Raw genomic sequence first — 69,466 nt, 5'->3', positions numbered from 1 at the left:
TGTGTGTGTGTGTGTGTGTGTGTGTGTGTTACTGGGGATGGAACCCAGGGGCATTCTACCTCCGAGCTACACCCCCAGTCCTATTTTTTATTCTTTATTTTGAAACAGTTACTCACTGAGATGCAAAGGGCCTCACTAAGTAGCTGAGGCTGTCCACGAACCACGATCCTCCTGTCTCAGCCTCCCAAATGCTGGGATTACAAGCGTGAGCCACCACGTCCGGCTTCAAGTTATCCTTTGAGATATGTGATTTTAAATATTTAAATGTTCAATATTTTAACGATATCATAAGTAGGGAGTCAATTATTCATCTCCACTTCTAAAAGTTTAAATTAAAATATTAGACCAAATTTCTTTTCATTTAATCTTATCTTTAGGAAAAGGAAGAAATAAATTCATATTCAGGCATATAGTGAATTTCATCCCCAAGTGCCATCTTAAATTTTATATACTGTTGCTGGGCATAGTGGTGTACACTCTTAATCCCAGCATCTGGGAGGCTGAGACAGCAGGATCTCAGGTTCACAGCCAGCCTCGGCACTTAGGCCCTCTGCAACTTAGTGAGACCCTGTTTCAAAATAAAGAATAAAAAATAGGCTTGGGGGTATAGCTTGGAGGTAGAATGATCCTTGGGTTCCATCCCTAGTACCGCAAAATTAAAAAAAAAAAAAAATAAGGCTGGGAAAGCTGGGCATGGTCACTCATGCTTGTAATCTCAGCATTTGGGAGGCTGAAACAGAAGGTTCTCGGTTTGTGGACAGCCTCAGCTACTTAGGCCCTCCGCAACTTTGTGAGACCCTGTTTCAAAATAAAAAAAAAAAAAATAGCCGGGCGTGGTGGCACACGCTTGTAAACCCCGCACTTGGGAGGCAGAGACAGGAGGATCGCGCAGGTTCGAAGCCAGCCGCGCGCGCTGGCTTAGGAGACCCTGTTTCCAAATATAAAATGTAAAAATAGGTCTGGGAGTGTAGCCCGGAGGTAGAAGGGCTTCCAGGAACCCCAGTACCACCAAAAAAATAAAAATAAATAAAATAAAGCCGGGCGTGGTGGCGTCCATGTGTAATCCCCGCGGTTGAGAGGCAGAGACAGAAGGATGGCGCAGGTTTGAAACCAGCCTTGCTGGCTTAAGAGACCCTGTTTCCAAATCATAAAATATAAACTAGGTCTGGGAGTTTAGCCCGGAGGTAGAAGGGTTCCATCTCCAGTACCACCAAATAAATAATAGGGCAGAGGGTGTAGCTCAAAGGTCAAATGCCACTGGGTTCCATCAAAAAAAAAAAAAAAAAAAAAAGATGGTGGTGCATGATTGTAATCCCAGCACTTGCACTTGGGAGGCTGAGACAGGAGGATCACACAGGTTCGAAGCCAGCCTCAGCTACTTAGTGAGGCTCCCAGCAACTTAGTGAGACCCTGTTTCCAAATAAATATAAAATAGGTCTGGGAGTGTAGCTCAGAGGTAGAAAGCCCCTGGGTTCCACCCCCAGTACCACAAAAAAAAAAAAAAAGAATAAAACATAGAGCTGGGGGCTGGGCATCATGGCACATGCTTGTAATCCCAGCATTTGGGAGGCAGAGACCGAAAGATCACAGATACCCTCAGCTACTTAGGCCCTCCGCAACTTAGTGAGACCCTGTTTAAAAATAAAGAATAAAGCTGGTGTTGGTGGTGTAAGACCCCCGCCGAGGGGAGACCCTCAATCAGCCTCGGGATAAGCGACGACAGCAAGAACACATGAGAAACTTTATTCTCCTTGATGCAAAAGCAAAAGGTAAAAGGTTATTAAGGAGCCAGTGCACTGGGGCCGACTCGTATAGGAGTTCGGCCCCAAGCCACTGAAACTGAGGGTATTTATAGGGAAAAGACCATTAGTTAGGGGGTTTGGGGCTAAATTGCATGCGTTTACAGAAAATTACAGAATCATTTGAAAAGTACATTCTGTAGTCAAGTATTAGATAAAATACCAGGTGCAGTCAGTAAGCTCCCGGGTCAAGGCGCTCTGGCCCAGACAGTATAGATAAGATGGGGTGGGCTTATCGCATATCTTACATTCCTAAGCTGTAAGCTGCAGTAAAATATATATATATATATATATATATATATATATATATATATATATATATATATATTTTTTTTTTTTTTTTAACTATTAGCTGGCTGTTTTAACTATTAGCTAGCTGCTAGGGGCTTATGATTTTTCTTCTAAATGGAGCCTTTCAGTGGCCCATGCTTGTAGCATTTGGGAGGCTGAGATCAGAGGATCAAGGTTCGCGGACAGCTTCAGCTACTTAGGCCCTCCGCAACTTAGTGAAACCCTGTTTCAAAATAAAGAATAAGCCAGGCATGGTGGCACACCCTTGTAATCCCCGCGCTTGGGAGGCGGAGACAGGAGGATCGTGCAGGTTCGAAGCCAGCCACGCTGGCTTAAGAGACCCTGTTTCAAAAATATAAAATAGGTCTGGAAGTGTAGCCCGGAGGTAGTAGGGCTTCCAGGAACCCCAGTACCACCAAAAAAAAAAAAAAAAAAAAAAAAAAAACAGAGCAGGGGGTGTAGCTCGGAGGTCAAATGCCCTTGGGTTCCATCCCCAGACCCCCCCCAAAAAAGGAGGAAAAAATAGGGCAGGGGGTGTAGCTCAAAGGTCAAATGCCCCCGGGTTCCATCTGCAGACTGGCAATAAATAAATAAATAAATAAATAAATAAAGCTGGTGGTGTAGCTCAGAGGTAGAAGGACCCTGGGTTCCATCCCCAGTACTGGAAAACAAAATATAGGGCTGGGAGTATATCTCAGAGGTACACTATCCCTGTGTCCAATCCCCAGTTACACACACACACACACGCACGCACACACACACACACACACACACACACACACTTTATACACTAAGTAGCAGAATTCATTCTCCACTGCCCACATTTCCCCAACCCCCCAGGCCTCAGGGTTGAGATGGAAGATGGTTCTAGACTAATGGCGATCTGAAGTTGGGGGGAAGAACAAAAATGGGGGGGAGAGCTGCCCCTTTAACAGGGGACTGGGCTTTGTGGTCAAAAGAGCTGGGATTATGCAGGGCTGGATGGCTTGCAAATGGTCACTCAGCGCTTACAGCCTTGTCTGGGGTGCTCCCCTGAACCTCGTGTGCTCATCTGTAAAGTGGAGCTAATGGAGGCCTTGACTGGGTCATGATGAGGGTTAAACACGGCACCTCACACCATGTCCGGCGCTTTGTAATATAAGTGGGTCAAGACTGTATTCTCAGGCGAGGAGAGGAAGGGACTAAGCCTGCCAGACCCAAGAAAGCAACAATGGGGAACACACACACACACACACACACACACACACACACACACACACACACAGTCCATGGGTCAGCTGCCCTTCCCCCCCCCACAACTTTGCCCCCAGGAATAATTCTGCTCCTGAATCTTACAAAAGCGTCCTCCTCTTTATCCTCCAGAGGCCTGCAGGCCCTGTGCCTTCCATCACTACCTTGGCATTGTCACAGTTTCTCCCACCAGCTGAAGAGGCAGCTGGAGGACAGACAGGTGGTGACTTCATCCCAGCCCCAGCTCACAGGTGCAAAGGAGCAGCCGCAGAGGCGCGGCAACACCGGCCTTGCCCAGCAGGTGGCAGCAGTGCCCAACATCAGGGATCCAATGGACCCTCGGCTCGCCCCCACCCTGCCAGCCTGTGGGATGGACCCCTCCCAGGTGTCCAGTGCCCTTGGGAGCTTCCAGATTCCCAGCTTTCCTCCTGGGGTTCCTTTATAGAAACACGGGTTATTCAGCAGTGCAAATGTTTATCATTCCTTCAGCAAACATGCTGAGAATCATTGAGATGTGACCCGCTTCCTCCCTCCAGGTGTCCCTCACGAGTCCAGTATGGGGACAGATACTAGGTTGATATATAGCAATAAGTGCTTTTGTCAGGATAAAAGTGGGCCTTCGAGGGAGATAGGGAAGAAGCCCAAAACTCATTCTTGGGTGTTCACAGATGAATTCTTGGTAGAGGTGACCTCTGGGTGAAGGAGAGCCAGGCATGAGGGCGTACGCCTGTAATACCAGTACTTGGGAGGTCAAGACAGAAGGATCACAAGTTTGAGGACAGCTACGGCAATTAGTGAGACTCTCATCAACCTAGTGAGACCTTGTTTCACAAATAAAAATAAAATAGGGCTGGGGCCGTAGACTGGAGGTAGAACGCCCTTGCGTTCATTCCCCAGCATCAGCATCAGTCAGCATCATCAGGGGAAGGAGCTACAGCTGTGTGCAGGTGCATGGATGGAGGACGGAGGACACAGGGAAGACATTGGTCCAGGCCTGGGGTACCAATGCTGTGCAGAACCTGAGAGGAGGAGGCCAGGACCCCACACTGCCCAGAGTAATAAGGAAACCTCCCTGAACAGTAGGGAAACAGGTACCAGTGTTAAGGCTTAGAGTTGCCCTGTTGACTGAAGAGAGAACAGAACTTTTTTTTTTTTTTTTTTTTGGTGGTACTGGGGGTGGAACCCAGAGGCTTTCTACTTCCGGGCTATACTCCTAGACCTATTTTATATTTTATTTAGAAACAGGGTCTCACTAAGTTGCTGAGAGCCTCACTAAGTAGCTGAGGCTGGCTTTGAACCTGCACGATCCTCCTGTCTCAGCCTCCCAAGCGCGGGGATTACAAGCGTGCGCCACCACAACCAGCTTTTTTTTTTTTTTTTTTTTTTTTTTTTTTGCAGGTTTGGGGATGGAACCATGGAACATTCGACCACACCCCCTGCCCTATTTTTTTTTTTTATTCTTTTTTTTTTTTTTCGGTACTGGGGGTGGAACCCAGAGGCTTTCTACCTCCGGGCTATACTCCCAGACCTATTTTCTATTTTATTTGGAAACAGGGTCTCACTAAGTTGCTGAGAGCCTCACTAAGTAGCTGAGGCTGACTTACCTGTGTGATCCTCCTGTCTCAGCCTCCCAAGCGCAAGGATTACAAGTGTGTGCCACCACGCCCAACCTTATTCTTTTATTTTGAAACCAGGTCTCACTGAGTTGCAGAGGGCCTCACTAAGTAGCTGAGGCTGTCCGCGAACCGTGATCCTCCTGTCTCAGCCTCCCGAATGCTGGGATTACAAGCGTGTGCCACCATGCCCAGCTAGGACAGAATTTTTTAGAGCATTTACCTACCAAATGTATACACCAAAGAATGGAGAAACCGAGCGTAGTGGTGCCCACCTGTAATTCCAGCACTTGGCAGGCTTAGAAGTGTCACAGGTTCAAGGTCAGCTTCAGCAACCTAGTAAGACTTTTGTGTGTGTGTGGTCCTGGGAATAGGGCTACACCCCTGACCTATTTTATATTTTATTTGAAAACAGGGTCTCACTAAGTTGCTGAGAACCTCACTAAGTAGCTGAGGCTGGCTTCGAACCTGCATCATCCTCCTGTCTCAGCCTCCCAAGTGTGGGGATTACAAACGTGTGCCACCATGCCCAGCATAGTAAGACTTTTGAAAATAAAAAATAAAAAGGGCTGGGGTGTGGCTCAGAGGTAGAATACCCCTGAGTTCTATCCCCAGGACCAAAAGTTAAAAAAAAAGGACCTTGTTTCAAAATTTAAAAAAATAGAATAATAGAATAGAATTAGGGGTGTGTGGTCTAGAGGTAGAATGCCCCTTGTTTCAATCTCCTCAAAAAAGGAACCTTGTTTCAAAATTAAAAATAGAATAGGGCTGTGGGTGTAGCTCTGAGGTAGAATGCCCCTGAGTTCCATCTCCAGTAACAGAAACACACACCCTGGACCGTGGCCCACAACTTCCACCTCCACCCCCAGCCAGACTCCTGACTCCCGAGTCTCCAACCCTGCTTCCCAGGAACACTGCACCAGACCATCTGGGAACTCCCAGGGCATGTAGGGACAGAGCTACAGGCCTCCAATCTAGCTCCTAATACCTGCCAGTTATTACAATGTTGTTGTAGTTGTTTCGCAGTACTGGGGATGGAACCCAAGACTGGGGATGGAACCCAAGGCACATTCTACCTCCAAGCTACACCCCCAGCCCTATTTTTTTATTCTTTATTTTGAAACAAGGTCTGTTTTACACCAATGTTTTGTCAAACGGAGACAGGCTGGTACCTCAACTCAGGATCTGGCTTATGTGATGGAAAATCCCAATACGTACCAGTCAGAGACATAGAGAATTACTTAGGAAAGTAAGAAATACACACTTAAGGGGGAATATGGGCCACCCCAAAAGTGACAGAGGGTTAGGGTTAGGGAGTTCAGGGCTCTTTTTTTTTTTTTTTTGCGGGTCTGGGGATGGAACCCAGGGGCATCCGACCTCCAAGCCATACCCCCTACTCTATTTTTTATTCTTTATTTTAAAACAGGGTCTCACTAAGTTGCAGAGAGCCTCACTAAGTAGCCGAGGCTGTCTGCGAACCGCGAGCCTTCAGTTTCAGCCTCCCGAATGCTGGGATTACAAGTGTGCGCCACCACGCCCCGCTTAAATCAATTTTGTGAATGCAATGATCCAGCCCATCTGAACCTGCCTCTGTTCAGATGGTCACAGTATGTCTCCTGGCCACCAGAGCTGTTGTTCCAAAGGGACCTCTTTTGTGTGTGTGTGTGTGTGTGTGTGTGTGTGTGTGTGTGTGGTACTGGGGATTGAACTCGGGGGGCATTCTGCCTCCAAGCTGCACCCTAGTCCTATTTTTTATTTTTGTTTTGAAACAGGGTCTCACTAGGTTGATGAGAGTCTCAGTACTTGCTGAGGCTGTCCTCAAACCTGCGATCCTCCTATCTCAGCCTCCTAAGTGCTGGGATTATAAGCGTGCACCTACAGCCTGGCTCTTCCATGTTTATGAAAGCATCTATCTTGATGCTTTCATAAACAGGCTGGAGGAGGGCCCTGAATCCCAGACTTACATGAGCCATACCTGCTTACCCTCCCACGGGCCTGTCTGATCAACAACTCAGATTTAACAGATCCAAACGCTCAGTCCTTGTCTACACCCCCCACTTACACTTGCTCTGTGGCCAGGCTCTTCCATCTTTGCAAACGCAGCGCCAGGTGGGCCTGGAGGCACCTTCCTGTAATCCAGCACTTCTGGGAGACTGAGATAGGAGAATCACAGGTTCAAGGACAGCCTCAGCAAGTAGTGGGACCCTTATCAACCTAATGAGACTCTGTTTCCAAATAAAAATAAAATAGGATTGGGGGTTGGGGGGGATGTAGGTCGGAGGTAGAATGCTCCTGGATTCAACCCCAGGTAATGAACACACACACACACACACACACACACACACACACACAGAGCGCCATCTTACCACTTGTTCAGGTCAAAGCCTGGACTCAGCCAGGCGTGGTGGTGCACGCTTGTAATCCCAGCATTCGGGAGGCTGAGACCGGAGGATCGCGGTTCATGGACAGCCTCAGCTACTTAGTGAGGCCCTCTGCAACTCAGTGAGACCCGGTTTCAAAATAAAGAATAAAAAATTGGGCAGTGGGTGTAGTTTGGAGGTTGAATGCCCCTGGGTTCCATCCCCAAACCCTAAAAAAAAAAAAAAAAAAAAAAAAAAAAAAGCCTGTACTCATCTTCCTGAATTCTTCTCCGGTTCTCAGTCCTTCTGCCTCCCTCCCATTCATTCCATTAGCTAATCCAGCCACCTCCGGCTTTAACATGTATCCACAGTAGAACCATTTCTCACCACCACTGCCACTGGCACCCTTGTCTGGCCACCTCCATCATTCTCCTCAGTGACGTCGATATCCCTGTTCCTGTCCTCAGCCCCCGTCTATTTTCAACCCTGAGCATCCTAGCAAACCAGACAGATCATGTTCCTGCTCCGCTCGAAAACCTCCTGAGGCCCCATCCCCCCTCAAAGTGAAAACCTGAGGGCCAGGATCACTTGGTGCCCCCAGGGCCTGCCCCGCCCAGCCCTCTGCTCCTTTGGCCTCATCTGCCCTGGCTCTTCCCCGCCCGCGGTGGTCCAGCGGGGTCTGCCTCCCCCACCTCCTGGAGGGTTCTGGCTCTTCCCCACCCGCAGTGGTCCAGCGGGTCTGCCTCCCCCACCTCCTGGAGGGTTCTCAGACACGCCGAGCGCGCAGCCTATTCACAACTGATGCCCACGCTGTCCCCCTGCCCCAAATGATCTCCCACATTCCCATCAGGTACAGCTTCACTTCCTTCTGATATTTGCTCAGATGCCACCTTCTAGCTGGGCGTGGTGGTGCACACCTATGATCCCAGTCCTTGGGAGGCTGAGATGGGAGGATCGCAGGTTTGAAGCCAGCCTTAGCAATTTAGCAAGGCTCTCAGCAGTTTAATGAGATCCTGTTTCCGGATGAAAAATAAAATATGGCTGGGGCTGGGGAAGTATCCAAGGCCTGCTCTGTGGGCCTCAAGATTAAAGTCTAGACAACTGGAAGGAGCGTGGCTGTCTCCCATGCCAGGTCGCATCCCTGGGCCAGATTTTCCTGGGAAGAAGGGAAGGATGGAGAACTGTCTCCAGCCTGCCTGCCAGCCAGCTAACCTGTGCCAGAAGTCTGGGAGAAGTGCCAGGCCCAGACATGCTGCATAGCAGGGGCTGGATTGGCTCCAGGGCCATGCCTTGGCAGCCCTGGAGAAGGGGAGGAGGAGTGCTTGGCTTAGGGTCAAGAGGGTCTGAGCCACTACTCAGAAGAGACAGCTGGAGAGGAGGGGGCGTGGGGGTGTTACTACTCTTGCAGCAAGATGCTAGGGGGAACTTAAAAGGTACATCTGTTACCGACTAGCCCCCTACTCCCAGCCCTCCACAGGTACTGCTAACATCTTCCCACTGGTCCCAGAGAAACCAGGGCCCCCAGGCTGAACTAGCTTTCAGATAGGAAATAGGACCTTGGGCCTGTGGCTGGAGCTCAGGGCTGGGGTTGTGGGGAGAGGGGAAGGAGAGGAAGCTGAAACTTAAATCTCCCTTGCCTAAAGATGAAGGAGTCTCTGCAACCTGGTGGTTGCAAAAACGAAAGAAAAACGGTGGTTACTCAGCATCAGGCAGGTGAACTGAGAAGGCCCCGGGGAAAGAGGGGTCCAGAACCTGCGCCTGGATACGATGATGGAAAAGTGTAAGGGGCAGGGAGGGGTTCAGAGGCTGCAACTCTCTGGAAGGGGATCTTGACTAGGGGAAGGGAGAGAGAAGAGGTGGAGGTCCCTAGGCAATAAAGCCAACCGCCAACAAATGTGTGTGTGTGTGTGTGTGTGTGTGTGTGTGCGCGCGCGCGCGCGCGCGCGTGTGTGTGTGTGTGTGTGTGTGTGTGTGTGTGTGTGAAGAGCTCTGGGGGTGAGGATCCAGGGTCCGGACTGAGGATGCTGAACGGCTGAATCGAGTGGGCTGGGGGCAGGGGAAGAACGGGGGCATCACACAAGGAGGAGATCGGGTCCCAGGGCCGCCAACCTACCCGGCTCCAGCGGGCGGGGGCGGGGCGGGGCGCGCTGGGCCGGGGTCCCGGGGGCCGGGGCGGGGCCGGGCTGGCGCTGCGCAGCCGCGGGGCGGCCGCCGCGCATGCGGGGCTCACTCGGCTGCAGCCGGCGCCGCTGCCACTCCCGGGAGCATGAAGGACCGAACCCAGGAGCTCCGCACGGTGAGTCCGGCCCGCGCGCCCGCCGCCCCGCACCGCGCGCCGCGCACTCGGGGTCCGCTCCGCGGCCCGGGGCGATGCCGGGCGCCCGCGGCCGGGGGCCGGGGCGTGCGAGCCGGGGACCCTGGCCCCCCGGTCCCGCCCCTCGGACCCTCTGGGGTCTCGGGCTCGCGCGAGCTCGGCCGCATCGGCCTGTGGACTGGTGGGGCTGGAGCGCGGGGTCCTGGATAAACTTTTCGGCGCCCCCTCTTTTTTTTTGGGGGGGGGTGTGGAGAGCAGAGGGTTATTATGGGGTTTTGATGGCGGGACGGAAACCTGGCCTCTCCCCGCCCGCGGAACAGGTCTTGCCTCTGCCCTTCCAATGCCCCTCGTGGTGGAGCCTCCCTGTGGTGTAGACGGACGGCGGGACCGCGGTGGGAGCGGGCTGGGGGGCGGCCCCCTGCCCGGAGACCCGCCGCGGGGCGCTCTGCGGAAACCCGGCCCCGGTGGGGGTGGCCGCCTCGCGCGAGCTGTCTCTCGGGGCCGCCCCGTCACCTGTGGCTCCCGTCACCTGTGGCTCCCCGTCCGCCTGGTCGCGGTCCTCTGCCCGCCCTGGGCTTAGAGGGTGGATGTCACACCTGCCCCCGGCCCACCTTGTGGCTTCCGAGCAGCCCAGGCTGGTGTTTCCAGACCCTTCCCGGGCTCCCCGGTCCATAACTACGACCTGGATATGGGCTATGTTTTTCCACCTGTGTCAGAGGCCCCTGGGGTGTGGCTTCTGGGGCGGGGTTGGGGGGTTGGAAGATGCACAAGGATTATGAATCAGAGCGCACAGTCTCCCAGTCCAGACAGAGACCCCTGCGCCTGCTGCTCATCAACAGAGCTCCCCTTCCTTTGGCCTCTGCCCCCCCCCCCCCGGGACAGCAAGGAGGAGGGCTGCGGCGGGGGTGTCAGGGAGCTGAGGGAGTGAAATCTGCTGTGGGGAGGGGGACCAGGACTCAGTACCTGGGTGGATCTCCCCTGGTCCCTGACTGACCACCCTGCTGTCAGGCCCTGCCCACTGATCTCTGGGAGCCCTTCCTAACCGTGGCTCCCCAGAGCCCTCCCCCTGTGCCCCACTTCCAGCCAGAGCCCCAGGTCCCACACACAGAGTGTTCCCAGTGTCCTTGAGCTCTGCTGACCCCGGGGCTCCTGCTCTCTGCTGAGAGGCTCCCCACATTTGTGCCCGTCTCTTCTCATTACACGGTCACGTCCCCTGGGCACTCAGGCCCTGTGCCCTCCTGCCTCCATCTCCCCCTGGCCTCACCTGCCTGATTTCAGAACTGTGTTATTCCTGGCTGAGCGCCCAGCTCTTGGGGGTAAACCCCAGGAGGTTGCAAAGGAAGAAGATGGTCCCTTATGACAGATATGATCTCAAAACGCTTCCCCCACCAGCCCTTGTGGTTGCCCTCGAGTTTCCTGGGCAGTGCTGAGCCAGAAAGCCTTCCTTCCCCTGTGCTGAGCTGAATGGCCGTGTGCTGTACCTGTCTCGATCGCGATGCCTGGTGGGTCAGAGGAGGGTCTGTGTGGGAACTGAGCAGTCAAGGGGAACACAGTCCCTTGCATCTGATGGCAGCCTCTGGCTTATCAGCGTTGTGTCCCTCTGCTGAAGGGGAAACTGAGGCACAAAGGAAAAGTGGCTTGCTTGGTAGGTAGAGGGGTGGTAGCAAGGGGCCTCGCCTGGTCCCTGAAGGTGGCCAGACTCAGGCCTGGCTGGGACTGGGGGACCCCTGCCCCAGGAGGGCTGGGGATGTGAAGAGCTTGAACCCAGAACACTGCCCCCGCCCCACAATAGCCTGGGTGGTCCCCTAGACGGTGAGGCTGGGCTTTGCTTTGAATCATCCAGGCACCTTCTGCAAGCACAGCAGCCCAACCCCAGGCATTCAGAGCCCAGGAAGGCTGACCTCATTGTCAGAAGGCCCTGCCCATGGAGGGTTTTGAGTAGCCTGGAGGGGCAGCTGGCAGGCTCCCTCTCTAGCTGGGGCACTACTATACCCCAAAGTACCTTTCCTTTTAGGCCTGAGGCTCCTGTCCTTGAAGTGGAATAGGAAAACCTAGAACCCAGCTCCTCTAGGCAAGAGGCATGGTCCCAGGTCCCCTGACCCTGACTTCACATTTGGGGAGATTTTGAACCCCAAGAGTCAGAATTTTCAGCCTAGAATCCCCAGGAATGAAGAGGCTGGTGCCGTGCTGGACAGAGATAGTGCCCTGCTTAGGACAGCAGCTGTGCTCCACTCCCCTCAACCCTCCCTCCTCTCCTCCTCCCCTCCTCCTCCTCCTCCTCCTCTTTTCTCCTTCTCCCCCACCCAACGCCACCACATTTGGAAGGAAGGCGAGGGGAGCTTATTTATAAAAGTCACACTTGGAGAAGGAGCTGGCTTGCTTCCTCAGCGCTCTGCAGGCCAGGCCCAGCCCTCCAGCCGTCTCCAGCCCCACCTCTCACGGGGCTGCTCCTCTGGTCTTGAAAGAGACAGTGAAGGGGATCCACGGGGGTGCCTCAGCTCTGCAGACTGGCCCTCGGAGATCAGCAGGTTCACCCTCAGAGTGCAGAGGGGCCAAGACTGGTCCAAGGTGACACAGCTGGTGAGACTTTGGGGGTCACATGTCCCCAGGCAGCCATACTCTGGCATGTATCTGCCTCCCCACAACTCTGAGGCCTCCCTGATTTTCTTTCTGGGACTTCCTGGAGCTCACCCACCCACCCAGGGGCCCAGCTCAGTAGAGCAGCCAGAGCAGGCCTGGGAGGGGAAGCCCAGGTCTCGCCCTGGCCCATTAGTTCTCCAGTCCCCCAACTAGTCCCGTTGCGTTGCACCCTCATTCTGCTCATTTTTGGAGCCAGTATTATACGCCTCACGGTGGAGGTAAGAATACGCACAGGGAGCCGGGTGTGGTAGTGAACCCTTGTAATGCCAGCATTTGGGAGGCTGAGACAGGAAGATCCTGTTTCGAGGACAGCCTCAGTTACTCAGTGACACCCTGCTTCAAAATAAAGAATAAAAAAGAGGGCTGGGGGTGTAGCTTAGAGGTAGAATGCCCCTGGGTTCCATCCCTGGTACTGGAAAAAAAAAAAAAACGAATAGGCACAGGGTCAGGTCTTCCTCCTCCCCTCCCATCAGCTCCCTGGGGGTTCTCAGAATAAATAATGAGTTCAGGCACCTTTTCTTGGGGGCTCCAGATGGAATGGCCTCAAAAGACTACCCAGGCTCACCTCCTGTCTTACATATCACAGAACGAGGTTCAGAGAGGACCAGGGGTAGCCAGGTGCCTATAATCCCAGTACTTGGGAGGCTGAGACAGGAGGATTGCAGGGTCAAGGCCAACCTTAGCAATTTAGACCCTCAGCAATTTAGTGAGACCTCTCTCAAATTAAAAAGGGCTGGGGGTGTAGTCTGGAGGTGCAATGCCCTGGGTTTGATACCCAGTACCAAAAAATGAGAAAAGAAAAAAAAAATGAAAGGAATAGGGTTTTCTCCAAGCTCCCACAGCAGAGCCCAGCCCCTTTCCAGGACCCAGAGCCGCCCCTCTGAGCTAAGGCGACTGTGCAGGGACCTGGTGTGGGAGGCTGGGCCCAGGATCACTATGACCTAGAGGCTGGAAGGGGCCTGGTGTGGAGCCCACTTTCCTGGAGACCCAGCTTGGCCTCACACACTCCTGACTTAACTGGGGCCTCTCTGCTCTAGAGATATTGACTTTGATTAGTCATTAAAAAGAGGAAGGGAAAAAAAAAATAGCCCTTGAGGCAGACAACAGCCTCAGCTCAGTGCTGATGAATCAACCCTGCCAGGCTGGCTGGCCGCCACCACCATCGCCTGGGACAGGCCTGGAGGCCTGCTCTCTGTGCCTCCTGGAGGAATCAGATTCTTGAGCCCAGGAAGGTACCCTTGGATCCTGGTGCTTCTGCCAGGAAGACCACCAGGGCTGCCCTGCAGCTGCCAAGGGGAGTTCAGGCTTTCTGTTCACAGTGGCTCTGGCGGCGATCTTCTTCCTGAAGGTGTCTTTGGTGGGGGCACCCAGCCAGATAGCGAGAGCGGAGCAGCCCTTCTCTGGGGATTGAGGGCTTTTTATTTTATTCTATTTTTCTTATTTATTAATTTATTTATTTTGGTACTAGAGATTGAAACCAGGGGTATTCTATCTCTGAGCTACACCGCCAGGTTTATTTTATTTTGAAACAGGGTCTCTCTAGGTTAATGAGAATCTCACTATTTTCTGAGGCTATCCTCCAACCTGCAATCCTCCTGTATCAGTCTCCCAAGTACTGGGATTACAAGCATGCACCACCACGCCTGGCCTATTTTTATTTTAAACAGGGTCTCACTCTGTTGATGAAAGTCTCACTAAATTGCTGAGGGTGACCTTTACAGGTTTGAGCCACCATGTCAAGCTGCTGGAGAGTTTTTAAAAACTGGACCTTGGCTGGGCATGGTGGCACACACTTGTAATCCCAGTACTTGGGAGGCTGAGACAGGAGGACCAGGTTCGTGGCCAGCTAGTGAGGCCCTCCGCAACTTCGTGAGATCTTATTTCAAAATAAAGGATAAAAAATAGGGCTGGGGGTGTAGCTCGGAGGTAGAATGTCCCTGAGTTCAATCCCTAGCACCACAAAAAAAAAAAAAAAAAAAGAAGAAAGAAAAAGAAAAAAAAAAAAAGCAACCTGGGTCTCAGCTGGATGTGATGGCACAGGCCTGTAATCCCAGTACTTGGGAGGCTGAGACTGGAGGATCTCAGGTTCATGGCCAGCTTCAGGTACTTAGCGAGGCCCTTCACAACTTGGTATGATCCTTTTTCAAAAATAAATAACAAATAGAGCTGGGGTGTAGCTTAGAGGTAAAATGCCCCTGGGTTCAATGCCCCAGTACTGCAAAAATAAATAAATAAATAAACCCAAGGCCTGGTTTTATAGGTGTACTCTTGTAATACCAATACTTGGATTGCTAAAACAGGGCAGTCACAGGTTCTCAGCCAGCTTAAGCAGCTTCATAGGCCCTCTAACTTAGTGAGACCGTTTCCATATAAAAAATAAAATAGGGGGCGTGGTGGCGCACGCTTGTAATCCCAGCATTCGGGAGGCTGAAACTGGAGGATCGCGGTTCGCGGACAGCCTCAGCTACTTAGTGAGGCTCTCCACAACTTAGTGAGACTCTGTTTCAAAATAAAAAATAAAAATAGGGGAGGGGGTGTGGCTCGGAAGTCAAATGCCCCTGGGTTCCATTCCCAGACCCGCAAAAAAATAAATAAATAAAATAGGGCTGGGGTGTAGCTGAGAGATAGAACATCCCTAGGTTCAACCTTCAGTAACACACACGCGCACACACACACACACACACACACACCCCTCCAAGGAGTGAGGTATGGAGGCACATGCCTGTAATCCTAGCACTTGGGAAGTTGAGACAGGAGGATAGCAGGTTTGAGGCCAGCCTTAGCAACTTAATGAGACCCTATTTCAAAATAAAGATAAAAAGGGCTGAAGGTGTAGCTCGAAGGTAGAATGCCTCCAACTTGAATTCCCAGCACCGAAACGAAATAAAAAAATCTTCCCATAGACCGGGACTGAGAGCCATAGAATAAGGAACACAAACCCGGGACAAATTGGACATTGGTGAGTGAGAGTTCCCAGGTTTTTGACTTTGAAGTGCCCTGTGGCACCAGGAGTTTTGAGATGGGGAGTGTTAGGATGGGCTCTGGAAAAAGATGGATCCTGCTTATCTGCTAGCAAGGTGCCTGTATGACACTGGGCACGTGTGTCCAGCTCATTCGCCCCTTTGAGCTGCAACTGCCCCGTGGCTCCAGTTGCCACCTCCACACCAGAGTTCCCAAGTCCTTGACTCCAGTCCAGCCCCCTTTCTGGAACTCTGACCACCACTCAGAGGGCTGCTAGATCCCCAAGGGAGCTAGGGCCCTAGTCACTGAAAAGAAGGCTTGGTGCACGTTTTTTTTTTTTTTTTTCCTTCAGTATTGGGGATGGAACCTAGTGTACTTCTGAGCTACACCCCCAGCCCCGTTTTTTATTTTGAAGTAAGATCTCACCTAGTTTCAGAGGGCCTCGCTAAGTAAGCTGAGGCTATCCGGGAACCCACCATCTTCCTGTCTCAGCCTCCTAGACTCCCAAGTGTGCGCACCCGGCTCAGTGACTGCTTTGTAAACAAGTGCAATGGCCACCCTGGCCAGGCTAGCCACCTTACCTACCTATCTAGTTTCTTTGGGCCCAGAATGTCTCCGTTGGAAGCCAGGGGAGACAGCTTCCAACAGCATCCTACATCCCGTATCCTTGTCATTTGATTCGGTGTCCAGTGAAAGCTGATTAAAGGTGTGAGTTAATCTGGAGGGTGTCTCTAGAAAGTGCCACAGGGCTCTGGCCTGGATGTGGCTGTGGTTGCAGGGAGCAGCAGAGTCAAGAGCCATCGGAGCCTCACAAACTGAAACAAAGTTCAGAACAGACGAAGGGACATCCAGCTGCACAGACTGGCGGGGAAAGCGCTTCACGATCACCTGCGTGATCTCTGGCCATGTCAGATGAAGTAGTGTGTCTAACCAGGGCTGCTGGTGCACGCCTGTAATCCCAGTACGTGGGAGGCTGAGACAGGAGGATCATAGTTTGAGGACAGCCTTAGCAAGTAGTGGGATCCTCGTTTAAAGTAAAAATCAGCCTGCTGAGCGAGCATGGTGACACACACTTGTAATCCCAGGACTTGGGAGGTTTGCAGCCAACCTCAGCTACTTAGTGAGACCCTGTTTCAAAATAAAGGATAAAAAAAAATAGGGCTGGGGGTGTAGCTCTGAGGTAGAAATCACCTGGGTTCAATCCCCAGTACTACAAAAAAAAAATTAAATTAAAATAGGGCCGGGCATGGTGGGGGCATTGGAGCACACGCTTGTAATCCCCGCGCTTGGGAGGCGGAGACAGGAGGATTGCGCAGGTTCGAAGCCAGCCGTGCTGGCTTAAGAGACCTGTTTCCAAATGAAATATAAAATAGGTTTGGGAGTGTAGCCTGGAGGCAGAAGGGTTCCATCCCCAGTTGTAAATAAATAAATAAATAAGGCTGGGAGTGTAGCTCATCAGAGGTAGAATGCCCCTGGGTTCAATCCCCAGAAACACACACACACACACACACACACACACACACACACACACACACATGCACACGTATCTAGAAGGAAGGAGGAAATGGGTCAGGCATGTGGTACTGCTCAGACCACTGTTAGCAGCCGATTTGGTTTGTGTCCTGTATTACCAGGGAAGATAGAGGCAGAATAGAACCAGTTGGCACTTCTGGGAGGGAGATAGAGGGGCAGGAATGCCTAGGTTGAGAAGAGGAACCCAGTGAGGGTGGGGATGCTGCCTTCAGATCTCTGGCAGGGCCACCCAAAGAGAGGATACCAAAAGAGGTTCTGAGGTCAAACCACAGGGAAGGAGAGGGAGGAGTTTATCCTTTTCTTCTTTCTTTCTGTACTAGTGAATGAGCCCAGGGGTGCTCTAGCACTAAGCCATTCCCCCTAGCCCTTTCTTACTTTTTTTTTTTTTTTTTTTTTTTTTTTTTTTTTTTTTAGGCACTGGGGATGGAACCCAGGGGCATTCTACCTCCAAGTTACACCCCCAGCTCTATTTTTTATTCTTTATTCTGAAACAGGGTCTCACTGAGTTGCAAAGGACCTCACTAAGTAGCTGAGGCTGTCCGTGAACTGTGATTCTCCTGTCTCAGCCTCCTGAAAGCTGAGATAATAAGCATGCGCCACTACTCCTGGCTCCTGTTTTACTTTATTCTTTATTCTTTTGTTTTATTTTCTTTTCTTTTTTGGTGGTGGTACTGGGGTTTCTGGAAACCCTTCTACCTCTGGGCTACACTCCCAGTCACCTATTTTTTTTTAAATATTTTTATTTGGAAACAGGGTCTCTCAAGCCAGAGAGGCTGGCTTCAAACCTGTGCAATCCTCTTGTCTCCACCTCCCAAGCGTGGGGATTACAAGCCTGGGCCACCATCCCCGGCTTACTTTTTTTTTTTAATTTTGAAACAGCGTATCACTAAGTTGCAGATGGCTTCACTAAGTTGCTGACGCTGCCTGCATACCTGAACCTGTGATTGTCCTGTTTCAGCCCCTGAAGTACTGGATTTATAAGCCTGTACCACCATGACCAACTTTATTTTTTTATTTTTTTATTTAAAACTTTTTTTGTGGTACTTGGTATTGAACCCAGAGGCATTCTACTTTCTAGCTATACCCCCAGGCCAATTTTATTTTTTTATTTGGAAACAGGGTCTCACTAGAAGTGAGTCTCACTTCTTGCTGAGGCTGTCCTAGAACCTGCAACTGGGATTATAGGCGTGTGCCACCATGCCAGCTATTTTTATTTTGAAAGAGGCTTTGGCTAAGTTGTCAAGGAACTTACTAAGTTCCTGAAGCTGGTTGTGAATTTGCGATCCAGCTGTCTCAGCCTCCCAAGTACTGAGCTTATAAGCTTAAAAGAAGGGATTTCTTTTAAGGTAAGGGATTTCACCTTATCTGGCTTAAAAGAAGGGATTTCTAACAATTGGGACTTCCCAGGATAGACAGGGCTGCTAGGAAAACTAGTGAGCCTTCCATCACAGGGGGCATGCAAGCTGAGGCCAAGGGGACTCCTCAGGTTCCTTAGGGCCTGAGAGTAGGCGGCTGTGGCTGCGGTCGGGATGTGGGCAGTGTGTGGGGAATCAGAGGAGTGAGACGGTGGGAGGGAGGCTTCCCATTTCAGGCGTTGGGAAGTCCAGGAGGAGGCAGGGAGGAAGACAGGGCCTGGGTCATAGGGATAGAGAGATGGTATAGGACCAGGTGGTGGGCTCTGGCCTTAGGTTGGGGCAGTTGGGTGAAACAGAGGGTGGCAGTGAGGGAGAAGAGCAGGGGAACTTAGTGAGGACGGTTCCTGGAGTGCCCCCTCACGCTTTTGCTGGGCGCCACAGCAGGTTCAGCCACAGCTCTGAGGTCAGGTCCTGAACCCTTTTTTTTTTTTTTTTTTTGGTGGTGCTGGGGATTGAACCCAGGGCATTCTACTTCCAAGCTATACCCCCAGCCCAATCTTTTATTTATTTATTTATTTATTTATTTATTTATTTATTTATTTATTTTGCGGTACTGGGGATGGAACCCAGGGGCATTCTACCTGGTAGCTATACCCTCAGCCCTATTTTTTATTCTTTATTTTGAAACAGGGTCTCACTGAGTTGTAAAGGGCCTAAGTAGCTGAGGCTTTCCGTGAACCATGATCTTCCTGTCTCAGCCTCCCAAATGCTGGTATTACAAACCCAGTGTATTCTTTATTTTGAAACAGGGTATCACCAAATTGTGGAGGGCCTTGCTGAGTAGCTGAGGTTGGCCGCAAATCTGGATCTTCTTGTCTCAGCCTCCAAAGTACTAGGATTACAAGCATGAGCCACCACCACACCAGGATCCCTGAACCTTTTTTTTTTTTTTTCTTTTTTGCAGTACTGGGGATGCAACCCAGGGCATTCTACCTCTGACCTACACTCCCACACCCCCAGGCCTATTTCTTATTCTTTTTTTTTTTTTTTTTTTTGGTACTGGGGATGGAACCCTTCTACCTCTGGGCTACATTCCCAGACCTATTTTATATTTTTTATTTGGAAACAGGGTCTCTCTCTCTTTTTTTTTTTTTTTTTTTGGTGGTACTGGGGTTCCTGGAAGCCCTTCTACCTCCGGGCTATACTCCCAGACCTATTTTATACTTTTTATTTGGAAACAGGGTCTCTTAAGCCAGCAAGCTGGCTTCGAACCTGCGCGATCCTCCTGTCTCCCTCCCAAGCGCGGGGATTACAAGCACGCGCCACCACTCCCGGCCCTATTTTTTATTTTTGAAACAGGGTCTCACTGAGTTCCAAAGGGCCTCACCAAGTAGCTGAGGCTGTCCGTGAACCCAGATCCTCCTGTCTCAGCCTCCCGAATGCCGGATTACAGCATGTGCCACCATGCCTGGCTCCTGAACCTTTTTGATTAGTCTTGGGGCCCACTCTGAATGCCGCCTCTAGGGCAGGTTCCCTTTTCCCAGCTCTGCCTTCTTGGACAGGGGCTCGGGCATCTCCTCTGCCAGCCCTCTCTTGGAGAAACTTTCCGGTCCAGCCTTCAGCCCTCTGGGGAGGATGTGAAGCAGCAGGTTGGAGCTGGCCGGATGCCTGGAAAAGCTAAGTTCCTATTTCATAGATGGGCAGGCTGAGGTCCAGAGAGGCAGCAGCCCAGATCCTGGGGTCTCTGAGAGCAGGGCAGGGCTTGGCAGAGCTGGCACTGCCATCTCTAGTGGAGAGGAGCTGGGACATTCTCCCTCCACCCTTTCCTGTCCTCCCTATCCTTCTCTGAACATCAGAAGGATGATGGAGTGTTCAGGACGCCAAATGGCCAGAGCCCCTGGGCCACTTGCCCCCCGCTGGCTGCCCAGGATGGAGAGTAAGGCTCTTGCAGGCTGTACCATGCCTCAGTTTCCCTTGGGAGCCTGACTCAACTCCTGGGCCTGGCATGGTCCAAACATGTGCCAGGGGCGCCTGGATTCTGTGTCTATGGGTGAGGGAGGGGTGGCCACCTGGCAGCAGCCACAGACACTTGTGGGGAGCGGAGCGGGGGTTTATTTTAGCGGCCGGGGGAGGAGGTGTGATCTCTTGATGGGAGGAGGCCCCTCTGAGCCTCCAGAAAAGCTCCCAGCCACCCCCTCCTCCGGTGGGTCTGCTTTGCTTCAGCTGGGAGCTGGGGGCCCTAAACACTTCTGCTTTCCTGCTGTTCTCAGCCCCCACCCCCTGCAGCCAGGCCTCAGTGTCCCCATTTCACAGAAGAGCAGACACACAAAGGGATGTCCCTCTGCCGAGCAATGTCTGTGCTGGTCCAGCCCCTCAACCTCCATCTGCCTTGGTCCATACCAGGACCCAGGTGGTGCCCACTCCACCAGGCCCCTGAACCTGAGAAGTGCTGCCCCCTGCCCTGAGTGGCCACCTGGCTGTCCTCGCTGGACTGTGGAGAGGGACCTTGGCCAGCAGAGGGGCTGACCCAGGCTGCTGTATGGTGCAGAGTGGACAGTAATGACTAGGTCCAGCACACCGGGAAACCGGGTGTAATTACCCCTGGCCCCTGATGGGGTGGCTTTTCCCACTGCTCCCAGGGTTATGGGGTGGGGCCACATCTGTGGCTGAGGCCTAAGGCAGGTCCCAGCCAGGTGGCAGTCTGACCTGCGCCTCCTGCCTGCCAGCCCCAGCTGAAGGAGCATCAGGATCTAGTGTTGAGAAGACAGCAGAGAGAAACTCCCTAAGAAACCTGGAGGGCAGAGCCGATGCCCAGCACAGCTCCAACAGATGGCATCACTCAGCCCATCTGGGGCACTGTGCAGACGGCCCCTGTGGGAGCCACCCTCTCCTGGGGCAGAGTTTGGTGGGGCCCAGGTCTGAGACAAAGCGAGCAGGCCTCCCTGTATGGGCTCAGCCTAGAAAGGGAGCTTGGAGCTCTGGGCTTGAGACCATGGGGCGGGAAAATAGAGGGTCCTGTTCACAGACCCATGGGCTCGCTCGTCAGGGCCACCTCAGCTGCTGGGAGGGGATAAGCAGCTAGGCCAGTGAGGCGGGGACATGGTCCCGTCACCAACGTGATGGGCAAGGCCTCTCCTTCCACGGTGCTCAGGGATGCTGGGAGCTGAGACACAGCCAGGTCTGTCCTCGTCCCTGCCCAGAGGCCCCAGGAGGGAGGCGGAAGGTCAGGACCTGAGTATGGGTACAGAGGCTGTGCGGCTTGGTGGGTCCAGTGGTACTCAGGGTGCCTACACAAGTCTGCTCATCTGTGCACAACCCTGCGCAGGCCAAGGACAGCGACGACGATGATGATGTCACTGTCACCGTGGACCGAGATCGCTTCATGGATGAGTTCTTCGAGCAGGTGGGAGCCAGCCCACCCCTTCTCTTCCTGTGCATTGGAGGCCTCGGGTGGGCACCTCTCGCCCCTAAGGAGGGCCCAGGGTTCTCACACGCGTACGCCTAGATCAGCAGCCCCTTGGGCAGCCACAAGTGGCCCCATTTAGAGGGTGGGTGTGTTAAAATTCAGAGTGGAGCAAAGCTGGGGTGGGAACTTCCCGAGCCTTCCCACGAGTCCAGGTGACTGGGGAGCAGCCGAGCTGGCCCTCCCACACGATACCTGGCACATTTCCCGCTGACCGTGCCCTCTTCCCTGAAAGCCCCGGGCCCGCGAAGCCCTCCTGGGGCTTCTCCACCTGATCCCCTGGTCTTGGTCGCCAGGTGGAGGAGATCCGAGGCTTCATTGACAAGATTGCGGAGAATGTAGAGGAGGTGAAGAGGAAGCACAGCGCCATCCTGGCCTCCCCCAACCCTGACGAGAGTGAGTGCTTGGGAGGCCAGGGATAGCTTCAGGCCTCAGGAGCCCAGTACGCGGTGCTGCTGGTGGGGCTTAAGGGGCCGAGAGCTCCATGCCCACCGGAACCCCGCTGGATTCCTTCTGCAAAGACCTGAGCACTAGGAGCTGCACCCTCCTGGGTGACGTCTTGTGGCAGCGCCCCACCCTTCCTAGGCACCTGGCTTTTTCTGTTGGGCTGCCAGGCTGGCTGCCGCCCTGGGGATCCAGGAAGGAGGGCTGCCTGGAGGGAGCCTGCTCTGATCAATAGGAGGCTGCCCTGCCAGCTCCTCCCCTTCCCACCTCTCTGGGGAGCAGATGGCTGCTCTGAGGCGTCAGCGCTGTGGGAGGGCAAGCCGGCCAAGCAGCAGAGCTTCCTGCAAGAGCTGGAGGCCCTGGCACCTAGCCACTTGGTACCCGGGAGCCGGGCATTGCCACAGCTCCAGGAAGTTACCTCTCTCCATCCATACACATCCACGTGTGTCTGGATTCCGCTCTGTCCCCAGACAGGTCCCCCTGACCCAGGCCTCACATTCCTGTTGAGATAGTGAATGCTAAACCAGTAAGTGCCAGGCCGCACGTACAGGCTGACCTGAGGTCCTCTTCCTGGGGTGCTCACCCCAGGCCCAGGGAGGAAGTGATGGGGACCCAGGCAAGCCGCCTGGACTCTGCCACCTGCCCCGGGGTGCTCTGCCCACCTCCCTCGGCCCCAAAGCTCCTCTGCAAGGCACCAGCCCATGGGACCCAGAAGGAAGCAAGGGCAGGGCTCCAGCCTTGACCACTGTCCAGGTGTTGAAAAGGACAAGTGCCCAGGGTTAGATTTTCTCCAGCACACTCACTCACCCAGGACCCTCACCCCCAAGCCCATTGGCTTTAAGAGCTCAGAACAAGTCCTTCCCCAGCCCCAGGGTGTGTTTGGACCAAGGCCTTTGCTGCACTCGCTGCTCCCAGGTGGAGCCAGGGGACATCCCAAGAGGGGAAGGAGGCAAGGGGGGCCACGGGGCAGGGTATCGCCAGTGCAGCCATCATGCTCTCCCCCTTCCCGGAGATTTGCCTGGGACGGCAGCATGTGATGTGTGTCTGTGTTCACATGTGTCTGGGTCCCTGTGTGTCCCTGTGTGGGCTGCTTCCCTGAGGGTCAGGTGTTAATTGTGGGGTGAAAGGTAGTTGTGGGCACTCTCAAGAGCCGAGGGGTGGGCCTCAGCCTCTGGAGGAGGGGGCATGGGGCAGCTGGAGCCGCCCAGCACCCTCCCTCGGGGGCCCTCTGTGCCAGTGTCTGCTTCTCCCACTGTGTCCCACACGGTGGGGACTCTGCCTGTGAGCTGAGCAGTCCCAACCTGGCTGAGACCCAGGCATGCAGCAAGGGGAGGGGGCTCACCACGGGGCGCTAGGCCAGAGCAGAGCCAAGGGGGAGGACTGAGGCAGGCTGGCGGTGGGTGGGGGGCTTTCCTGGGCCAAGGCTGGCTCTGCCTCCTCTGGGGGCTGCCATCCGGCTGGGCTATTTTGGGTCTGAGCAAAAGAGGCTGAGACGACGTCAGAGCAGCTGGTAACCAAGTTTTCCTTTGTTCACACGAAGGAGGCACCCTCCTCCGCTCCACAGAGCCCCCCACTCCACCCTACTGGTGCTCCACTTGGGAGGTGACCCCCATCTAGGCCCTTCCTGATATATCACTGTCAACACCCTTCCCCAGTCCCCTTAAGGAGAAGCCCCACCCCAGAGATGCAGAAGGGAAGATAGCAGCCAGGAGCCCAGTCCCCACTTCCCCTGGGGGCCGCCCAGAGATTGGGTATTGCCAGCAGCACCCCATGGGGAGGCAGCCAGGCCCTCTCAGGGCCGGGGTGGGGGCGAGCTGGGCACCCCCATGGCCTCTGCCTGCTTAGGAAGATGGTTCTAGTTGGAATAAGGGCCAGAAACACCGTGACACTGCCCTCGCCCACTTTCACCACTCATGGCCGTAGCTTGTGCTATGTTTTTGAAACTTCATCAGCTCCCACCCAGGCCAGGCGCCTCCTTCCCCAGCCACTCCAGGACCCCAGCATCTGGGGGTGGGGCAGCTTCATGAGGACAAGATTTGCCCCACCCCAGGTGCTCACGGCCAGGACTTCTGGGGATGTGGGGAGGTGGTGGGAAGCCCTGTCCACTGACTGACTGCTCACCCTCCTGAGCCACCAGGTAAGGCCAGGTGAGCCTGTGGCCCACCTCCGACTCAGGCAAGGATCAAGTAAATGTTCCCTGGTGCCAACTCCAGCCTCACCAGCTGCTCCACAATTATTTCTGCCTTAAATTTAGACCCATCTGTTATCTACAGGGGGTGAGGGAGCCAGCGCAGGAGGATGGAGGCTCCTTGGAAGGCAGCTCAAGAGGGGGTGAGGCTGCAGCTGCTATGGCCCCGGGCCCAGGATTGGGGGTTTAGGCATAGCCCAAGCCAGACGAAGAAGGGAGACCCAGGACCAGCATCCCCCATCAGGCCCTGGTGTGAGAGGAGGAGCCTGAGTTGAATCAGGCTGCAGGGACCCAGGGTGTCTACACCAGCCCCTTCTCCCTCCCCAGAGACGAAGGAGGAGCTAGAAGAACTCATGGCTGACATCAAGAAGACAGCAAACAAAGTTCGTTCTAAGTTAAAGAGTGAGTCAGGCCCCTCGCTCATCTGAGGTGGCTGGGGGGGGGGTGTTTGTGTTCTCAGCACCGCCTCCCCACATAGCTCATGGGTTTCACTGGCCCTGAGGGGTGCATGGGATTTTGCTTCCCTTTGTGAGGGTGGCACCATGGACACTCACAGCCACCTGGCGTCCCCACTCCCAGCATGGCCCTGTGCACAGCCCTCCAGAGCAGAGTACACAGCAGAGGCACAGTGAGGCTGAGGCCATAGGACCCCATACACAGTAGGTGCACACATGGAACTTGGGGTGTGCCTGAGTCCCCACAGGCGTTTACAGCCAGGTGCACATGCCTGTCCACCTGTCCCACCTGGAAGGAGCTTTGTGGGTCCATTGTCAGGGTCAGTGCCTGGCCTTCTGTCTTTCTGTGGCCTCCCCTGGGGAGACTGGGAGGCAGATCCAGGCTGAGGCCTGGGGGCGGTGGTGAGAGGAGCAGGTTGTGGCTCAGCCGCAGGTTGTGTGCCCAGGCATCGAGCAGAGCATCGAGCAGGAGGAAGGCCTGAACCGCTCATCCGCAGACCTGAGGATCCGGAAGACGCAGGTGTGGTAGGACCCTGGGGTGGGTGGTCCGGCACTGGAGTATCTGGGTCCTCACTGGGGCCTGACACCTGTACCCTTGTCTTGGACTCCAGCACTCCACGCTGTCCCGGAAGTTTGTGGAGGTCATGTCAGAGTACAATGCCACGCAGTCCGACTATCGCGAGCGCTGCAAGGGCCGCATCCAGAGGCAGCTGGAGATCAGTGAGCTCGGGGAAGGGATGGGGCTCGGGTCTTGAGTGGCAGGGCTCGGGCTTCTGCTGGGCTCCCTAGAGAGGCCCCCTCAGTGTGACCCCACCCACAGCTGGACGGACCACCACAAGTGAGGAGTTGGAGGACATGCTGGAGAGTGGGAACCCCGCCATCTTTGCCTCTGGGGTAAGTGTACCCCATGCCTGCTACCAGGGCCTGCTAGCTACACCCCCCCACTGAGACCGCAGTGTGTTGGCAGAGCGCTGGGTCTGGCTGGACAGTATCTGGATGAAGTCACCCTGTGACGCAGGTGCTAAAAAAGGCCAAGTCCCAGAGAAGGGAAGGGACCAGGCTGAGGTCACATAAATGTCAGTGGCCAGGAGAGAATCACAACTACGTCCCTGGGCTGGAGTTGGGTCCACTTTCTTGGTGTTCCTGATCATTTACCAGTGGCTAAAGGCTTCTTCGTCCTTGGGACCTTTTGCCCCTTCGTGGGGAGCATTTGGCTATCTCTGCTTTCCAGCGAAGCTTGTGCTCTGTCGAGGGGGGGGGGGCTCATGAAGGTGGCACACGGGAGTGGAAGGCAGCGGGTGCAGGTTCCAGGAGAGAGAGGGAGGTGCAGTTATGCTCTGTGAGGGAAAGGCGTGGCAGGAAGGCCCACGGTGCAGTCAGGGTGGTGCAGTCAGGGTGCAGTCAGCCGGGGCTCTGGAATGCTGGTGCTGAGGACTATCACTTACCAAGCACTTACTGTGTGGCAGGCACAGGTGGGGAGTGTTATCAGCCCCATATTATAGACAGGAAATTGGGTCACAGGTACATTAGGTGACAACTGGTAAGGGGTGGAGCCAGACAGGAAGGCAGGAGGGCTGTGGCTAGAGAGGAGGTCTCAGGCCCTGCTTCTAAGACAACTCTGCCCAGCCCAGCTGCCTTGGGCCATGGCCTTCTGCCCTCCTGGTCCTGTCCTTGGGTCCCACCTCACTGCTCTGCTCCTAGATCATCATGGACTCCAGCATCTCAAAGCAGGCTCTGAGTGAGATTGAGACCCGGCACAGCGAGATCATCAAGCTGGAGAACAGCATCCGCGAGCTGCACGACATGTTCATGGACATGGCCATGCTGGTGGAGAGCCAGGTGAGTGCGGGCCCGCCGCGCCCCACCCACAGCAGCACCGGGGGCTGCGCTAACCCCGCCCCTTTCTGCCCAACACGCTGCCTGCCTGCCTGGGAGGGACCGACCTCAGGTAACAAACCATCAGCTGTGGGAAGTGCACACCCCAAGAACCCTCTCCTCTGCATGGCTCCGCTTGGCCTGCCAGGACCCCAGGCCCTGCATGGTCCCACCCACTCACTCACCCCAGTCCTGTCCTGTCTTACCAACTGCTTATCAGGGTCCACTGTGGACCAGCTGCTTTCCTAGGAGCTGGAGGGACAGCAGTGACCAGGACAGTGAGGGGCTTGCTTCCTGGAGCCAGAACAAATGGAGTATTCTCCAGTGGTGCTAGGCACTCAGGAGATGCGAGAAGGCAGTGAGACCCTGGTGCTCAGACTCGGAAGTGCCCGAGGGTTGCCAGAAGGCTTAAAGTTTCTTGGCCCCTGTATCCAAAGATTGAGAAGTCGAGGCAGAGGCCCCTGGATGTGCCTTTCTCACCAGCCCAAGGGTAATGCTGATGCTTTTGGTCAGAGGACCACATTTGAAGTAACACTGATAGAATGACCAGGAAGCCACTAAGCATGGAGTGGTCAGAGAAGGCCTTCTGAAGGAGGGACATTTGTGCTGATACCAAAAGAGGTAAGAAGGAGAGTGAAGAGCCGGCCCCTGGCAGGGGACCAGCAAGTCCAAGGTCCCAGCCAGGTAAGAGCGGGACTTCCTTGAGGAGCAGAGCGGTCTGAGCGGCAGAGCATGGGGTGCGGGGAAGATGCAGCTGGAGGAGGCAGATGAGGCCCGGCGGGCAGCGCTGGGCACCTGGAGGCTCCCAGTAGTGGGTGTCTGGTATGGGAATGCCATGATCTTGGGAAGTAGTGAGGCCAGGAGGAAGCTGCTGCTGCATCCTGGTGAGAGACAAACCTCGGTGACATGTGAAGGTATCAGGCTTGGAGGGGGAGACGTCCCTTTGCCTGTTTTATGTTGTGGTCAGACTGGCCTCTAGGGAGAGCATGGGACCAGACTGCCGGGCCCAGGAGGGCCCTGGTGCTGGGCAGAGTCCCCAAGGTTGAAGGTGGCCAACAGTCAGAGCTGGGTGGAACCATCGTGCCAGAGGGGAATGGCGTGGGGGGCTCACCAGTGGCCAACACATCGGGGCTCAGCTATGGCCGAGGCAGGGTCAGACTCCAGCCCACCCACTTTGGCCTGTCTCCTCCTGCTGGGCACCGGGGGTCAGGTCCCAGCTGCGCATTCTCTGCATGATCCCCACCCCTTGGCTGAGACTGCATGGCCAGTGCCACTCGAAAGCTGCTCTTTGGGGAGAGGAGGGAGCTGCCCCAGCTGCCACGTCCTCGGCGACCTGCTGGGTGCCTTACCTGGCTGCAGCCTGTCCTCACCCCTCTGCTCTCTCCCTCTGTCTTCAGGGTGCTTTCTTGGAGTCCTGCCCTGAGCCCCCTCCCCATCCTGAGGGAGCCCTCTGGAGCTTGGGGTGCCCCTGGCCCTGCAGGGGGAGATGATTGACAGGATCGAGTACAATGTGGAGCACGCCGTGGACTATGTGGAGCGGGCTGTGTCTGACACCAAGAAGGCCGTCAAGTACCAGAGCAAAGCGCGCAGGGTCAGTAGCCAGCTCTGCCTGAGCCCACGCCCCAGTGCCCATCACAGCCCTGCTCCATCCTGCCTCTGGGCTTCTGTTACCACATATCCCAGGCTGTCACACTGCCCTGAGATCCCGGATCTCTGGCACTCCTCCTTGTCAAAGTCTTTCCAGCAGTGCCCCGCCCCAGTCTGCCTAAGGCCTCTCCTTCCTACCCTCTTGCAGAAGAAGATCATGATCATCATCTGCTGTGTGATCCTGGGCATCGTCATCGCCTCCACCTTCGGAGGCATCTTTGGATAGAAAGCCACCCGCCTGCCGCTCTGCTCTGGATGGGCCATCCCGAGGAGGTCCCTGGCTGCCGCCGCCTGGCAGGATTGCCCTCCCGCCCCTGCCTTCTGGCTCGGAGCCCCCTCCCTCTCACCCCATACTGCTCCTCTCTCTGCCATGGGCCCCCATTCCCACCCTGCCCTGAGCCATGTCGTGTGCATGATCTTGTGACAGTGTGTGTCTACAGAGGAGGTAGAGGGGAGCAGGGCTGGACACAGCCAAGGGCTGGGGATGGGTCAGTGCGGGGAGCTCAGGTCCTGATCCAGGCTGGCCAGGTGGCAATGCCCTCCCCTGGGGTTTAGGTGCCTCTGGGCCCCAGCTTGGCCTCCACCTCACCTGCCCATCTTCCCTGTCCTCTCCAGCTGCTCCCCCAGGCCGAGCCCCGAAAGGTGGGGGCCACTGGCCACATGGTGCTGCTTTTCAGGTTAGGGGAGAGGTAGCCCTGAGAGAAAGCCCAGCACTAAGCCTCTATTAGCTGCCCACTGCCAGGAGGCTCGGGTGTCAAGGCTGCTGGCCTGTCAAGACCAGGCTCCCTCCCCTGCCCAGGGCAAAGCCCAGCAGGTCCTCGGCCCCTCCTCCCACAGCCCCAGGAGTGGCTCCTTTGGGCTAGACCAGACCCCCAGAGACCTGCTGGGAAACACTGGCTGGTGCCATCACCAGCAGCTTAGAGCTGGGGAGGCAGAGCAGGCTGCAGTCAGGCCTGTGTCCTGGGGAAGGCCACAGCCTGGGCCGGCCACTGTCCCACAGGCCTCATCAGTTGGGTCTTCAAGCCAGTGTTGCATGTTTGGGACAGTGGTCCCCACTCTCTTGTGCTCCAGGAAGTCAGATGTCACTCGGGCCTGCAGTCTCATCCTGCCCTTGCTGTCCCCATTGATGTGCCACGTGGTGTCAGGTCTCGGACGCAGTATTCAGCAGCCAGCCAGGGAGGGTTGCCTCCCTCTCCACCATCTTGGGGCTTCTTGTCAGAAACATGCCCCCGCCCCACATGCCCTCTTTCTCGTTGACAGGCAAGGAGTGTGCATGCCGGTGCATGCGGCAGGGATGGGCGTGTCTGTGCCCACCTTCCTGGCTTTGCTCCTGCCCAGTGACTGTGACCACTGTCCGTGTTGCCTTTAACAGCTACTTCTCCTCCACCCCTTCACCAAAGGTCTTGGAACAACCAGCTGCCCATTTTGTGAAATTTTTATGTAGAATAAACATTTGTATCTGTACCAGGCCTCTGCTCTCCATTTCTTAGTCTGTAGTGTCATAGCTTTAGAGCTCAGGGATGAACGTATGGGACATTAAGGGGAAAGAGCTCAGAGAAAAAGGATCCCACCCTTATACACACCCCCCCCCCTCTCCATTTGGCCATTCAGGAGATAACGCCCAGGGGTATGTATGTGTCTTATTTTTAATTTTTTTTTAAACTGGGGATTGAACCTAGGGGCATTCTACCTCTGAGATATACCCCCAGCCCTGTTTTATTTATTTATTTATTTATTTATTTATTTATTTATTTATTTATTTTGATACTGGGGGTGGAACCCAGGGGCTTTTCTACCTCTGGGGTATACTCCCAGACCTTTTTTATACTTTATTTGGAAACAGGGTCTCACTAAGTTGCTGAGAGCCTAAGTAACTGAGGCTGGCTTAGAACCTATGTGATCCTCCGGTTTCAGCCTCCCAAGCGCTGGAATTATAAGTGTGCACCACCAAGTAGGACTTGAACAGTTTTACTAAGTTGCTGAGGTCATTCTAGAACCTGCAATCTTCCTGTCTCAGCCTCCCAAGTACTGGGATTCCAGCATGCACCATCATGCCTGGCTATACCCAGGCTTTTCTATCAGGTCCAGTAACCCATGCCACTGACAAAGGCAAGACTTGGATCTGATTTTTGGGGACATGCCAGTCTAGGGTTCAGACCTTTGGGTCCTGAGCCTCCCTTCTCTGTGGCCCTGCAGCTGCCCCTGCAGGGCTTTGCTCCTGCTCAGTGCCTGATACCTGACCTGTACTGCCTGCCCGGCTCTAGTCCCTCCTTCCCAGCCCTGAGGTTTCAAATACCCCTCTCTCTTCTCAGCCTGGTAGGCTTGCTGCCACACTCCCAAGCATGCCCTGCCCCTCTGACCACTTGAATGGACAGGGGATGACCCTGAGACAACAAAGTACTGGGCTGGTTGCCGCTTCCACCCAAAGGAAACCAAGATAGCGGAGGGCTCAGGCCAGTGGTGCCACTAACATATCCTGCGTACCCTTCCCTACTTTGCAGGTGTTAGTATGATACCTAACAATTACACGTAATGTAAAGCCCAAATTCAAGGAACCTACCTGTGCTATTGCAGACTAAAAGAATGCTTCCATCCATTTCAGACCTTTAAACCAAATTCCTGTCTGAGAACTACACAGTAGTTCTCAGGCCCGGTGACATTGGGGTAGGACCACAGAGCTGGGAAAGGCCGACCAGAGTTCCATAGGAAATAATTTATTGCTTTTAGAACAAAATAATATGTTCTTGGAAATGTTTTAGTGAAAATACTTTAGAACTTTCCTAAAGTACATCGACAGCTGTTGAAGTAAGCACTTCAACATAGAAAACGTCTCGAGAGATGCCTGCCTGGGCTGGATGGCACAGCGCCCAGCTGCGCCCATGTGACCCGGAGCTACCCCGCAGGACTCGGGCACTGCTCAGAAGCGGGGCTTGCGCTTGCGGCCGGTGTACTGAGTGTCAGGTCTGACTTCCCTGTGCAAATACAACAGAACAGCCTCAGAACAAAGAACCCCGTCCCTTTCAGATGCAGGTGAGTCCCTGCGGCCACGGCTGCCCGCCCGCCCTTCACACTGCCTGTCTCTGGCCTGGCACTCACTTGCCCTGACGTCTGCGGCGCTCCTTCTTCTCCAGCACCCACTCTCGGCTCTTCTTCACTGTGCCTCGCCGCGCCATCTTGTGTGAAACCCTGTGCCAGAAACACAGCTGTGAGCTGAGAGAGGAACTGCCAGATGGGCACACCTGACAGGAACCAGCTTCCCTCCACCTTTCCTTCTACAATGGTTCCCCCCTCTAGACAACCCCCTAGCTCCCCTTGTGATCAAACACCAGGTTAAATGTGTGGGCTCCTCCCTCCCAATGGCAGATGACTGTCAGGAGTGCATATGTCCTGCCTGTGAGGGCTGAGCTACTTTGGTAGCAACCTCGACCAGGAGTAGCTCCTAAGAGCTTGGCAGTGCCCAAGGAAATGTGGAGGCTCCCTGCCCTGTGATGCCACATAAAGCCCTAGCTGGGTTCTGGGGTCAGCATGCCCGGAACTGACTCCAGGGCTCCCAACTACCACCAATGTCAGAGGCAGGAAAACAAGACTGCCTGGCTCATGGCAGTCCTGACGATGATCCTCGAGGGCTGATCTCGGCCTCTAGCCCTGGCTGAGGAGAGGAGACCCCCACAGCCCCATGGGGGAGAGGCCACGAGAAGAGAGGGAGCCTTGGCACTCCACCAACACTGTATCACCTCCCAGCAGGTGGGATCAAACTATTTCCAGTCTCACCCACATTTCCTGCAGGTTGCAGGCACGGCCCATGGATGCTCCACAATGGTCTGGAACCAGCCTTGCCCTGTCAGAGCCCACGACCAAGCCAGGCAGACTACCGTCCCAAGGGAAAGCAAGTGCACTCAGAGCTGCACAGGGCGGGCCAGAGGGACAAGCAGAGAGGAGCTGGTGCTTCTGCAGGCAGGGGCTGGGGTGGGGCGCAGGAGCTCAGGCAACCCGTGGACGGCAGGTGCTGGAAAAGGATGAGGGAGTGAAGGGTGCAAGATGGGCAGGACCCTCGTGGGGGTCTGGGCACTAGCAAGGAGTCTGTTGCTCTGGGGAACAGCAGGAACCAGTGGCATCTCATACCAACACAGTGACACGTCATCACCGACACTTCAGGGTGCACACAGGATCTAAAGTTCATGGGATACACTCCGGAGGGCCCGCAACCAGGAGGTGAAGACAGGGGTGGAACAAAGAGACTAAAGGGAGAGGGCTGGAAGAGCCCAGGCCAGTCCAGAGAAACAAGTGTGGCATGAGCCAGCAAGTCCCATGGAAACAGCCAGTGCACAGCAGGAGGCAGCTGCAACCTCAGGAGGGTGCCGCCCAAAGGGAGAAGAGACCGAGGCCAGAGGGGCAAAAGGCTAGCTGAGCTACCAGAGTGCAACAGGAGGGAGCGAGGGGGACAGCCACTGAGCAGAGGGGTGGCAGGACTTACAGAGGGACTGACTGGATGAGTGATATGAGGAACAACAGGCGCAATGAGAATGGTCAGGAATGGAGGGGAAACTCAGGGGTGGAAAACAGGTGTTTGGCTTGAGATACCTGTGGTTGGGTCCTGAGGAGGCAGAGGGGAAGTCAGAGGTGGGGTTGAGAATAAAGATATAAATTCGGGGGTTAGAATTCCCAGTTGGTATTTAAAGCAAGACAGGTAAAGAAGTAGGCCAGGCCGAGCCCTGGAGTACCACCGAGGAGCACATTGAGAAGCAGCAGCCACTGAAATTAAGAAAAGAAGCAGAGGCTGGGTGTGGTGGCGCACACCTATACTCCCCAGTACTTGGGAGGCTGAGACAGGAGGATTGCAGGTTTGAAGCCAGCCTCAGCAACTTTTTTTTTGGTGGTACTGATTGAAACTAGGGGCATTCTACCTCTGAGCTGTACCTCCAGCCCTATTTTAGGCTTTATTTTTGAAACAGGATCTCACTAAGTTGTTGAGGTTAGCCTCAAGCCTGCAATCCTCCTGTTTCAGCCTCCCAAGTACTGGGATTAAGTACAAGCATGCACCACCAGGCCTGACCAGCCTCAACAACTTAATGAAGCCCTCAGCAATTTGGCGAAACCCTGTTTCCAAATAAAAAATAAAATAGGGCTGGGAGTATAGCCTGGAAGTAGACTGCCCCACTCCCCCTGGGTTCAATCCCCAGTACATAAATAAATAAACAAATAAATAAATAATAGGGCTGGGGTGTAGCTTGGAGGTAGAATGCCTCTGGGTTCAATCTCTAGCACCACCAAAAAAAGAAAAAAAGAAAAAAGAAGAAAAAGAGAGAGAGACGTAGGCCACAGGTGTGAAAGGTCAAGAGAAAGAAGACAGCCAGGAATGGTGGTGTACACCTGGAATCTTAGCACTTGGGAGGCTAAGACAGAAAGATCACAGGTTCAAGGCCAACCTCAGCAACTTGGCAAGGCCCTATTTCAAAATAAAAAATAGAAAGGTTGGGGGTATAGCTCAGAGGTAGAATACCACTAAGTTCAATCCCCAGACCAAAACAGAACTAAAAGGAGCGGTCTGTCTCAGATCCCACCGGGTAGGCAGGTAACACAGAAGATGACAAAGACTGAGAGGTGAGCACAGACTTCGCAAGATGCACATCAGTGGAGCAGCTGGTATGGCGCGCTGGCCAACGGACCGAGAGCGGGGAGAGGGAGCACAGCGGCGAGGCGTGGATGAAGAGCGTGGTAGCCAGGGGTTGTTTCTTTTCTGTGTGTGCTGATGGGAACCATTCAAGAGAGCAGAGATGAGGAAGCAGGGGAAGAACAGGAGAGCCAAGAAGGGCTGGGGTCCCAGGGCACGGAGGAAGGCGGCTACAGGGAAGAAGGGAGAGCCTGCCCAGTGCGGCAAGAGGACGGGGCATGTGCAGGCTCACAAAGGGAGTCAAGGCTGCACGGCTGCCCACAGACATGCGACCCCAGCTCGAGGGCAGGAGCAGGTGGTCCAAGAGGGACAGCCAGCGCGGACACCAACTTGGTGCTATTGCTGTGTCTAAACCTGAGAGGCTTGGGTGGAAGCAGAGAGAAATAGCAACAGACCTGGCAGCAGCAGTCCTCTACTCCTAGGCAGGGGCTCAACAACTACTTTACCTCTTACTAGTAAATGTAGACTCCGTGGCCTCATCTCCATCCTGATTTTCAGTCAGCCCCTGCAGGAACCAAAGTGCTCACAGATCACCCTAGAGACCTCTCAACCCACCTGCCCCAACCCAAAAGCCCATGCATCCAGGCCTGCCCCCATCCACCAACGGGCACAAGGCCCAGTCACAAGGAGCCGAAATTCTTTTCTGGGACTTGTAGAGCAGGGGTCTCTGCCTCAATTGCAGAGGGCTTAGGCATGCCAGGCTCTGTGCTCTAGGGCTTGGGCCCCTTGACCACTAGTGCTCTCCCAGCATGCTCTTCAGGCTAAGCCCCACTGTTAGGAATCCAAAACATAGACCTACAAACTTAGTACCCTCACCTTTGGCAGAGAGGTTGAAGGCCCAGAAAACAAACAGAGGTAGAACCTGAAATAAAAGAATGCACATAAGTGTCTGGCTCACAGAGAAGGCCTGTAGAAAGATGCAGTCCTCATCTGCCACCTCCTGCCTGGTCCTGGTGACCAACCCCAGCACCACCCTGGCCCACTGTGGCCTGAAAGGGCCACACCACTGCCCAGGCAGCACACCGTTCCCCATGCTCACTTCTTTGCTTTGGCACTATTGGGGTAGTCCACCACCACGCCACCAGTGAAGCCGGCCTTTGTAGCCTGGGTTGTGATCAGCTCCAACTAAGGAAAGAAGGGCAGGGAGTCAGGAACTTTACCTCTGCTCCCCTCGGGAAGCCAGGCTGCTCCCAGGGTGCATCCTGCCTGAAGACGGAAGGTCTTGTCCAATCAGATGCTTCCAATTTTGGAGACCCAAAAAGCTACACCGAGGAGAATGCAGGCTATGCCCAGTCTCCACATACCCTTCCCTTGGGGGAATCACAAGACAAAACAACTCTACTGGTTCTCTCTTTCTAGCCCAGAGACCATCTCTCCCCACTCAAATCTCAGGAAACAAATGGCCACCAACTGGGAGCCAGATTCACTCATGTTATTAGTCAAGGACAGCGCATCACTAACTTTGAATCTGTCCTTCCTAATTCATCATTCCTAACCCACACTGTGCAGAGCAGATGCCTGCTCATGTCCTCACCCTCCCACCATTTACTTCATTATGGAAATAAATATCACATCACATTACCTATAATACCATCTTATCTGTCAAGAGAAGACAAACACCCACCTGCCTCCACAGACACCACCTCTTAGGATAACAGGCCTCCAAAGTGCCTTCAGGGGCCAAGGACCCACTCCAAGGCTCACTTCCTCTTATCCCACCACGGCATGAGGCTCTTTGTTCCACAGTCTGGGTGAGAAGCCTTCCCTGTGCCAGGCTCCTCCTCTTCCCTTCCCTGTACCTCCAGCAGCCAAGTGGCTCACCTGCTCTGAGTTCTCAGGGTACAGCTGCAGAATAGCTCGGGCCCCACGGACCTGGAAGCAACAGAAATGTCACATCTCACAAACACCTGCTGGGATTTCAGGATGGAGCCAGCCTTCCATTCACCACTAAGTAGTCAGGGAGCTCCTCTCACGTGCAAGGTGCTGCTCTCAGGGCTGGGATGTCATCATGAACAAGGGAACTACTGGAACTCATATTTTCATAAAGAAGGCATCTAACTGACAGTAGTGATGACAGCCAATAAGAACAATAATTGGGGTAACAGGATGGAATGGCAGAGACTATGGGGTTTCCTTTGGTTTAAGGCAGGCCTCCGTCTACGGACACTTGAGCAGAGACCTCAATGTAGTAAAATTAGAGGGAAGAGCACTTCAGTGGGCAGGATGAACACAGGATTAACCCATGTGTCAGTGGAGAAACTGTAGCCAGCCACCTCCAGGAACCATCCCCGCCAAGAGAGAGGAGAGCAGGCTGTGGTGAGGAAGGCTATAGAGGCAAAAAACCAAAACACCTGAGTCCTTCCTGAATGTAAAAGAATTCATTTTTAGGATTTAGAACCTCAAATCTTTATGTAATCTTAGTAAATAAGTGAAATCAACATCATTCCAGTTAAAAGATAAAACAAGCTGGGCTTGGTGGCGCATGCTTGTAATCCCAGGATTTGGGAGGCTGAGAGTGGAGGATTGCAATTCATGGACAGCCTCAGTTACTTAGCAAGGCCCTCTGCAGCTCAGGGAGACCCTGTTTCAAAAATAAAAATACTAAAATATAGGGCTGGGGATTTTCTTTTTTTCTTTTTTGGTGGTACTGGGGGTGGAACCCAGAGGCTTTCTACCTCAGGGCTATACTCCCAGACCTTTTTTATATTTTATTTGGAAACAGGGTCTCACTAAGTTGCTGAGAGCCTCACTAAGTAGCTGAGGCTTGGCTTCAAACCAGTGCAATCCTCCTGTCTCAGCCTCCCAAGCGCAGGGATTACAAGCATGCGCCACCATGCCCAGCTAGGGCTGGGGATTTTCGAAGGTACAATGTTCCTGGGTTCCATCTCCAGTACTGGGGGAAAAAAAGAAAAAAGAAAAAAAATGCATGTAGAAGAAAAAACAAAGCTCTATATGCTCTCTTGGCAGTAAAGAAACATCCTGGCCGGGCGTGGTGGCGAACGCTTGTAATCCCAGCATTCGGGAGGCTGAGACCTGGAGGATCGCGGTTCACAGACAGCCTCAGCTACTTAGTGAGGCCCTCTGCAACTCAGTGAAACCCTGTTTCAAAATAAAGAAAAATAGGGTAGGGGGTGTAGCTCAGAGGTAGAATGCCTCTGGGTTCCATCCCCAGACCTGCAAAAAAAAAAAAAAAAAAAAAAAAAATCCTGGATCATCTGAAGACTGTCAGTGGAAGAAAAAGGAACAGGATGAGGGGAATGGGAGGCTGTGGGCAATCTGCAAGTGCTAGAAACAATGACTCTGTCCTCACGTGCCTTAGTACATGCCCCCCAAATTGACTTCTGATTATGATTATCATAAGCCGGGCGTGGTGGCGCATGCTTGTAATCATAGCATTCAGGAGGCTGAGACTGGAGGATCGTGGTTCGCGGACAGCCTCAGCTACTTAGTGAGGCCTCTGCAACTCAGTGAGACCCGGTTTCAAAATAAAGAATAAAAAATAGAGCAGGGGGTGTAGCTCAGAGGTCAAATGCCCCTGGGTTCCATCCCCAGACCCTCGCCCAAAAAATGATTATTGTATTATTATTATTTTGGTGGTACTGGGGATTGAACCCAGGGGCATTGTACCTCCAAGTTGTACCTTTTTTACTTTTTATTTGGCAACAGGGTCTCACTAGGTTGCCTAAAGTCTTGCTAAGTTGTTGAGGCTAGCTAGCCTTGAATCTGCAATCCTCCTGTCTCAGTCTCTCAAGTTCTGATTAAAACACAGCAGAATACACTTAGGAGCTGTGATCAATAGAAGCAACCCTATTCTGAGTTAGTACACTATTCTCAGCCACTGACATCACTGCCTTCTGGGTTTGGTGAGAGTGTCAGCCCACTGAGATTGGACTTCTGTTTGGGCTGAGGCACTGGGCAGAAGCGCCCACAGTAAGGTCCTGCCACCCCGCACAGTCCTGAGCGACCATTTTATCATCTTCATCACTCAACCTGCAGGGCAAGGGAGGGAGGGACAGGTGGCCAGCCTGGGCGGGGAAACTTCATACTCACAAGAACAGAATAAAGAGAAGAGAAAAAGCAATACAGGCGCTTGGCGGGGATGTCCGACTTCTTGTTAGCATTACACAGCCACTGCACAGCGGAAATGCTAAAAAGAAAGGGACCCAATCAGAAGAGACCAATACCTCCCCCCATCCAGAAACCCCTGCATTTTCAGGACTCTGTCAGCATCCACCATGGATCCTGGCCCACAGCTCCCTTCCTGGAAAATGCTGACCCATTCCTGTCACTTCCCCGGTGCTGGGTGCACAAAAGGTTGGTGCTCACTTCATCAGCCAGTCTAACAAAACATTTCTCAAGCTTGTTTCCATGAGCATCTCCTGTGTGTCAAAGCTATCTCTGCCCACCTACCCTTTTTCTTTCTGCCACTCAAAGGAAACACGCTGGACAGCACTTATGAATAGCTAGCTACTCATACGCCCTTCTAAGTCACTTCCTTCCACTGCAACTCTTAAGGGTCTTCCTAATTCCCAGACTTAAAACTTTCAGCTGGGTGTGGTGGCACTCGCTTGTAATCCCAGCATTTGGGAGGCTGAGACCCAAGGATTGTGGTTCATGGGCAGCCTCACTAGACTTCTGTTTGGGCTGAGGGACTGGGCAGAAGCACCCACAGTAAGGTCATGTCACCCCGCACAGTCCTGAGTTTGTCCTCAGCAACTTAGTGAGGCCCTCCACAACTTAGTGAGACCTTGTTTCAGAAATAAAAAATAAAAGCTGGGCGTGGTGGCGAATGCTTGTAATCCCAGCATTCATTCGAGGCTGAGACCAGAGGATCATGGTTCGCAGTCTCAGCTACTTAGTAAGGCCCTCTGAGACTTAGTGGACCCTGTTTCAAATTAAAGAATAAAAAATAGGGCAGGGGGTATAGCTTGGGGGTCAAATGCCCCTGGGTTCCATCCTCAGACCCTCAAAAAAAAAATAAATAAAAATAAAAAGTAGGGCTGGGGGTGTAGCTTGGAGGAAGAATGCCCCTGGGTTCCATTCCCAGAACTGAAAAAAATTTTTTTCAGCACTTCCCACATCCTCTTCTCCGGACTTCCCACTACTGGGTGCACAAAGCCACACAACTCCAGACCCCCTGGCCTGCCTGACCGCCTCTCCCAGCTACTGCTTCCTCCCCACTGCCTCAGCACTCACTGTCAGGTCAAATGCTCAACAACTGCCCTTTGCCACATAAAAGTAACAGACCGGATCCCATCATTCTCCAGCTCCCATCACCTAGTCAGACAGTTGGATAAAGCCCCAACTATTTAGGATGTGCTTAAAAGCCTCTTAGGACCGGGCATGGTGGCGCACGTTTATAATCCCAGCATTCGGGAGGCTATGACAGGACTGCGGTTCGCAGACATCCCCAACTATTTAGTGAGGTCCTTTGCAACTCAGTAAGACTGTTTTTAAAAATAAAGAATAAGCTGGGCATGGTGGCACACACTTGTAATCCCCACGCTTGGGAGGCTGAGACAGGAGGATCACACAGGTTCGAAGCCAGCCTCAGCTACTTAGTGAGGCTCTCTGCAACTTAGTGAGACCCTGTTTCCAAATAAAGTATAAAATAGGTCTGGGAGTATAGCCCCAAGGTAGAAAGCCTCTGGGTTCCACCCCAGCACCACCAAAATAAATAAATAAATAAATAAGCCGGACAGGAGGATCGCACAGGTTCGAAGCCAGTCTTGCTGGCTTAAGAGACCCTGTTTCCAAAAAAAAAAAAAAAAAAAAAAAAAAAAAGCCTGGGAGTGTAGCCCCACCAAAAATTAAAAAAAAGACGGCTAGGGGAGTAGCTCAGAAGTAGAATCCCCCTGGTAACACACACACACACACACACACACACATGGCCTCTTAGGAACCAGCCCCACACAATTTCATCTCCCATGAAATCTCAGGCTCTACCAGACTCTTCTAACCACTCTGTGCCTCTGATCGCACTGTCCCTTCACTCAGAACCCCCTCCCCACTGCCCAAATCCCACCCACCTCTTCTCCTTCTCAAGGCCCTCCAGTGCTCTCTTGTTCTTCACAATGCTGGCAGGCCCCACGACTCCTTAGTGCATGCTCACCCAACACGTGGCCTGGCCTATGTCTTATAGCACCCATAAACTGTAGAAAAACTTAAAAGCAGGAACTATATTTTATTTCCATCTACTCCACAACACTTTGTACAATGTGGCTGGTATATATAGCAAATAAAAAAAAAAAATACCAGCCAGGCGTGGTGACACACACTTGTAATCCCCGCACTTCGGAGGCTGAAACAGGAGGATTGCACGGGTTCAAAGCCAGCCTCAGCTACTTAGTGAGGCTTTCAGTAACTTAGTGAGACCCTGTTTCCAAATAAAATATAAAATGGGTCTGGGAGTATAGCCCTGAGGTAGAAAGCCTCTGGGTTCCACCCCCAGTACCACCAAAAAAAAAAAAAAAAAAAAAAAATACCTTGCCAAACCATTTTCCCCCCCTGTAATAGAGATTGAACCCAAGGGGAATTCTACCTTTGAGCTACATCCCCAGCCCAATTTTTATTCTTCTTCTTCTTTTTTTTTTTCATGGTACTTGGAATTGAACCCAGAGGCATTCTATTTTTGGGCTACACCCTCAGCCTGATTTTTTTTTTTTTTTTTGGCCAGGTCTGGGGATGGAACCCAGGGGCATTTGACCTCCAAGCCACACCTCCTGCCCTATTTTTTATTCTTTATTTTGAAACTGGGTCTCACTGAATTGCAAAGGGCTTCACTAAGTAGCTGAGGCTGTCCACAAACCACGATCTTCCGGTCTCAGCCTCCCGAATGCTGGGATTACAAGCGTGTGCCACCATGCCCGGCTGATTTTTTTTCTTTTTCCCCCAGTACTGGGGACAGAACCCAGGGACATTCTACCTTTGAGCTACACCCCCAGCCCAAATTTTTATTCTTTATTTTGAAACAGGGTCTCATTGAATTACAAAGAGCCTCACTAAGTAGCTGAGGCTGTCGTCCGCAAACCACAATCCTCCTGTCTCAGCCTCCCAAATGCTGAGATTATAAGTGTGCACCACCATGCCCCACTCTGATTTTATTTCTTATTTGGAAATAAAGTCTTATTAGACTGATGAGTCTCACTACTTGCTGAGGCTGTCCTGGATCCTGCGATCCTCCTGTCTCAGCCTTCCAAGTACTGGGATTACAAGCATATGCCACCACAGCCTGGTAAATTACCCCCCCTCTTTTTTTTTTTTAAAGTAAAAATGAGCTAGGGGTGTAGCTCAGCAGGAGAGCATATGTTTAGCAGGTATAAGGCTTAGGGTTTAATACCTATTGCATACACACACATAAGACTACTTAAATATACCACATTGTTGGACTTCAGTTTTTTTTAAAGCCTAGAATGCCTCATCTAATCATTACCAAAAGAAAAAAATTGCTACCCTTCAAATGCCCCCCTGACCTCACCTTTCTCCTACATGTAAGAAAATCTTCAAATCCAAATATTTACTTCTCACCCAGATCCCCCCCTAGGATGACCAAAAAATCTCCCCAAAAGAGTGATCTGAACTTTCTCCTCTATCCCCTGCCTCCATTCTCATCCAAAGAATACTACCCCAAATGCTATACAGAACTTAGCAAGGAAAACAAAGAAAAACTTCCTGATGCTAACAGTAACTTCAGTATTTTAAGATCCATTATCAAAGTTCTATGCACATACTCAAAACCTGACCAGGACAACCACAAAAGAACTCCAAAGCCAATGAAGAAATCAGAGAATCCCACATGCTCTACTAGTTGTTTAAAAAGAAGAAAACAAGGTGACTAAGGCCCACAAAATGGCTCCTACGTACTCAGAGACCACCTCCCACCACCACCCCCAGAATACACAGAGCAGATATAGAATCGATACCAGAAATAGAGTTGTTTGTCTTTGGGAGGGGGGGGGTGTATATTCTCTAATAAATCTGAAAACTTACAGGAGATATATATTTTAAGTATCCTGTGTGACTCTACTACACAGCCAGGTTTGGGAAGGTCTGGCCCACAAGATTAAAAGAATAGCCAGGCATGGTGGTTCACACCTGTAATCCCAGTACTTGGGAGGCTGAGACAGGAGGATCACAGGTTCAAGGACAGCCTCAGCAAGTAGTGAGACTCTCATTAAGCTAGTGCAACCCTGTTTCAAAATAAAAATAAAAGCCAGGCGTGGTAGTGCATGCTTGTAATCCCAGCATTTGGGAGGTTGAGACAGGAGGATTGCGGTTTACAGACAGCCTCAGCTACTTAATGAGGCCCTCTGCGACTCAGTGAGATCCTGTTTCAAAATAAAAAATAGAATAAAAAATAGGGCTGGGGGTATAGCTTGGAGGTAGAATGCCCCTGGGTTCCATCCCCAGTAAAACACACACACACACACACACACACACACACACACACACACACACAGGAAATGAAGACCCTCACCTGATACAACCATCAAAGGAGCCAGGTCTGAAAGGGACACCTTGGCCCATATCTCCCAAAAGCAAGTCCCCCTCTGTGTCTCGGTCCAAGGCTGCATCTATATGGGAGAAAAAGACATAAGGGAAGCAGACAGTAAGTATAGCTGCTCCATACTCATGAGAGAAGCCCACCCTGGTGAGAACAGGACCCACTTACCTAGCATGGCAGGGCTGATGTCAATGCCCACCCAATAGTGCCCCTCATCCGAGAGGTAATCTCCACTCAACCCAGAACCACAGCTGAAAGACACAATCAAACAGGGACTCACAGGGTTGAGTAACAAAGACACTACACTGTGACCATGTAGACAATCTTAACCAGGCTTCAGGATCTCACCCAATGTCCAACAGGTAACAGGGCTGATTCTCAGGCAGACAAAGGAGCTCCAATGCTCGCCCTGTCATCTTGGTCTGGACATCAATCATCCGTGAGCTGGGAAAGTACAAACACAAGTAAAGGAGTTCTGGGCTAGTATCTCTCCAGTCCAGAAAAAAGCCCTACAAAAAAAGGAACAGCTAGAGGAACTCTTCCCTAACATTTACCTTGTACTTCTAACCTGAGATCAACAAACTCAACTACAATTATTTAAAAATGATGCCAAAGAGCCGGGCGTGGTGGCGCATGCTTGTAATTCCAGCATTCAGGAGGCTGAGACCAGAGGATTGCAATTTGCAGACAGCCTCAGCTACTTAGTGAGGCCCTCCACAACTTAGTGAGACCCTATTTCAAAATAAAGAATAAAAAATAGGGCAGGGGGGTGTGGCTCAAAGGTCGGCCTCTGGGTTCCATCCCCAGAACCAAAAAAAAAAAAAAAAAAAAAAGATGCCAAAAGCTCATGTAATACTGTAACAGGTTATTTTATTGTGACACAAATTTAAGTGTACCAGCTACAAAGCAACTGTGAAAGGGACAAATCACTTAGATAATAGCCGACCATTGATTGGCTGCAACTCAATCAGGTTTTGATGCTTTATTACTTTTTTTTTTTTTCTGTACTGGGGACTGAACACAGGAGGATTCTACCTCTGAGCTACACCCCCAGCCCTCTTTTTTCTTTATTTTGAAACAGGGTCTCTAACTTGCAGATGGCCTCACTAAGTAACTGAGGCTGGCTGAAAATCTGGGATCCTCCTGTCAGCCTGCACCACCATACCCGGCTGCTTTATTACTTATGAACATATTCTCTGAAAGAATTATCCACCACTTGCTCTCAGATATATGGATCAACAACGCACAACAAAAATCTACAGCAAGAGCTAGGGATGTAGATGAGTGGGAGAGTGTCTAGCAGGTGCCAGGCCCTGGGTTCCATCCCTAGCACAGCAAAAAAAAAAAAAAAAAAAGATAGCAGTGCTGTCCATAAAAATATAAACTGATTCTTGTATGACTTTCAAGAAATCAGTTTAAAAAAAAAAAGAGAGATAAGCCAGGCATGGTGATGCACACTTGTAATCCCAGTACTTATTGGGAGGCTGAGACAGGAGAATCTCAGGTTCAAGGACAGCCTCAGCAAGTAATGAGACTCTCATCAATTTAGCTAGATCCTGTTTCAAAATAAAAATAAAAATAAAAAATAGGGCTGGGGTATAGCTCAGAAGTAGAATGCCTCTGGGTTAAATCCTCAATCTCTCTCTCTCTCTCTCACACACACACACACACACACACACACACACACACACACACACAATAGGTAACACAAACTGTATTAAGTTTACTTAGTTTCATATACAAAAAATATATTTAACCCATTATGCCCAAAATAATTATTTCAACATGTAGTTTATAAGATACTGTACATTTCTCCACACTAAGTCATTCAGACTAGCTGAATTTCAATAGATGGCTACCATATACCACATTGGACAAAACAGATCTACAGTATACCTGGCCTTCCCAAGATCAAGGGAAAGAAACACTTAATAGTTTTGAAAATGCCTAACAAAAGTCAGGCATGTGGTGCATGTCTGTAATCCCAGTACTTGGGAGACTGACACAGGAGAATCACAGGTTTGAAGACAGCCTCAGCAAGTAGTGAGACTCTCATTAACCTATCAAGACCCTGTTTCAAAATAAAAATAAAATAGGGCAGCTGCGTGTGGTGGCGCACGCTTGTAATCCCCGCTCTTGGGAGGCTGAGACAGCAGGATCGCGCAAGTTCGAAGCCAGCCGCGCTAGCTTAAGAGACCCTGTTTCCAAATAAAATATAAAAATAGGTCTTGGGGTGTAGCCCAAAGGTAGAAGGGTAGAAGGGTTCCATCCCCAGTACCACCAAAAAATAATAATAACCATAAAAAATAAATTAAATAAAATAGGGCTGGGGGTATGACTCAGAAGTAGGAAGCCCCTGGTTCAATCTCTACTAACACACACACACACACACACACACACACACACACACACGCCTAACAAAATCTTCTGTAGCTAGCAGAAAGTCTACATTTGATTCATAAAGATAATTGAACCAAAGATTTTTGTTGACCCTGTCTTGAACTTCAATTTGAATAGAAAGGAGAACATGGGTGTCTGTAGACACAGGACAACATACTGGGAATGGCAGGCTTCAAAGTTCCTGCTCAAACTTTTTACCTGTCAAATGACTCTGCGGTAGTACAAGTAACTATCTTCCATGAAATTCTGATGATATCTATGCCAACAAGTTGTGAAAAATTAACGTGTGTCTGGTACTGGGGATTGAACTCAGGAGCATTCTACCTCCAAGCTACACCCTCAGCCCTATTTTTTTATTCTTTATTTTAAAACAGGATCTCACTGAGTTGCAAAGGTCCTAAGTAGCTGAGGCTGTCCCCGAACTGTGATCCTTCTGTCTCAGCCTCCCAAATGCTGGGATTACAAGTGTGCGCCATCACGCCCGGATTAAAAATTAATATTATAATGTAAACTGGGGTAGAGGATAAGCCTTCTATGAATATTATTCCCTTCCTCTCAACAGCACTGACCCCTTACTCGTATCCACTGCCTACCGTCTATTTTGCCTCGTGCTTAAAACAAGTTGCCACACTTAAAAGGCCACCCATGTAAAGCAGGCATGATCATAAACACTCCAACCCTGAGGTTACCAAGGCCCACGGGGTTCGAGGGTTTAAAATGACTTTACCAGTGGCAGCAATAGCATCAATCGGGGCCCCTCCTTCCCCCCACCCTCAAATTCTATGTGTTTTCCAAGCCACCCCAGTGATCAGGGTAGCTTGCGGGTCCCCGGCCCCCGATGCGATGCATGCAATATCAGGCTCCCCTCACTTGCGAACGTATTTCCGGGCTTCATTCTCGTCGTAAAACTGTGGGGAAGAGAAAGAGAAATGGAGGGTGGAGGAAATAATCCAGACGTAGTGGCCCGAGGAGAGGAGAAAGGGAAGCCCGCGGGCGACACGCCTCACCAGCTCCGGGGGTCCGCTGTGCTCCGGTCTCCGGCCACGCGACGCCATCCTGGGCTGCAGCTGCACGCCGGTCCAGGCGTCTCCCGGAGCCCGGCTCTTACGTCATCAGCCCTGCGACCGCCTCAGCACGCATGCTCCACCCCTCCCCGCCTGCCTTCTTACTTGATTGGCTACGGGGTCAAGGCTCCGCGACCAACCCGCGGCTTCCATTGGCCAGTTCTTTTGGCACCGCCCACCTGCATTCAAGATGGCAGCCGCGAGCAGTCCGAAGTGGCGGTGGTGGGGCCTGTGGAGATTTTGGCAAGCTGGGAGATTTCCACAAAATTTGGCACCGGGTCTGGGGCTGCGAGTGAGGACATATTCTCGAGGCGACGGCCCATACTCGCGCACGGCACTTTATGAGCTGCTCGGCGTCCCCTCCACAGCCACCCAGGCGCAAATCAAGGCGGCTTACTACCGGCAGAGCTTCCTCTATCATCCGGACCGCAACTCGGGGAGCGCCGAGGCTGCCGAGCGCTTCACGCGCATCTCACAAGCCTACCTGGTGCTGGGCAGTGCCACCCTCCGTCGCAAGTATGACCGCGGACTGCTCAGCGACGAGGACCTGCGCGGACCTGGCGTCCGGCCTTCCAGGCCCCCCGCAGCCGATCTCAGCCAGTCTCGCACCCCGCCAACCACCTTTCGAGCCCATGACCCTGGTCGGGCTGCGCCAGGGGCCAAAGGCACCATGTTCAACTTCGACGCCTTCTATCAGGCGCACTACGGAGAACAGCTAGAGCGCGAACGGCGCCTCCGGGCCCGGCGGGAGGCCCTTCGCAAACAGCAGGAGGAACAGGCCAAGAAGGGATTCCGCTGGGAAGAGACCCGAGACACCCTTTTCCTTTTCCTTTTCCTCATAGTGTTCATCACTGTGGGCCTTCGTATTTAATCGAAAAGAAGAGTGGAGAGGAACAGCCCCAGCCAGCCCCAAGAAAACGGCCCTTCCTGTCCTTTGAACCATTGGCTTTCCGTAGTCTACCTTTGCCGAGATCCAAAGGAACTTTGTCTCCTTTCTCCTTTTTCCTCCTGCACCTGTCCAGCCTAAAAGGTGGCCCACACATCCCTCCCCACGACCCAAAGAAGAGGCCCCAGGATGAAGAGTCCTAAAGCTGGGGCATGAGGGGTTCTCTGAGTTCCCTTGAATGCCTGCTTCCAAGAGGTTGCCTTCCTGATGTTGTCAACTTACAGAACACTTGCTCTGGCTTAATTGTAAAGCCCTGAGTAATGTGTGTCTGCTCCTGCCCCACATTTGTACCCTGGGGTGCCTCTGTAACCTTGAAACATGCACTGTGACCAATTGTTGGCTGCCAAAAGAAAAACTCTGGGGCTGTACGAAACTTGACTTTCTGTGCGTCCCCCAAAACCACAGGTGAGACCTGATCCAGGGTAAGAAGATGATCTGTGGAAAACTTGTTTTCCCCTGGGGTCAGCCCCACTCCCCTTTCTGTTAGTGGGAGTTGGAGAACAAAGTCATGAAGGATAAGGCATGTGTGCCCCTGTGTCCATATTTATCTAGCGTGTGACCTTGGAGAAGTTACTCTGTGAGTGTGACAGCAGAGGAGTAAATCATTTGCTCTCTTGAAGTCTGTCATACTTTACCATCCACAGCTCTAACCGTAGCAATTATGGCATGATGCTAGTAGGACAGGGTTCATCTTGGGATAGTGTGCCTGTCCCCTGGTCACCCCTTTACAAGCCATTTGATTGCCAACTGTATAGCTTGCCCCTCAAAGAAAAAGAGACTCAGAGCTTGAGTTCCAGGTGTGGCCCATGGTCCTATTTAGCTTGCAGTGCTTACAACAGGCCCCACAAACTTGAAATGAGACTGCTGGAGGCTGTGGGGAACATTGGGGGTTTGGAGTAGCCAGGACAACGGAGGAATAAGAAGTTTACTGGTCAAGGTGGACAGTCAGTTACATATGCAGAGCTGGCTGATGACTAGTTTTGGTTTGGGTATTTGGCTTTTCTCATTTATGCTGAGCAGTTGGCCATGGCTTGGTTAGAGCCACAGATGTAAGGCTTCCTCCTTACCTGACTCTCCACCTGTGGGGAGTGGGTTGACTGTGAGATTGCAGGTGCTAAACTGTGCACGCATAGGGGCCAAATTTAAAGCTTTAGGAGAGAGGCCCAAACAGGAGGATCATAGGTACAAGACCAGTCTCAGCAACTTGATGAGAACCTATTTCAAAATTTAAAAAATGCATGCCCGTAATCCCAGTACTTGGGAGGCTGAGACAGGAGGATTGCAGGTATGAAGACAACTTTAGCAAGTAGTAAGACTCTCATCAACCTAGCAAGACCCTGTTTCAAAATAATAAAATTAGGCTGAGGGTGTGGATTGGAGATAGAATGCTCCTAGATTCAATCCCCAATACCAAAATAAATAAATAGAATAAAATTGGCCTGGATGTAGCTTGGAGGCAGAAAGACCCTGGGTTCAGTCCTCAGTAACAAAAAAAATTTTTTTTTAGTTAAAAAAAAATCAAATCAAATCAGAGAGCCGGGCGTGGTGGCGCACACTTGTAATCCCAGTGCTTGGAAGGCTAAGACAGGAGGATTGCACAGGTTCGAAGCCAGCCTGAGCTACTTAGTGAGGCTCTCAGCTACTTAGGCTCTTGGCAACATAGTGAGACCCTGTTTCAAAATAAAGTATAAAATAGGTCTGAGAGTATAGCCCAGAGGTAGAAAAGCCTCTGGTTTCCACTCCCAGTACCACAAATAAAAAATAAAATCAGAGCCGGGCGTGGTGGCACATGCTTGTAATCTCAGCATTTGGGTGGCTGAAGCAGGATTACGATTCGCAGACCTCCTCAACTACTTAGGCCCTGTTTCAAAATAAAGAAGAAAAAATAGGGCTGGGGATTAACCCAGAAGTAGAATGCCCCTGGGTTCCAGCCCCAGTACCACACAAAAAAAAAATTAAAATCAGACTGGGGGTGTAACTTGGAGGTAGAACACCCCTAGGTTCAATCCACACACACACACATACACGCACACATGCTATGGGAGAAGGGAAGAAGCCCTTGCAAGAAGTCTAGGGCAAGGATGAGGGACCAAGTCTACAGGTCTAAACAAAGCCAAAAGTGCTTTGAAATATTAATACCAATTCCTGCTTTCAATGTTTTGTGTATTATCCTTGTATAAACTGGGATAAATCTACAGCTAGTCCAGCTTGGTCTCTTATCTTATTTTACTTTTTTTATTTTTGGTACTAGGGATTGAATCCTGGGGGCATTCTACCTCCAGGCTACATCCCCAGCTCTTTTTATTTATTTTTTGGGTGGCACTGGGAATTAAACCAGGGGTATTCTAACTCTGAGCTACACCCCAGCCCAGTTTTCTTACTTAGAAACAAGGTCTCACCAAGTTGCGGAGGGCCCCACTAAGTTGCTGGGGCTGACTTCAAATTTGGGATTCTCCCATCTGAAATTACAAGAGTGAGCCACCACTCTTGACTCTCGGCTCGTTTTTGTTTTGTTTTGTTTTGTTTTTAAACAGGGTCTAAGTTGCTGAGGATTTTGCTAAATTGCTTAGGATGATGTCAAACCTGCAATCCTCTTATCTGAGCCTCCCGAATGCTGAGATTAGAGGTATATGCCACAACGCCTGGCTTAGTTTGGTCTCATGAAAACCATTTGATTCTTTTTGTATATGTGTGGTGCTAGAAATTGAACCCAGGGACATTCTACCTCTGAGCTATACCCCTGACACTATTTTATTTTTTTATTTTTAAGCAGGGTCTAAGTTGCTGACAGCCTCACTAAGTTGCTGAGGCTGGCTTTGAACCTGCAGTCCTCGTATCTCAGCCTCCCAAGTTCTGGGATCATAGGTGTATACCACAATGTCACACTAAAAACTATTTGATTCTTCTCTAGGGAAGTCAAGATAAGCTTCTAGTCAGTGACCATGTGATTCAGTAGTAAAGATGATGGTCCAGACCTGGTTGGCTGAGTGACCCTTGATTTGTAGGGAGAGGAGAGAGGCACTTTTAAAAAGAACACTTAATATTGTTTAATGCTTAGATATCGAGGGAAAATCTGTTTTTTGGCTTTTTTGTTTGTTTGCTTTTACGGTACTGAGGATTGAGCCCAGAGGCATTCTACCTCCAAGCTACACCCCCAGCCCTATTTTTTGTTCTTTATTTTGAAACAAGGTCTCCCCGAGTTGCAGAGGGCCTCACTAAGTTGTAGAGAGCCTCACTAAGTAGCTGAGATTGGCTTTGAACTTGCTATCCTCCTGTCGGCCTCCCAAATACCAGGCACCCAGTGCCCGTTTTTTTGTTTTGTTTTTGTTTTTTAATTACAAACTAAGTGAAGTGGAGCTTAGAAAAATGTGCAAAAGTACTGGGTATAGTGGTACATGATTGTAATCCCAGTATTTGGGAGGCTGAGATAGGAGAATTGCAAGATCACAGCCAGCCTCAGCAACTTATTGAGACCCTATTTCAAATTTTAAAGGGGGGGGGGGCTGTAGGTGTATTTCAGAGGTAGAATACCCCTTGGTTCAATCCCCAGTACCAAATATAAGAAAAAGTACAGAAGTTAGTAATTCTCAACCGAGTAATGAGACAATAGTTCTTAGAGCAAGGACTTTTTACATCAGAAGGAGTTGGGAGCTGGGTGTGGTGGTGCACGTTTGTAATCCTGGTCCTTAGGAGGCTGAGACAGAAAGATTACAGACAGCCTCAGCTACTTAGTGAAACCCTCTGCAACTTAGTTAAGACCCTGTTTCAAAAATAAAGAATAAAAAATAGGGCTGGAGGTGTATCTCAGAAGTAGAATGCTCTTGGGTTCAATCCCCAGTACCACAAAAAGAGAGGGAGGGGGCCGAGCACAGTGGCACACACCTATAATCTCAGTACTTGGAAGGCTGAGACAGGAGGGTCACAGGTTTGAGGACAGCCTCAGTAGGTAGTGAGACTCTCATCAACCTAGTGAGACCCTATTTCAAAAATAAAAATAAATGCTGGGCATGGTGGTGCAAGCTTGTAATCCCAGCATTCGGGAGGCTGTCACAGGAGGATCGCAGTTCTCGGACAGCCTTGGCTACTTAGTGAGGCCCTTCGCAACTCAGTGAAACCTAAGGGAATAAAAAATAGCTTAGAGGTAGAATGCCCGTGGGTTCCATTCCCATTACCTAAATAAATAAATAAATAAATAAATAAATATAAAATAGAGCTGGGGGTATAACTCAGAATGTCCCTGGGTTCAATTCTCAGTACCACAAAAACAAGGGAAGTGGGGTCTTTTGTTTGGAGTTTGTAAAAGCATGGTCTATAGTAGTACGGGTCCCTTGACACAGACCACTCAAGTATGTTTTCTCAGCAAAGAATATTCACTATGGCTCTAGAACCTGTAGGTTCATAGAAAGTTCTAGAAGATTTCAGACTTGGGGGAAATGGTTCAGATTCTATGAAGCTTGTGGAACATTCTGTAACATGCCATGTCACTCCAAGCTGGGTAGTCTATAAAGTTTATTAACCATCTTCCAACTCTAAGCCCCTCCTGTATCCCAGAACTATACCCACTCCACTCAGAGTAGCCCTCCCCTCAGGTATTTTGGAGACCACAGCTGAACTTTGCCCTCCTTAAAACTGAGTCTGAGCTCTTCATGGAAAGGGAAGGGGAGGTGTGGGATACTGGGAATTGAGCCCAGGAGTACTCTACCACTAAACCATACCTTCAGCCCTTTTTTATTATTTAAAAAATATTATTATTTTATTTTTATTTTTATTTATTTATTTTTTTTGGTGGTACTGGGGTTCCTGGAAACTCTTCTACCTCCGGGCTACTACACTCCCAGACTCATTTTTTATTTTTATTTGGAAACAGGGTCTCTTAAGCCAGCAAGGCTGGCTTCGAACCTGCGCGATCCTCCTGTTTCCTCCTCCCAAGCGTGGGGATTACAAGTGTGCGCCACCACGCCCACCCACCCCCCAATTTTTTTTTAAACAGGGTCTCACTAAGTAACTGAACTTGCCTCAAACTTGTGGCCCTCCTATCTCCATCTTCCAAGTACTGGGATTACAGGCTTGCATCACCAGGCCCACCAGTGTTGGATTATTTTTGAAGAACCCCCACTGGTTCCCATGATAACCCCCCACCCCAGATTGTCTTGGATCTTTCCTGATTCTAGTTACATATCCTGACAAGAAGATGCTGAACTAGACTGTGGATATTAGCTCCTGCCTTTGAGGGATTATTCCCCCAATTCCTGAAAGTAGAGGGAGGCTCAGAGGTACACAGTCTTAGTCCTTTTTCTTTAAGTTTCAAACTGGAAACTCCCTAGAAGTTTGGACCTACAACGGAAGACCAGGGCAAGGGGCCATAGCCTATCTCAGGCTGTATTCCATGGGATGGGGAAGGGGCTGCAAGCACAGTACAAGACTGAGCAGTTGGCAAGTCTCCTGAGTGACTCAGGTGACGAGACATAAATAAAGTGCACATGTCTGGGCAATCATATTGACTTTGGACTTGATCAAGACTTTATTCTTCCTGAGCCAAACTGTCTTATCCCCTCATTGGCTCTTTATTTATTGCTGGCTAGAATGACCCTTTGCAGATGCCTGTGTTGACAGAGTAGGATTTCTTCCTACGAGCTTCCTTCTCAGATTCTGGCTTGTCATTCTCTGGGTGCACCTTTGGCCTCTGTCAGAGTCCCAGAATGAGCCAAGATGATTAAGTGTAGCCTGCCTTAGCCCAGAAGTGATGGTGCACGTTTGTAATTCCAGTACTTAGGAGGCTGAAACAGGAGGACCCCAGGTTAAAGGCTAGCCTCAGAAACTTAGCAAGGCCCTCCACAACTTAGACCCTATTTCAAAATTAAAAATAGGGCCAGGGGTGTAGTTCGAAGGTAGAATGCCCCTGGGTTCAAATACCAGTAACACACACACAAAAAATAGCTGGCCTTAGTCCAAGGAGTTGTCCACTGGGTCATGGTTGACTCAAAAGCTCCTTACAGGCACCAAGTGAGTGGTCACCAACACTCCCTTTGTGGGAAGTTGAGGGCCTATGTCTTTTTCTTTTTGGTGATGGGGATTGATCCCAGGGCCATTTTACCTTTGAGCTATACTCCCAGCCCTTTTATTTTTTATTTTCAAACAAACAGGGTCTCACTAAATTGCTTGAGAGTCTTCCTAAGTTTCTGAGGCTGGCCTTGAACCTGCAATCCTCCTGTCTTAGTTTCCCAACTACTGGGATTATAGAACTGTGCTGTCTCACCTATCTGGGAAAGGCCTATCTTTGGGCTTCTCTGAAGGTCTCCAGATCTCATGAAAACAGACTGAAAGAAGAAACACCTGGTAAGTGATGGTACTTCTACAATCCACTTTTAATTCAATGCATAAAAAAGTAGACTCTGCCAGGCATGGTGGTGCACGCTTGTAATCCCAGCATTTGGGAGGCAGAGACCGTGGTTCACGGACAGCCTCAGCTACTTAGTGAGGTCCTCTGCAACTTAGTGAGACCCTGCTTCAAAATAAAGAATAAAAACTAGGGCTGGGGGTGTAGCTCGGAGGTCTAATGCCCCTGGGTTCCATCCCCAGACCTGCAAAAAAAAAAAAAAAAAAAGTAGATTCTATCCTGGCCTTTGCCTCCTCTTAGTTTATCCACCTATGATGATGCCATACACTGCCACTTGCCTATGAGCAAGATCATGGGGGAAGGCCTGTTACTTCTCCTTCTACAGATCAGCTCTCGGACCTGGCGCAGCGCAAGTGGGTTTGTGTAGAAGAGCTGAGTATTCCTCAGTTAATGTATTCAAACCATAGTGAGACCAGTGTCTGGACTTGTGACCTTGCTTAAGCCGAGGAGGCTTGGTGTTCTTGTCCCATGCAGAAAGCCCATGCGGAGTTCATCTCATACCATCTCTCATGAGGTCACTGTGCCACTATGAATTTAGCCATCTCTCCAGTCTCCTAAGGCTGTCACATACCTGGGGTCTACTAGTCTTGTGGTTGAGCCTCCCTCCCATCCTGCCTTTCAGCCCTGGGAGAAGACTGTCATCAGACAAAAGACCTGTTTCAGAAGACGAAGAGAGGAAGATTTGCAGCTCACAGGACACAGCCAGCCTGTTTGGGACATGTCCTAAACTAACTTAAGACAGCATTCAAAACTTGGGAGACTTTGCTGGAAAATGTAGATTCCTTGAGCACTTGGGAAGCTGAGACAGGAGGATCATGGTTCACGCCAACCTCAGCTACTTAGGCCTTTTGCAATTCAGTAAGACCCTGTTTCAAAATAAAGAATGAAAAACAAGGCAAGGGGTGTAGCTCAAAAGTAGAATGCCCCTTGGTTCCACCCCCATTACCACCAAAAAAAATGCAGATTCCTGACCTCTTGAAAAATTACAAAGTCTGCCACCCTGAGCTCACATAACTGCTTTACTGCTACAGGAGAAGCTGAGGAACATCTGCCCCTTTAGATAGATGCTGCTCTCCAGTTTGTAGCACTTCCGCCAGCTAGAGGAGTTGAGATGTAAAAGGCCTTAAGCCCCATACCTGTACCGTTTTCCTCATGGTAAAGAACATTCTCTACCCATGTCAAGGTGAAAGTCAGCTGGGTGTGGTAGCTCTTCCCTGTAATCCTAGTACTTGGGAGGGTGAGATAGGAGGCTCATAGGTTCATGACCTGCCTGTTTTGAAATAAAAATTACAATAAGACTGGGGGTATAGCTTGGAGGTAGAATGCCCCTGGGATCAATCCCCAGTGCCACAGACAAGAATAAAATAGGGCTGGGGTGTAGCTCAGAAGTAGAATGTCCCTGGGTTCAATCCCATTAACACACACACAAACACACACACACTGAAAGCCAAATAAACTGAGGGCCATGCATTTCCAGAAAAAGGGGGAGTGAGAATATTTCTTCATAAAAACAAATTGCTTTGCATCATCTCTGTGTCACTTTCTTGGCCTCCATGGGGTTTTGTGTTGCTGTAAGAACCCATAGTTTATACAGGCAACCTGAGTTGGGCTTTTTTTGGGGGGGTTGTTTGTGTCTTTTTTTTTTTTTTGAGGTGCTGGGGATCAAGCCCAAAGCATTGTGCATGCTAGAGGGCATGCTGTATCTGAGCTACCCCCAGCCGCTGAGTGTAAATCTTATTTTCATTGTGGGGCAAGAAGACTCTTTTGAGAGGTCTACAGCAATGACAAGATCTAAGATAAAGCTAGAGACTCTTTGGTACAGTAACACCAATTCCTCTACTCAGACTTTTATGTAAAATACTTACATAAATTGGGATAAACCTGCAGCAACTCCAACCAACTTGTTCTCTTAGAAACCATTCAGTTTTCTAGCCTCAGAGGTCAAAGATGAGCCCTTAGCCAGAACTTTGCAAGGCCACATTCTGGTTCAGGCCTGCTTAGTTCAGTGAGCCTCAATTGATTTAAAAAAAAAAAGCATACATATTATATTTCATATTTAGAAAACAAGAGAAGGCCAGGCGTGGTGGCCCACACATGTAATCCCAATACTTGGGAGACTGAGACAGGAGGATTGCAGGTTCACAGCCAGCCTCAGCTATGAGCCTCTGCAACTTAATGAGACACTGTTTCAAAATAAAGAATAAAAAATGGGCCTGGGGGTGTAGGTCGGAGGTATAATGCCCCTGAGTTCAATCCCAGCACCACACACACAAAAAAGGGGAGTTTTAGGGGGTTATGTAGAAGCTAGAGATTCCCAAACAAGGAGGATTATGTAAGACTTTCTTGAGAGACAGGAGCTCTGTTTTTGAAAGGGATGAGTTTGTTACTTGGGATTTTTTGTTTTTATTTGTAAAAGCACCAGTGGTCTAAAATAGGGCCTTTCTCATGAGCCCCTTGATGTAAATCCTCAAGTTTGTTCTTTCTCACCAAAAATCAGTCAGAATCCCTCCCTGGGGGCATCAGAACCTGGTAACAGAAGGCCCAGACTGCCAAAAAAAACTTTGAGAAACTTCTAGACTATCCCAAGTACCTTCAAGCAAGGGGCTTCATGAACTTTGTTTTCCCCCTTGGTACTGGGATTGAACCCAGGGGCATTCTACCTCTAAGCTACAATCTCAGCCCTAATTTTTATTTTTTATTTTGAAACAGGGTCTTACTAATTTGTGGAGGGACTGCGTAGCTGAGGCTGGTAGCGAACCTGCTATCCTCTGTCTCAACCTCCCAAGTATAGGCATTACAAGTGTGTGCCACCGTGCCTGGCTTCGTAAATTTTTAAATCAATTCTCAACCTCCCGCATGGCCTACCCAGAACTGGGCCCACTCTTTTGCAGGCCAGCACTAACGGCTGGGAGCCTCACTCTTTCTAAGGGTGTGTGAGCTCTTGTAGGAGAGGTGTTTGGGAGGCCTATGGAAGGGCCCCATCTGGTTCCCATAGTTACACCCTTCTCCCTTCCAGGTCCCTCTCCCAGCCCAGGTCTTATCCTTGTTTCTTATCTATCCTGGGGAAAGGAGGCGAAACCAGTGCTCAACATTAGCTGCTGCCTCTAGAGGCCATTCCCCAAGACATGCCCAATCTTAGTCCCTTTTCTCCTTTTGGTTACAAACTAGGAACAAAACTCCCTGGAAGCTTGGACCAGAAATGGGACACTGAGGCAAGAGGCACCCAGCCTGCCCAGGCTGTGCTGAGAATGGAAAGAGGCCTTCCAAAGCTGCTCAATTGCTGTCATCTTGGCAGTGGAGGAACCAAGGCCAGAACTGAAGGGGGTTTCTCAAGTGGGCACTCTCAGGGCTTCTACTGTGCCCTTGCTAGGGGTGACTGGGCTGGGAGCAGGTCATTCCCTCCAGCTGTTTCCTCACTTTTTTTTCTTTTTTGTATCTTTTTGTGGTACTGAGGATTGAACCCAAGGGCATTCTATCTCAGAATTACTCTCTCAGCCCTTTTTATTTATTTTTTTATTTGAAACAAGGTCTCATTAAGTTGCCAGGAGTCTTACTACTTGCTGAGGCTGTCCTTAAACCTGTGATCTTCGTGTCTCAGCTTCCCAAGTACTGGGATTATAAACATGCACCACCATGCTCAGCTATTTTTTATTTTGAAACAAGGTCTCACTACGTTGCAAAGGGCCTCACTAAGTTGCTGAGGCTGAACACAAACCTGCGATCCTCCTGTTTCAGTTTCCCAAGTACTGGGATTACAAGTGTGCCTCACCATGCCTGGCTGTTTCATAAATTTGTTTGGGGGGTGGTACTGGGGTTCCTGGAAACACTTCTACCTCCAGGCTACACTCCCAGACCTATTTTTATATTTTTATTTGGAAACAGGGTCTCTCAAACCAGTGTAGCTGGCTTCGAACCTGCGCAATCCTCCTGTCTCTGCCAAGCGCAGGGATTACAAGCGGCCCCTTCATGTCCAGCTGTTTCATAAATTTTTATAGATCTCACTGCTCACACATCTTTCAGGGAGACCACCTACCTCCAAGAGCAGCCCTAAGAACCTCATGCTGAGCCTAAATCTGGTGCCCCATGGTCTGTTCCCATTGGTCTTGGCACTGACTCTGGCACCACATGAAACAGCCCTTGAGAGACTCCAAAGCTGAGCATCACACATAGGTATTTTTAAACAAATCCCTCATGGACTTAGTCTCAATCCTTATCATCCTTATTACTCCAAAGGTGCTCTTTGGGGGGACCCTTTTCTAGTATAAAATGTCAGTAAAAAGTAGAGTCAACCCAACACTTCCCTCATTCAAGATGGTTCTATGCGGCCAGGTGTGGTGGTCATGCCTATAATCCCAGTACCTGGGAGGCCGGGAAAGAAGGGTCACAGGTTTGAAGATAGCCTCAGCAACATAGTGAGGATTTCAGCAACCTGGTGAGATGCTATCTCAAACGAAAAAAGGGGGTCTGGGGGTATATCTTGGAGTTAGAATGCCTAGGGCTCACTCCCCAGTAAACACACACATACACAAAGATAGTTCTATGCTATTAACATGGATCAACACCACACTCACATTGTAGGCTTCTAGCACTGACAGTGCCCTCTGTTTACAAGAACTTCTAAGCCCCAGTCCTGAACGTCAACTCATTGGACTTGATCTAAGCTGATCAGGGATGTTCCTGTTCACCCATCTTGCCCCACACTAACCAGCCAAGCTGGCCACCTAGTGTTTCCTTAGGTGAGGTCAGGTGCCTTTGGTCCTATGGAACCCCCCATCACCCAGCAGAGGCGACTGTTTAACACAAACGGGAGCAGTACCATCCTGATTAGGCTTACAAGGGACCCCAGCTAAGAAGGTGTGCACAAACCAGGTGTGGTGGTGCACACTCGTAATCCCAGTACTTGGGAGGCTGAGACAGGAAGATCACAGGTTCAAGGACAGCCTCAGCTGCTTAGTGATGCCCTTCACAACTTAGTGAGACACTATTTCAAAATAAAGAATAAAAATAGAGTGAGGGTAGCTTGAAGGTAGAATGACCCTAGGTTCCAACCCCAGTTCTGAAAAGAAAAAAAGGGTGTGAAAAATGGCTGTGCATAGATGAGGCAACTGGAGAACCTTGGCAGAGTGGAATGTGCTTCTGGCCAAGGTGCTGGGAGGTAAGATTTAGGAAAGACTCTCATGGGTCGGTAGCCAGAGAAGGCTTCGCAGAAGGGGCACTGGGCCTGAAGGACAGCTGAGCTTTGGAAGGGCGAGAGGAGGGACAGCAGCTCGAGTAGAAAGCACAGAAGCCGAGAAGAGGCTGCACCACGGCAAAGCAGCTGGTTGAGGGAGCAGAGAGGAGTCGGGCAGCAGTCATCCTCATCATCACATTTATTGACGGCCCCGAGGAGGTGGGGCTGGGGACAGAACATACAAAGACAAGGACCTGCCCTCAAAAAGCTTCCATTCTAAGGAGACAGGGACAGAAAAATACAGAATGGTCTTTCCTGGGGATGGTCCACTCTCACCTGTGCAGGTCAGGAGCTCTGGCCTACCTTGCCCCAGGGTCTGGAGCACACGAGCGGGCACGCAGCAGCCCCAGGGCTTCGGTGTCCCTGGCCCCCGCAGCTGGGGCCTTGACCACCTGGCTCCTAGGCGGTGGGCCCCAGGGCTGGGGGACAGGACATGATGGAACACACGCCCGTCAGCCTTGGCATTGTGCAAGCCCAGTGGAGTGGCAGGGTGCGGCAGGCCCCCTGGCGGGGCACCTTTCCAGGCCCCCATAGGTGAGTAAAGTTCTTCCATGGGGCTGGTCCATCACCCTGGAGGCCCCAGCCAGGGAGACAAAAAAGGCAGAGTTTCCTCAGCTCCAGAGGCCCAAAGCCCTGCCCACCCCACCCCCAGACCACTCTGGGCCTCTTCTGGGTGACCCTCCTCCCAGCTCAGCCTCCAGGGCCAGGGCCTGCCTGAGGCCAGGGGGAGGGGCCTGCCCCTCCCCCCACCCAGGCAGTGGGGGAGGAGGAGGAGCCACGAATCAAGTTTGTCTGGGCCCCCCTTTGGGGGGCCATACCCTGGATCCTACCGGTGGGGGGGCTCTGGTTGAGAGGGCCGAGGGCTCAGCAGAGGAGCTGGGCCAAGGGGGCACCCAGGGGAGCCCTTGAGTGGGGGCACTGGGCGGGAGTCCAAGGGGGGCAGGCTCCGGGGCACTGATGGTGGCCCCCGGGCAGCCCCAGTGGGCAGGACAGCTGCGGCCGGGAAGGGTTTAGGGGGATCCGCAGCAGCAGTGGGTGCTGGCTGGGCAGACCGCTCCCGACGCCGCAGCAGCTCCTGCAGCTTCTCGGCCTGGGTCCGTCTCAGGTGCGCCAGGGCCCGGCCCCGCTGGAAGGCAGGCAGGAAGGCCTCTAGGCTCTGCTCCCCGAGAAGCAGCTGCTCCATCTGCTCCTGGGACGAGAGGGAAGAGACAGTTTGAGAAGAACAAGAACAGAGACAAAGGGCTGGTCCACTCTCCCTTCCACCTCCAGTCCCTCCCCACGGGACCACCGTCGGTGGGAACAGGGCTCCTGAGTTCCGTTTGGGCCCGCCTCAGACTTGCTGGGTGACTGTGGACACCATGCTCCTTACAAATGAGGAGGCCATCACCAGACCTGCTCGGTCAGAGATGAAGCAGACTCAGAGGGGGGGCAGACAGGTGTCGGGTGAAGACACCCACACCGGGCCTGGGTCCCCCGTTCTCCACAGCCTCTCCCTCACTGAGCACCACACTCCCTACCCTGCACCAAGAAGCCCGCCTCAGGGCCTCTGCAGAGCCAGCCCTCCACTGCTCTGGGACAGTCACAGGGGACAGTGAGCCCCGCCGTCCAGGGCTGGCTCTCCTGTGGACCAGGTACTCAGGGCAGGTCTCCTGGAGGAGGAGCTCTCACAGGAGTGGGACAGGATGGGTCTCGGCTCACCTCAGCCTCCTGCTCAGCCTCTTCCAGCTCTGCCTGTAACCAGCCCAGGGCACAGTGAGGGCTCCAGCGATGCATGCTCTCCTCTGAGGAGCACAGAAGGACAGAGTGACAGGCCAGGCCTAAGAGCTCTGACTCTACACTTCCCCTCTCTGGAGCCTCGGTTTCCTCATCTGTTCAGTCCCCATGTTTGTCCACCCCTCCCCCACCAGGGCCCTGCCCACTGTCCTAGTACAAAAGAGAAAGCGAAGGCTTTGACTCCTAGAGCATCCTGGGGGACACTTGGGTTCAGACCCCCCTTCTCCAACTGCTCAAGGTTACCCTCAGGCCTCTCCCCACCCACAGTGCCCTTTCTGAACTCCATTTTTTCAGAAGGCCAGGAGCAGCACACCTCAATGTGCCCAGGACTTGGTCTACCCAATCCCACCCTTCAGAGCCTGACACATGCCCGGGCCAAGCAGCCAGAAGGCCACCTGCACCCCACCTGGGTGGTCCTCCCAGTGGTCCCTCACCCAGCCGCTGCAGCTTGTCTGCGCAGTTCTCGGCCACCTCTCGGAGCTCCTGGTACTTGATGGCCAGAGCTGCTCGTCCCATCTCCAGGCGGGGCCGCAGCGCCAGGTTCTCCTTGGCCAGCGCATAGTTGGAGGCCAGGCATGCCTCTCGCTCCAGCTGCAGGCCCTGGAACTGCCCGCGAGAAAGCTAAGAGGCGAGCTCCGGGAGTCTGCCCACAGTCACCTTGCCGCCATCCTGGCCACAGTGCCCCCAGGCCAAGCTTCGGGGCGGTGGGCCCAACAGGTGGACCCGGCTTCGCCTTGAGCTCTCTGGGCCTCAGTTTTATCTTCTACAACGGGAGTTCAGAACACCTACCTTACAGGGCTGTTGCGAGACTTAAGTGAGCAAAACTATGAAGGCCTCTACAAATGTTAGTTAATTTTTAATTTTTCAATTAATATGTCTGCTCAGGTCCCGGAGGAGCCCCCTCCCTCTTCTGTCCCATTTTCCATGCATGGGCAGCTTCCCTCTCGTTCCAGGCCTTTGTCTGCTTCCTCCTCAGGTGTTTGTGTGAAATCACTCCCACCCCTTGCTCTTCACTCTCCAGAGTGATGTCTGCTCCCTGTCCGTCTGCAGTCCCCCCTCGGGTCACCCTCTCTCCCCTTGCGCCCCCTCCGCCGCCCTCCAGCGGAGTCCCACACCCCTGCGAATACACACCCCCTTTCCCTACTGCTCCCCAGCACCAGCTCTCCTGGGCAGGAGGCAGCCCGGGCCCTGGAGGAGGCTCTTCCCTGTTTGTGGGAGGGCCGAGCCTCCCGCCTGCCCCTGGAGAACGCGCTCCCCTCCATCTGTCCCCTGTGGGCTGCACATGCCCCTCCTCGGCTGCCTCCTTCCAACACACTTTCCCTTTCTGCCCCCCACAGACAACCAGCCCGGGCCTATCTCCTGCGAAATATACAACTTTCTCTCCCGGCGGCCTACGGAATACACAGCTCCGCTCTCCGCACCCCTCCCCAGCGGCAGACACAAAGCCCCCTCGGGCGCCCCCGAATGCGTAGGCCCCCCAGCGGTCCCCCCGGGTGTCACACAGGCCCCTAGTTCTCCCCGCGGGAGGCGCCTCCCCTTTCTGGCCCTACAGAACGGGGGTGTGCGAGCCAGCCCCCCACCGCGGCGCCCCGGCCCCCGGAACACACCTCCCGCGAGCATCGGCGGCGGGCCCGCCGCGCGGCCATCCCGGGGGCGCCCCACCCGCCAGGCCGGGCGCCCCCCCCGGGGCGGCTCCGCGGGCCCTCGGACGTGCCGGGCGCCCCGCCCGCGGCGGCCCGGGCCCTCGGCGGCCCCAGGTCCGGCAGGCCGCGGCCCGGCCCCCGCCCGCGCCCCCTGCGCTACCTTCCTGCTGAGCCGCACGATCCGGTCCAGCTTGGGCTCGTCCTGGAGCAGGTCCCGGAGCTGCCCGGTGCTGAGGATCCCAAAGCGCCCCGGGCTGCCGGGCTCCGGCCCCGCCCGCGCCGCCCGGGCCCGGTACATGCCGCCCGCCCGCGCCCCCAGCTCGGCTGTGGCTCGGCCCGCTCGGCCCGCTCCGCCCGGCTCCGCTCCGGCTCCGGGATCCGCTCCGGCTCCGGCCGCGCCGCGCCGCCGCCAGAGGGCGCCCCGCCCGCTCTTAAAGGGGCCGCGGCGCCGGGGCTGGGGGTGGGGCAGGGAGGGGGCGGGCCGCACCCCTCGCCGCCCGGGCCGACCCGCGGCGGGAGCCGCCCAGAGGTCGATACTCACGTCGGCGCCCGGAAATCCAAGGACGCCTCTCTCTGCACCCCTTTGCCCCGCCACTATTCACCACGCCCCCGGGCACGGATTCTCCCACCCCAGGCGCCTACAATTTGCAGGGCTCTTTCACCCCCCCCACACACACACACACACATTTCTTGGATCCGCACGATTTTCTCCGTTTGGCTGGACGCCAGCATCTCCAACCCTGCTAACTTGGACGTTCGCCCGCCGGAAGCCTCGGTTTTCTACTCTGTAAAATGGGGCGGTGATACACAGGATGAGCAAAGTAGGTAAATCGGTGCCTAATGTGAGTTACTCTGAGTTTAGAGATGAGGGAACATTGCAGAGATGATGTCACCTCCCCAAAGTCACGTTACAGGTAAATGATAGACAATCCCAGCTCTTCCCTCCAAGACCTACTGGCAGGTGTCATTCATTGCACAATCACTTCCCATGCGTTGCCTGGCAAGCGCCACTGTGCCCATCTCAGGACACCAACACTCAGAGATTGACTTGCTCTTATTAAATAGTAATGAGTGGCTGGGTGTGGTGGTGCAGACCTGTAATCCCCGTACTTGGGAGGCTCAGACAGGAGAGGGTAGTTCAGAGATCGAGTCCCCTGGGTTCAACCTCCAGCACAGCCCATACACACACACACACACACACACACACACACACACGCACACACACACACACGCGCACACACACACAGTGAGAGAGCTTCTTCCACTTGTCCATATTACTGTGAAAACACAGAGTTGGGACCAATATCATCAGAAAGGCTTACTAAAGCCGGGCGTGGTGGCGCACGCTTGTAATTCCAGCATTTGGGAGGCTGAGACAGGAGGATCGCACAGGTTCGAAGCCAGCCTCAGCTACTTAGTGAGGCTCTTTGCAACTCAGTGAGACCCTGTTTCAAAATAAAGAATAAAAAATAGGGCTGGGGGTGTAGCTCGGAGGTAGAATCTCCCTGGATTCCATCCCTAGTACCGCCAAAAAAAAAAAGAAAAAGAAAAGAAAAAAAAAGAAAAAGGAAAAGAAAAGAAAGGCTTACTAAAGGAGAGAACATTTGAGCTAGGTTTCCAGGATAAACAGCAGTTTCTGAAGTTTAAGGAGAAAATAATGGACCAAGGAGACGTTCATAAAGCAAAGGAAAGGGACTGGAAGAGCCCAACAGGAGCTCTCCCAATCCAGGCAGAGCACTGTGGGTGGGCGAGGTGCACCTGTCTGGAAAAGAGGCAAGATATGCTTGCTGACAGAATTCTTCCACAGTTTTAAAACTAAAATTTGGCTCATTGGGCGGGGCATAGTGGCGTGCACCCATAATCTCAGTACTTGGGAGGATGAGACGGGAGGATCTCAGGTCTGAGGCCAGCCTCAACAATTAGCAACTTAGTGAGATCTTGTTTCGAAATAAAAATAAAATAAAATAAAATAGTACTGGGGGTGTAGCTAGGAGGTAGAATGCCCCTGGTTTAATCCCCAGTGCTGCAAGAATTAAGAATTAATTAATCACAGTAGGGCTGGAGATGTAGGTAGGAGATAGAATGTTTCTGGCATCAACCCCCAGAATCTCAAAACAAAATTAAAAAAAGGTCTCCTTTGGAACATCAGCTCCTAAGGAAGCACTCTTTCCTCCCCAGGCTGGAGAGCTGCCCTGCACTCTGAACTCCTACAGTCCCTGCTGTCCCTCTGTGCCAGTCCTCAGATTACTGAGGGTCCCTCCACACCTTCTGGTGTCCCAGCCAGGAACCCCCTGTTCACCTTCCCAGTTCTGCCTCCCCAGAGTCCACTGTTCAAAAGTTTTGAGGGGTCTCCCTGATGCTACGCCTCCCCTGCTCTCCCTCGGCCTCTCCCACCCTGGGCTAGCCACGTCCTTCCTCCTACGAGGCCCACCTGAGATCACGCAGGGTTGGCTCAGCCCCAGTGCCCCACAGCCATGCCCTGGAAAAACCTTTCCCACACTCCTCGGAACCTGTCCTCTCTTGCCCTTAGTCGCTGCTCCACTGTCCGCCAGACAGAGACCCCGCCGTCGCCCACATTTTCATGTTTCTTGCGCCTGCGCAGTGCCCTGCTCCCCCACACCCTGCCTCCAGAAAGGGCAGCCCACTTCATGCAAAGACCATGCGGGTTTCGCCTCCACCCGTGTCCACTCAGATGCCTTACACCACCCCAGCACACTATAACACCATATATATATTTCTCTCTCAGTCTCTTTCACCTTTAATTTTTTGGCACTAGGGGGCATTCTACCTCTGAGCCACATCCATTTTTGTTTTTTGTTTGTTGTTGTTGTTTTTGGTGGTACTGGGGTTCCTACCTCCGGGATACTCTCCCAGAGCTGGCTTCAAACCTGCGCGATCCTCCTGTCTCTGCCTCCCGAGCACGGGCCACCACATCCGGCCTCCATTTTTTTTTTTTTTTGGGGGGGGTGGAATGGAACCCAGGGGCTTTCTACCTCTGGGCTACACTCCCAGACCTATTTTATATTTTATTTGGAGACAGGGTCTCTTAAGCCAGCTGAGGCTGGCTTCGAACCTGCGCGATTCTCCGGTCTCAGCCTCCCAAGCGCGAGGAGGATTACAAGCGTGCGCCACCACGCCCGGCTCTCCATTTTTGTTTTAAAACAGGGCCTTGCTGAGCCTAGGTTGCTGAGGCTGACCTTGAGCCTGCAATTCCCTTGTCTCAGCCTCTCAAATACTAGGATTACAGGCATGTGCCACCACACCCAACACCCCCACTGTGTGTGTGTGTGTGTGTGTGTGTGTGTGTGTGTGTGTGTGTGTGTACTGGGGATTGAACCCAATGGATGTTTTATCTCCAAGCTACATCCGCCAGCCCAATATTATTTTATTTTATTGTGGTACTGGGGATTGAACCCAGGGGACATTCTACCTCTGAGCTACACTCCCACCCCTATTTTATTTATTTATTTAAGTTTTGAAACAGGGTCTCACTAAATTGCAGAGGACCTCATTATATTGCTGAGACTGTCCTCAAACCTGTTATCCTCCTGTGTCAGCCTCCCAAGTATTGGAATTACAGGTGTGCGCCACCATACCTGCTCCCCCAATATTTTGAAAGTGCTCTGTACTCTGCATTTCCTGTGTTCATACACACACACACACTTCCTTATTTGTTGATTCAATCTCACTTTATCCCCTCCCACCACTTCAAGGACATCCCTCAGGCCAAGGTCACCCACTACTTGCTTGCTGCCAGGGCCCCCCTTCTTACATCCCACACCATTGAATACCCACTTCTTTGACCATATAGCTTCCAGAACCCAGGTATTTCATAGGTATCTGGTTGGCAAAAATTCAAAAGTTAGACAATCCCAAGGATTTGTAAGGATGAGAGCGCTAGGGGTGCCCGAGCCCTGCTGATAGGAGAGAATCCCGGTCTTTGGGGGGCAGTTTGACCAACAAATGATTCAAAAAATGCTCATATCACCCCCAACGATTTCCCTCTATGGTAGACAGAATAATGTCCCCCAAAGAAACAGGTCTGCATCCTATACCCTGGACCTGTGAATATGTGGCCTCACAGGTAAATGGACTTTGCAGGTGCCATTGAATTAGGGATCTTGAGACTGGGAGGTGATCCCGGATTATCCAGATAGACCTGATATCATCCCATGGGTCCTAATAAAAGGGAGTCAGAGCTGAGTGCAGTGGCTCATGCCTATAACCCCAGCGATTCCAGAGGCTGAGGCAAGAGGATTGCCAGTTCAAGGTCAGCCTGGGCAGTTTAGCAAGACCCTGTCTCAAAATAAAATTTAAAAGGGCTAGGATTCCCAGTACGACAGGAAGATCGCAGGCTCAAGACCAGTGTCGGCAATTTGGTAAGACCCTGTTTCGAAATAAAAAAGAAAAGAGGCTGAGGATAGAGTTCATCCCTGGATTCAATCCCCATACCATAAAAGATAAAAAATAAAAAGGGAAGGCAGGCAGGTCAGAGTCAGAGGAGATGTTACAGTGGAAACAGAGGATCATAGAGAGGAATCTGAAGGTGCTACACTGCTGGCTTTGAAGACGAAGGCAGCAGTCCCAAGCCTCCAAAAGCTGAGAAAGGCAAGGATTTCCCCCAGAGACGTGGGAGTGCGAGGGCATGACCTGCCCATAGGTCACTTTCAGTCCAGTGAAAACCACTTTGGACTCCTGAAATCCAGAACCATAAGATAATACATTTATGTTGTCTTAAGCCACTACTTTCATGGTAATCTACAACAGCTGCAATAGGAAAGGACTCTTCAAGCTTTTAGAAATTCTTCTTCCCTTGGACTAAGAAAATCCACAGCAGCAGTACTCCTAGTAAACAATAGCTGGAGGGAGGTGGAGAAGCCAAGGGGACGCTCTAGGAGGGTGGCAAAGCAACTGCAGCGTCTTCGTGCAAGAGTGCTTCGGGCTGCAAAGCAAGGACAGAAGCTAATGACAGCTACGGGCGCAAATTTGGGGAATCTCAGAAAAGAGTGTAAAAAGGGGGGCCTTGGAAAAATACAGCCAGTAGGATCCTACTGTGTCGGAATAGTTCGGAAACAGGCAAAACTATGTATTGCTTAGAAATAAGTACAGAATAAAAGTGTGGGAACAATAGACATCAAATTCAAGAGCACGGATGTCTAGGAGAAAAGGTATGAAATTGGAGACAAACATGAGACCAGCTGGCAAGGATGGTTTGATCTTTCTGGGCTTGTCTGCTGTTTGGAGTTTTTTCTTGTTTGGTTTTTTTTTTGTTTGTTTGTTTGTTTGTTTGGTACTGGGGATCGAACTCAGGGGCATTCTACCTCCGAGTTATACTCCCAGCCCTTTTCTATGTGTTTTATTTTGAAACAGGGTCTCACTAGTTTGATGAGGTTGTCCTTGGACCTGCAGTCCTCTGTCTTAGCAGAATTGCAGGTTCAACCTTTCCGCGCCGCCAACGCCGCCACCAGCATGGTGAACGTCCCCAAAACCCGCCGGACATTCTGCAGGAAGTGTGGCAAACACCAGCCCCACAAGGTGACCCAGTACAAGAAGGGCAAGGACTCTCTGTACACACAGGGAAAGCGGCGGTATGACCGGAAGCAGAGTGGCTACAGCGGGCAGATGAAGCGGATTTTCCGGAAAAAGGCCAAAACTACAAAGAAGATTGTGTTGAGGCTGGAGTGTGTTGAGCCCAACTGCAGATCGAAGAGAATGCTGGCTATTAAGAGGTGCAAGCATTTTGAACTGGGAGGAGATAAGAAGAGAAAGGGCCAAGTGATCCAGTTCTAAGCTTCATCTTTTGTTGAGAAGACAATAAAGTTATTGTTATGATCACTATAAAAAATAAAAAATAAAAAAAGAATTGCAGGTTCAAGGACAGCCTCAGCAAGTAGAAGACTCTCATCAATACAGCAAGACCCTGTTTCAAAAACAAAATAGAGTTGGGGATGTAGCTCAGAGAGAGAATACTCCTGGGCTCAGTCCCCAGTACCAAACACAAATAATAATAATTAATAATAATAATAATAAAATAATAATTATAGCAACCAGGTGTGGTGGTACACCCCTGTAATTCCAGTACTTGGGAGGTTAAGACTGGAGAATCTCAGGTTTAAGACCAGTTTCAGCGATTTTTTTTTTTTTGGGGGGGTTTGGGGATGAAACCCAGGGGCATTTGACCTCCGAGCTACACCCCCTGCCCTATTTTTTATTCTTTATTTTGAAACCGGGTCTCACTGAGTTGCAGAGGGCCTCACTAAGTAGCTGAGGCTGTCCGCGAACCGCGATCCACTAAGTAGCTGAGGCTGTCCGCGAACCGCGATCCTCCGGTCTCAGCCTCCTGAATGCTGGGATTACAAACGTGCGCCACCACGCCCGTCTCAGTTTCAGCAATTTAGAGAGAATCTCAGCAACATAGAGACTCTGTTTCAAAACAAAAAAATATAAAAAGGATTACAGGTGTAGCTCTCAGAGGTAAAATGCCTCTGGTTCTAACCTCTACTACTACAGATAATAATAATAATAATAATAATAATAATAATAATAATAATAATAATAATAATAATTAATAATAACAACAACAACAACAACAACAACAACAGTAACAACAGTAACAACAATAATGACTATGGATCTGGCTGGGAGGTAGATTGTCCCTGAGTTCAATCCCCAGTACCAAATAAAATAAAATAAAGCTGTTATGAATGTTGTTTGCATACACATTTTTGCTCTTTGGGTACAAGCCAAGGAGTAAGTATATAATAACTTTTTTTTGTAGTACTGGGATTGAACCCAGGGTCATTCTATCTCCAAGCTACACCCCCAGCCCTATATTTTATTTTTTATTTTGAAACAAGGTCTCACTAAGTTGCAGAAGGCCTCACTAAGTAGCTGAGGCTGGCTGTGAACCTGCAATCCTTCTGTCTCAGCCTCGCAAGTACAGCGATTACAAGCAAACACCACCATGTTTGGCAGTATATAACTTAATGTTTAAATGTGTGTGTGTGTATGTGTGTGTGTGTATGTGTGTGTGTGTAACTGGGGATTGAGCCCAGGGGCATACTATCTCTGAGCTACACCCTCCGCCCAATTTTATTATATATTTTTTATTTTGAAACAGAGTCTTGCTAAGTTGCTGAGGTTGGTATTGAACCTGCTATTCTCCTATCTCAGCCTTCTAAGTATTGGGATTACAATCATGTGCCACCAGAATGGCTTAAAGTTAAGTTTTTTGTTTGTTTTTTGTTTTTGTTTTTGGACTGGGGATGGAACCTGGGGTTATTCTACCTCTGAGCTACACCCCCAGCCCTATTTTTTTTTTTTTTTTTTTTTTTTTTTGGTGGTACTGGGGATGGAACCCAGAGGCTTTCTACCTCCGGGCTATACTCCCAGACCTATTTTCTATTTTATTTGGAGACAGGGTCTCACTAAGTTCTTGAGAGCCTCACTCAGTAGCTGAGGCTGGCTTTGAACCTGTGCTATTCTTCTGTCTCAGCCTCCCAAGCACGGGGATTACAAGCATGCGCCACCACATCCGGCTTTTTTATTCTTTTTTTTTTTTTTTTTTTTTTTTGGTGGTACTGGGGTTCCTGGATGCCCTTCTACCTCCGGGCTACACTCCCAGACCTATTTTATATTTGGAAACAGGGTCTCTTAAGCCAGCGAGGCTGG

At 51.6% G+C, this 69,466-nt stretch overlaps 5 protein-coding genes across 8 annotated transcripts; 3 read left to right on the top strand and 2 right to left on the bottom strand.

Annotated features, from left to right (window-relative positions):
• Positions 1-9,559: 9,559 nt before the first annotated feature.
• Positions 9,560-28,394, top strand: STX1A (syntaxin 1A; the record flags this gene model as incomplete). 2 transcript variants are annotated; one of them, XM_080703241.1, is made up of 10 exons in its annotated part: positions 9,560-9,589; positions 21,422-21,499; positions 21,856-21,955; positions 24,519-24,593; positions 25,093-25,166; positions 25,258-25,366; positions 25,467-25,540; positions 26,348-26,485; positions 28,002-28,112; positions 28,317-28,394. In XM_080703241.1, 10 exons carry the CDS (start codon positions 9,560-9,562, stop codon positions 28,392-28,394), a joined length of 867 nt encoding a protein of 288 aa, XP_080559367.1. The 2 variants fall into 2 exon arrangements, with proteins under 2 accessions (XP_080559367.1, XP_080559368.1); XM_080703242.1 differs by lacking the exon at positions 24,519-24,593.
• Positions 28,395-31,085: 2,691 nt separating this feature from the next.
• On the bottom strand, positions 31,086-45,963 carry BUD23 (BUD23 rRNA methyltransferase and ribosome maturation factor; the record flags this gene model as incomplete). 2 transcript variants are annotated; one of them, XM_080702396.1, is made up of 12 exons in its annotated part: positions 31,086-31,140; positions 31,265-31,354; positions 34,286-34,344; positions 34,656-34,701; positions 34,879-34,964; positions 35,661-35,711; positions 37,890-37,986; positions 42,316-42,412; positions 42,511-42,593; positions 42,691-42,786; positions 45,613-45,650; positions 45,750-45,963. In XM_080702396.1, 12 exons carry the CDS (start codon positions 45,795-45,797, stop codon positions 31,086-31,088), a joined length of 846 nt encoding a protein of 281 aa, XP_080558522.1. The 2 variants fall into 2 exon arrangements, with proteins under 2 accessions (XP_080558522.1, XP_080558521.1); XM_080702395.1 differs by lacking the exons at positions 34,286-34,344; positions 34,656-34,701 and having other exon boundaries at positions 45,750-45,797.
• A 33-nt stretch (positions 45,964-45,996) lies between these two features.
• Positions 45,997-46,677, top strand: DNAJC30 (DnaJ heat shock protein family (Hsp40) member C30; the record flags this gene model as incomplete). Its single annotated transcript, XM_080703875.1, has 1 exon — positions 45,997-46,677. The coding sequence occupies one exon, from the start codon at positions 45,997-45,999 to the stop codon at positions 46,675-46,677; it is 681 nt and encodes a 226-aa protein (XP_080560001.1).
• Positions 46,678-59,205: 12,528 nt separating this feature from the next.
• VPS37D (VPS37D subunit of ESCRT-I) lies at positions 59,206-62,093 on the bottom strand (the record flags this gene model as incomplete). Of its 2 annotated transcripts, XM_080704086.1 has the most annotated exons (4): positions 59,206-59,568; positions 60,078-60,160; positions 60,587-60,758; positions 61,956-62,093. In XM_080704086.1, the coding sequence occupies 4 exons, from the start codon at positions 62,091-62,093 to the stop codon at positions 59,206-59,208; spliced, it is 756 nt and encodes a 251-aa protein (XP_080560212.1). The 2 variants fall into 2 exon arrangements, with proteins under 2 accessions (XP_080560212.1, XP_080560213.1); XM_080704087.1 differs by lacking the exons at positions 60,078-60,160; positions 60,587-60,758.
• Positions 62,094-67,264: 5,171 nt separating this feature from the next.
• On the top strand, positions 67,265-67,585 carry LOC308268006 (large ribosomal subunit protein eL42-like; the record flags this gene model as incomplete). The annotated part of the gene is made up of 1 exon (XM_080703001.1): positions 67,265-67,585. The coding sequence occupies one exon, from the start codon at positions 67,265-67,267 to the stop codon at positions 67,583-67,585; it is 321 nt and encodes a 106-aa protein (XP_080559127.1).
• Positions 67,586-69,466: the final 1,881 nt, after the last annotated feature.

Source organism: Muscardinus avellanarius (genome assembly GCF_963383645.1).
Source record: "Muscardinus avellanarius genome assembly, chromosome: 10".
In the NCBI taxonomy this organism is placed as follows: domain Eukaryota; kingdom Metazoa; phylum Chordata; class Mammalia; order Rodentia; family Gliridae; genus Muscardinus; species Muscardinus avellanarius.
Note: the sequence above shows the minus strand (reverse complement) of the source record. Positions and strands in the feature narration are given on the sequence as shown.